Raw genomic sequence first — 71456 nt, 5'->3', positions numbered from 1 at the left:
ATCATTATATGTTGTCAGAAATGTTCGTGATAGGCTTGAATTAATGAAATCGTTGCAAGTTTTAAATCTGTAAATTGGTCGTTTAAAGGCAAATTGGACGGTTCCGCCTACCCAATTGAACTCTGGGAGAGTATTATGGACCATGGTAAACATTTAGACAATTTTTATTTCCGGGTGAAAAAAAGTCATAAAATTCAAAAATTGAAGGCGAATATCCACGCTTTTTGAGAAATTTAGTGTTTGCGGGGCTCGGTATTTAAAAGTCTTGAAATTTTAGGGAATAAATCTCGGGATCATATTATGTCGTTTAGAACCATATATGATCTTTATTTGATATCATAAATGTTCGTGGTATGCTAGAGTTAATGAAATCGGTGCAAGTTGTAAACTAGTACATTGGTCGTTTAAAGGCAAATTGGATGGTTCCACCCACCCAATTGGACTCCTAGGGGGTATTAGGGACCATGGAAAACATTTAGGCAATGTTTATTTCTGTGCGAAAAAAGTAAAAAAATCAGAAATTAAAGGGTAATATCCATGCTTTTTTAGAAATTTCGAAAGTTTCGGGGCCTGGTGTCGAAAAGAAATGAGATTTTAGGGTATACATCTCGGGGTCATATAATGCCGATTGGAACCATAAATGATCATTATATGTTGTCATAAATGTTCGTGGTAGGCTTTAGTTGATGAAATCGGTGTAAGTTGTAAACCGTTATATTGGCCGTTTAAAGGCAAATTGGATGGTTCCACCCACCTATTTGGACTCTCGGAGGGTATAAGGGACCATGTTAAACATTTCGACAATTTTTATTTGCGGGCGAAAAAAAGTCAAAAAATTCCAAAATTAAAGGCTAATATCCACGTTTTTTGAGAATTTTTGGAGGTTTTGGGGTCCGGTGTCGAAAAGGCTTGAGATTTTAGGAGAAACATCTCGGAGTCATATAATTCCGTTTGGAACCATATATGATCATTATATGTTGTTATAAATATCCGTGGTAGGCTTGAATTAATGATATCGGTCCAAGTTGTAAATCGATAAATTGGCCGTTTAAAGGCAAATTGGATGGTTCCACCCACCCAATTGGAATTCCAGAGGGTATTAGGTACCATGGTAAACATTTAGACAATTTTTATTTCCGAACGAAAAAAAGTCAAAAAATTCCAAAATTGAAGGCTAATATCCATGCTTTTTGAAAAATTTTGGAGGTTTCAGGGCCCGGTGTCGAAAAGGCTTGAGATTTTAGGAGAAACATCTCGGAGTCATATAATTCCGTTTGGAACCATATATGATCATTATATGTTGTCATAAATGTCCGTGGTAGGCTTGAATTAATGATATCGGTGCAAGTTGTAAATCGGTAAATTGGACTTCTAGAGGGTATTAGGTACCATGGTAAACATTTAGGCAATTTTTATTTCCGGACGAAAAAAAGTCAAAAAATTCCAAAATTGAAGGCTAATATCCACGCTTTTTGAAAAATTTTGGAGGTTTCAGGGCCCGATGTCGAAAAGACTTGAGATTTTAGGGGATACATATTGGAGTCATATAATGCCGATTGGAACCATATATGATCATTATATGTTGTTATAAATGTTCGTGGTTGGCTTGAATTAATTAAATCGATGCAAGTTGTAAATTGGTAAATTGGCCGTTTAAAGGCAAATTGGATGGTTCCACCCAACCAATTAGATTCGCAGAGGGTATTAGGGAATCTGGTAACATTTCGGTAATTTTTATTTCCAAGCAAAAAAAATGTCAAAAAACTCCAAAATTGAAAGCTAATATCCACACTTTTTGAGAAATTTTGGAGGTTTCGAGTACCGATATTGAAAAGTTTTAGAATTTTTGGGGATATATCTCGGGGTCATATTGTAACACCCCAATAATTCTCCCTTTTACAAACCACTTACTTTAAATAAAATAGTGGAGAACCATTGACGTGTTACTGCCACGTGTTAAAACGTTAAGGCTTTATCAAAGTATCACAGCGGAAAATCAAACTTAAGTCTTTAAAATAACATAATTTAGAAAATCAATAAGTCAAAGCTTACAAATTGGAACCATATAAGGCCCTTATTTAAAACCAAACCAATATTCAAAATCCCAAAACATAATTAAAATAGTAAAACATAAATAAGTTCAACACAAAGAACGAATACTCTCAATCACACCAATCCCTTGACAATGCGTATGTCAAATCACCGAACTTTACATCATCAAGCTAACCTGTGCATTACTGCTCCCCAATAATACAAGTGTAATAATTTGATCATCATAGGGTTATTGAAAGGCGAAGGCCATGACCAAAAGAAAACACACAAAAGCACGCAATCAGCAAAGCTGAGTACATACAAGCTACAACGCACAAAACCTGACATGCTCAACTAATTAAAGTAAATAATTAAACATACAACTTGAATTCATTAATCAAGACTCCACACTTAAACAATTCAATTGACTCAACATACTTTCTAACCAATTCTAAACACTCGACTCTTTATATTTAATTTAATTAATTTAGTTTGGAGTAAGCAATGGACGAGGTTGTCCAATCCACCAAATCATTTTGGTCCCAGATGACCATTTAAAATAAAAGTTTAGCGTGATGCAAGAATGGGCGCGACTCCATTCTCACAAAGTTAGTCTAGGATCCCATCTAACTTTCATTATAAAATAAAATGTAAATACCAAAAGAAAAGAGGACATGTTGATCAAACAAGCCTCGGAAAAGCCACGGGCTACCACCGCGTACCCCAACCCATAATTGTTAATACTCTAGAAGTGCACGCTTTCCAGAGTTTTATTGCTCATCCATGTTTCACTTTACGTGATTACAATTTTAATTAATAGCCGACTCATTCAAGAAGACCATACATAACAATCATACATCAATTCACTTTTAATCTTATTTAGGACAATGGTGATCACATCACAAGTTGACCTTTAATTCCATTAAACTTCCAAATTATTCAAAATTGTTGAACATAGTCAACCCGCCTAGCCATTTCGTCTTAATCCACCTTTACTCAATATACTTATAAGTCATGATTGAGTAATAAATAAAATAAATAACAACCTTGTGGAATAATTAATAAATTCATTCCACTTAAACCATTAAATTCCAATCCTTTAATAATCCAAATGTGGTTAACAAACCAATCCAATAAAATATGTTTGTATCAACATTCCATACAAACAATTAATCCAATATAATTCAACATACTTGCATCCATAATTCCATACAAGCATAATTAATTCACCAAAACATGCCTCATAAACATAAATACATGAATTAATTAAATATATAACCAAACAATTTCCATCCAAGTGTTCTCTAATCATGAAACTAAGTTCTTTTCTTTGGTACCTAAACATGATACTACTTACAACGAAGTAGACATGTACGTACCTCGTGTAAACAATCCTTTGTGCCACTTTTAATCACTTAAAAGTCTCCTAAGGAATAATCACTTCCTAGAAAACAACCAACAACAATAAATTAATACTTAACCAAATTTTCAGCATTATAATTTAGATTAAAACTCCTTAAAACTTCATTAAAAACATGTTTTTATGCTTAATTAATCAATGGAAAATTTGCCAATTACTACCGCAAGTTAATACTACTTTGTAAATTACTACCGCAAATTAAAAAAGTTGTGAATTACTACCGCAAAAAATTTTAAGATGTTGCGATTATTACCAAACCCCCATTAAACCCAACTATGACGTCATTATATCACTTTAACCCATGGTTAAAGCCCTTAACCATGACGTCATTATATCCCTAACCCATTTTCTTTTTTTGGGGGGGCTGGTTAAAGCCCTTAACCATGGTCAAACACGGGTTAAAGGGATATAATGACGTCATAGTTGGGTTTAATGGGGGTTTGGTAGTAATCGCAACATCTTAAAATTTTTTGCGGTAGTAATTCACAACTTTTTTAATTTGCGGTAGTAATTTACAAAGTGGTATTAACTTGCGGTAGTAATTGGCAAATTATCCTTAATCAATAGAAATAAAATAGGAATAAAAGCTCCAAATTAATTGCTCATTAGAACCCTAAAATCCCAATTTGAATAAATTGAAACCCTAGGTTTATAATTCATAAAATCTGAAAATTATAATAACAATTATAATTTGAAATTATAACTTTAAACTATCAAAAACATGATTTTGATACTAAAAATATAATCTTTATACTATAAAATCAAAACCCAAAATAATTAAATAAACATTAAGCAAAAATAATGAAACAAAGGAGGAAAGAGGTAAGGAAGGCCACGGTGGTGGCTGGCAGGGTCGCCGGCGGCGGCGGCGACGGCAGGGGGGTGCGCCGGAGGTGGATGGGCGGCAGTCGGTGAATGGCAGCAATGGTGGTGAGTAGTGAAACTCACGTAGGAAAAGAGGAAAAAAAGAAAGAAAGAAAGAAAAGAAAGAAAAAAAAATAAAAGAAAAAAAGAAAAATAAAAGGAAAATAAAAGGAAAATAAAAGAAATAAAATAAAGGAGAAAGAAAATTAGACTAACCTTTTGTGTGAGGAAAATTTTGGGGACGTATGGGGTATTTATAGGAGAGAGAGTTGTAGGGTAAGTAGTAAGATTGGGCCTCATAAAATTAATGGGCCAATCAAGTATGTAAAGTGAGATTGACTTTGATTGTTTGGACATGAATTATTGAATGATGGTTCATAAAAATCATATTGTAATAAAAATAATTTTCCACCCAAAATAATTTGAAACTTTTGAAATTAAATTCCGGAAAAATATATTACAAATAAATATTATAAATAAAATATAATTTCATTTATAATATATTTAAAAATACGGGGGATTACACATATAATGCCGCTTGGAACCATTTATGATCATTATTTTTTTTTTTATAAATGTTCGTTGTAGGCTTGAGTTAATGAAATCGGTGCAAGTTGTAAACCGGTAAATTGATTGTTTAAAGGCACATTGGATGGTTCAGCGCACCTAATTGGACTCCCGGAGGGTATTGGACCATGGTAAACATATCGACAATTTTAATTTTCGGGCGAAGAAAAGTAAAAAAATTCCATAATTGAAAGCTAATATCTTTTTTGAGAAATTTTGGAGGTTTCGAGCCCGGTGTCGAAAAGCCTTTATATTTTAGGGGATACATATCGGGGTCATATAATTCCATTTGGAACCATATATGATCATTATATGTTGTTATAAATGTTTGTGGTAGACTTGAGTTGATGAAATAGGCGCATTGTAAATCGGTAAATTGGTTGTTTAAAGACAAATTGGATGGTTCCACCCACCCAATTGGACTCCCGGAGGAAATTAGAGACCATGGTAAACGTTTCGGCAATTTTTATTTCCGGGCGAAAAAAAGTCAAAAAATTAAAAAATTGAAGGCTAATCCACACTTTTTGAAAATTTTTGGAGTCTTCGGGGCCCAGTGTCGAAAAGTCTTGAAATTCTAGGGAATACATCTCGGGGTCATACAATGTCGTTTGGCATCATATATGATCATCTTATTTGTTGTCATAAATGTTCGTGGTAGGCTTGAATTAATGAAATCGGTGTAAGAAAGAGCATATTAAAAAGATGGAGGTTACGGAAATGCGCATGTTAAGGTGGATGTGTGGAAACACTTTAAGAGATAGAATCAGAAATGAGGTTATTCGCAAGAAAGTAGGTGTGGCGGGCATTGTAGATAAATTAAGGGAAAATCGTCTGCGTTGGTTTGGACATGTAAGACGGAGACCCGAGGGTGCACCGGTGCGAAGAGTGGAAGAGTGGGACCATGGAGGGATTAAACGAGGAAGAGGGAGACCAAAGATGACTTGGTTGGAAGGAGTGAGGAAGGATATGAAGTGCATGGATTTACGTGAGGATGAAGTTTTGGATCGTAAGGGATGGAGGAGAAAGATTTATGTTGATGACTACACGGAATAATCAAATTTGGTTCATGTTAGCCGACCCCACTTTTGGGATTAAGGCTTTGATTGATTGATTGATTGATTGGTGTAAATTGTAAACCGGTAAATTGATGTTTTAAAGGAAAATTGGATGGTTCCACCCACCCCAATTGGACTCCCGGAAGGTATTTGGGACCATGGTACACATTTCGGCAATTTTTATATTCGGGCAAGAAAAAAGTCAAAAAATTCCAAATTTGAAGGCTTAATATCCACGCTTTTTGAGAAATTTCGAATGTTTCAGAGCCCGGTGTCAAAAAGCATTGAGATTTTAGGGGATACATCTCGGGGTCATATAATTCCGTTTGGATTCATATATGACCATTATATGTTGTCATAAATGTTCATGGTAAGCTTGAGTTAATGAAATCGGTGCAAGTTGTAAACCGGTAAATTTGTCGTTTAAAGGCAAATTGGATGATTCTACCCAGCTAATTGGGCTCTCGGAGGGTATTAGGGACCATATTAAACATTTCAACAATTTTAATTTCCAGTCGAAAAAAGTCAAAAAATTCCAAAATTAAAGGCTAATATCCACGCTTTTTGAGAAATTTTGGAGATTTTGGGGCCCGGTGTTGAAAAGGCTTGAGATTTTAGGAGAAACATCTCGGAGTCATATAATGCCATTTGGAACCGTATATGATTATTATATGTTGTCATAAATGTCCGTGGTAGGCTTGAATTAATGAAATCGGTGCAAGTTTTAAATCGGTAAATTGGCCATTTAAAGGCAAATTGGATAGTTCCACCCATCCAATTGGACACCCAGAGGGTATTAGGGACCATTGTAAACATTTCGGCAATATTTATTTGCGGGCGAAAAAAAGTCAAAAAAATTCCAAAATTAAAGGCTAATATCCACGCTTTTTGAGAAATTTTGGAGGTTTCAGGGCCCGGTGTCGAAAAGGCTTAAGATTTTAGGGGATACATCTCGGAGTTATATAATGCCATTTGGAACCATATATGATCATTATATGTTGTCATAAATGTTCTTGGTTGGCTTGAATTAATGAAATCGGTGCAAAGTTGTAAATTGGTAAATTGGTCGTTTAAAGGCAAATTGGATGGTTCCACCCAACCAATTGGATTCCCAGAGGGTATTAGGGACTCTGGTAAACATTTCGGTAATTTTTATTTCTAGGAAAAAAAAAAGTCAAAAAACTCCAAAATTGAAGGCTAATATCCACACTTTTTGAGAAATTTTGGAGGTTTCAAGGCCCGATGTCGAAAAGTTTTGAAATTTTAAGGGATATATCTCGGGGTCATATAATGCCATTTGGAACCATTCATGATCATTATTTGTTTTTATAAATGTTCGTTGTAGGCTTGAGTTAATGAAATCGGTGCAAGTTGTAAACCGGTAAATTGATCGTTTAAATGCACATTGGTGGTTCCGCGCACCCAATTGGACCCCCGGAGGGTATTGGACCATGATAAAAATTTCGGCAATTTTTATTTTCGGGCAAAAAAAGTAAAAAAAATTCCAAAATGAAATCCCCGCATTTTGAAAAATTTGGGATGTTTTGAGGCCTGGTTTCGAAAGTTTTGAGATTTCACAGGATACATCTCGGGATCATATAATGTCATTTGGAACCATATATGATCATTATATTTTGTCATAAAAGTTCGTAGTAGGTTGAGTTAATTTAATCGGTGCAAGTTGTAAACCGGTAAATTAGCCGTTTAAAGGCAAATAGGATGGTTCCACCCACCCAGTTTGACTCCTGGAGGGTATTAAGGACCACTGTAAACATTTCGGGAATTTTTATTTCCGGGCGAAGAAAAGTAAAAAAAATTCCAAAATTGAAGGCTAATAATATCCTTGCTTTTTGAGAAATTTTGGAGATTTCGTGGCCCGGTGTCGAAAAGCCTTTAGATTTTAGGGGATACATCCTGGGGTTATATAATGCCATTTGGAACCATATATGATCATTATTTGTTGTCATAAATGTTTGTGGTAGGCTTGAGTTAATGAAATAGGCGCAGGTTGTAAACCGTTAAATTGGCCGTTTAAAGGCAAATTGGATGGTTTCACACTTCCACCAACCCAATTGGACTCCCGGAGGAAATTAGAGACTATGGTAAACATTTTGTCAATTTGTATTTCTGGGCGAAAAAAGTCAAAAAATTCAAAAATTGAAGGCTAATATCCACGTTTTTTCAGAAATTTTGAATGTTTCGGAGCCCGGTGTCGAAAAGCATTGAGATTTTAGGGGATACATATCGGGGTCATAAAATGTAGTTTGGATCCATATATGATCAATATTTGTTTTCATAAATGTGCATGGTAAGCTTGAGTCAATGAAATCGGTGCAAGTTGTAAACCGGTAAATCGGTCGTGTAAAGGCAAATTGGATGGTTCTACCCAACCAATTGGACTATCGGGGGGTATTAGGGACCATGGTAAACATTTCTGCAATTTTTATTTTCAGGTGAAAAAATTCAAAAAAATCCAAAATTGAATGCTAATATCCACGTTTTTTGAGAAATGTTAAAGGTTTCGGGTAGATCTATCAATATGGGTAAACGGGTCGGGTTTGGGTCGGTATGAGTGGGTCGGGTCAACTCGGGTCAGGTCAATTCGGATTAATTCCATAACCTATGCGGGTCGGGTCATGCTTGAGTCGGGTCACGTCGGGTCATACTTCTTATCAGGTTTTGGTCGGGTTAATAACAGGTCGGGTTACATTTGGGTCGGGTGAACAATAGGTCGGGTTTTCACGGGTTAAAACGGGTTAGGGTAATTCTCGGGATCGAGTCGGGTTCGGTTCAAGTCAATAATTTGCGGGTTAGAATCAGGTTAGGTCATTCTCGGGTTTGAGTCGGGTTCGTTTCAAGTCAATAATTTGCGGGTTATAATCAGGTCGGTGATTTTCAAGTCGGGTCATTCTAGGGTTCAAGTTGGGTTTTGTTCAAGTCAATAATTTGCATGTTATAATCAGGTTGGGTCATTTCCAAGTCAAGTCATTCTCAGAGTCAAGTCGGGTTATGTTCAAGTCAATAATTTGTAGGTTACAATCAGGTCTGGTCATTTCCAAGTCAGGTCATATTCGGGTTCAACTAACTATGAATAGATAATTATCATTTTTATCAAGCTAATTATTTCCTTTGACTATAATATGTATGGCAATATACTAGGGAACTATAGTTTATAATTTAGGAAGATAATTATCTCCTTTGACCATAGAACAAATATATACTATATTTAACTCTTAAATTTGAGGATGATGCTCCTTTCTTTTGCTGGCCTGGACCGACTTGGTCTCCCTAGACAAAATGCTTTGATAAACCATAATAAGGTGATATAAATTGCATTTAAGGTGATTTGAAATCGGGTCAGGAACAATTTGGGTTGAATTTAGGTCGGGTCAATAACAAGTCGTGTTGATTTCGAGTCGGGTTAGTAACAAATCGGGTTGAATTATTGGGTTGGGTTAGTAATAGGTCTGGCAAAATTCTGGTTGGGTCAATAACAAGTTGGGTTGAATTTGGGTCAAATCAATAACAAGTCGGGTTGATTTCGGGTCGGGTTTGTAATAGGTTGGGTTAAATTTGGGTCGGGTTAAGAACGGGTCGGATTGAATTCAGGTCAGGTTAGTAACAAGTCGGGTTAAATTTGGGCTTTGACGGGTTAAAACGGGCTTGGGTCAATTTTTGTTCAAGTCGAGTTCGATTAAGGTGTATAATTTACGGGTTACATTCGGGTCAGTCATATCTAGGTCAGTTCATGTTTGGGTTCGGGTTTCACATGCTTGGGTCTAGGTTTGGTTTCAGGTCGGGTTAGGTCGGGTTTGGGTCACCATTTTTTCGGGTTCAGATGGGTCGGTTAATAATCGAGTTTGAGTCGGTATTTCGAGTCGAGTCAACTTTTGACAGCTTTAACTATAACAAGTCTTCCAACCGGTCTACATTATGCCAAATTGCCAAGAATGAGACTAGTTTGATCAATCATGTGCGTGGCTATTTGGAAACACCGTTGCAAAGGTGGTAATGATGTAGAAAAGACGCTTCCAACTATCCTAATGATGACCTCTCAGGGTCTCATGGACACCATGAGCAGCGCCTTCTCGTCTTTCCTTTAAAGCCCCGAAAAAGTCAAAAATCGCCTGAAATAAAAGGCTATAATTCATGTTTTCGGATCAATTTCATGAATTTTTAAAACTAAAGTGAATGTGTGGGGTGTCCTCTTGGATCATACCGTCATAGATTGTTGTTTGGAACCATAATAGGTATAACACTAGGTCTATAGTATCACGAGAAGATGAGAATAACTTTGATTCGATTACATATGTGCATAGCTAACTCGGAATTTTGTTGCATTGGAGCCAAATGTATCTTGTTATTTGCTTCTAATTTAATCAACCCATGGCATCAACAAGTTAAATGTAGGTGGTGGTACCATTGTTATCAATATCAAAGGGTATAGTACCATATATAATGAGGCATGAAAAGAAGCATATGAATTATGAAATATAGGACCACTTACCTCTTTGAGAAGCCAACTTTATAAGTACGTGAAAAAAGAGAAAAAAATCATTTCTTTTTTGGGTGGAGTGGAGAAAATATAGAGGAAACACCCGTGAACGTTGTTTGGATCTTGTGATACTGAAAGCTCTAGGGTTTTCTTGTCCTTATTCCCTTCTTCTTCGGGCACCTTATTTCTATATTCCTAATTTATGTACTTGTACTAATCTACTATACTTAATTATGGAATATTATATAGACTATACATCTAATTTCAATGTATTAGTACTAATAATACTTTTTCTTAGGGACGTTACTACGTTAGGATAGGTTACTTATAACCATACATATAATCTAGAAAAAATGATATTGCCTCGACTCATATTAGAATACTTGTGACATTTTTCTTTATCCGTTTCGAAGTACTTGTTGCTACCATACATGAAGAAACCTTATAACTTTATAAGTATGTTAATATTAATATCGATATCTTTCCATTAAGAAAAAGTTTGGTACTCACAAAATATACTCCACACTAAATCACATTACATCTATTTTTTTCAATGAAATAACAATTATTCATAAATCATAATCAAGAATACAGTTGAATTTGAATGCTTAATTAAGTATAAACCAAATTATTGTTCATACTAATATTTCATTAGGAGACAAAAGAAGTTATAGAAGACTCTTTCAAAATTATGAAATTTGTATATAGTTTGACGAGTAAGTGACCATATTCTTTGTCTTCTCATCATCACCTGGACATTAATATATTGGGAAGAGGAAATCAGTCATTTATATTGAATGAATTGTATTTTTCTCATAAATAAGTATGACCCAAAAAAATATAAAAATAAAAAAAATAAAAAATCAATGCATGTTAATCTTACATTATTATTTATGGTAGGTATGATATACGTAGGTTGCAATATGCATTATATATCCAGATATATCCTAGGACTATCTCCTAATAAGTCACTTGAGTGATTAAATTAAGTTTGGAGTAGATGTGTACCAAAGCATGCTAAGCATTAGTGATTTACAAATCATATACTTCCTTCGCCCATAATTATGTGCAATAAAGGGGTATTATTTGTGAGATATAAAATATTCTTTTGTTACACATAATTATGGACGGAAGGAGTAATAATTTAACTAAGCTAATTAATACACTAACAAAGTAACAAGTACCTAGCTAGTTTTTAGTAATGCAAGTAGTTAATACCTACAATCTTACTTAATTATCGACCATGCTAGTTAAACTCCATCATTAATAACGTATTATGATATTAAAATGACAAAATCAATGTTATAGTACTATATATATAATATATATCACCGTCACCCAACATTATAAGGTACATGAATATTTTGCCCGTGAACCAAAAAGAGGCCTCACAATCAAGTCACATGTGATGAAGTGAGTGTGTTGGAGGTTGATTGAAGTTCCATATTGCTAACATTACATCAGCTTAATATAGCAAACAATCCAAACTAAAATTATGAAGGCCTTAAAATATTGTGGCCTTTAAATTATGTAATGTTGAATAAATGTGTGTTGGGTTTTATTCTTATCTTTGAAGATTCTTGAAGATATCGCATAGAATGATTGGTAGTTTAATTTGGTGCCAATACATGTTTCTCCTGTGTCCACTTGGTGCTAACCAAGTTAACTGCTAGCAGTTTGGTACTTTGGTCTATCTAGCTTGCTAGTTTATTATTATTATTATTATTATTATTATTATTATTATTATTATCGGTTTTTCTGATGAGTGTTCATCGACACTTGTTAAGCTTACCTGAGTTAGAAATTCACCCTATTATAACTCTTGCTTGTTAATTTAAGACCGTATTATGAAGTACTCCTTATTCATTACTACGGTGATTTTTCTTTCTAGTTCAATTATGATTGGATATCTCCTTAAATTGATCACTATTAGCACAACTACTATAGAGTTATGAAAAATAAGTGAATATATAAGGCATTAGTTGTTGAGACTGTTAGGAAATTAGGGTGTAATTTTGTTTGATTAATGCGGAACAAGTCAATGAAATTAAAAATGAGAAAAAGCAATAGAGAAGATAAACAAAGAACACAAGGATTTACGTGGTTCGATCAAAATAGACCTACATCCACGGGTGGGGGATTCGAGAGCTTCTTCACTATAATGGAGAAAGAAACAAGAGAATAATACAAGGAGTCCTAAATCTAATGGCTCAAAAGTTATGATCTAAATGATCAACTAAAGGGTCCTTTTATAACACAAGGAAACCCTAATAAAACCCTAAGATTGTTCCCCAAGTATACTCAAATAACCGTCATAGAAAAGATATAATTTTAGGAAATATTCCATCAATTACCCTAGAATAACCTAACTACCGCGCTAGCTCATACTTGCCGCAAGTCTACCACGTAAATCCTAGTGTTCTTTGTTTATCTTCTTTATTGCTTTTTCTTGTTCTTAATTTCATTAACTTGTTCCGCATTAATCAAACACAATTACACCCTAATTTCCTAACAAGCCAGCTTCACCACCTCAAAATTAGTTGTAATTTGAGAGTTATAAGCGTTCAAAGCCATCCCTACTAGATTTCGAGTCACAATTTAACAGAGACAATGTGACAACGTAGTAAATTTATCCAAATACTTGCAGCTTTTATGTTAATGCCGCAAAATGAAGACTTTATCTTTACATAAACTATAATTAGCTTGTATTAAAATTTTCATACAAGACATGCCTGCATTTATTGCTTGTTTAGATTTTGTCATCCAGTTACCCTTTTAGGTCGGCAGGAGCAGACAAGATTCAGATGTAGGGTTTAGTTAAGTAGAGTATTTAGCATTCAATAATTATATAATCAGTACTTTATCAAGTGATCGATTAACTAATCACTTCTCCAGCTAGCCTATATTTTTATGTGTTTGTTAAGCAATTCATCCGAAATTAATTGTCACGTTGATGAGATGAAACTAATAATATGACTATCAAATTCATTCTAATTATTTGCTACACTTTTAAAACCACAATTTTACCGAACAGTTAATACAATTAGCTAGTTTTACTATTTTCCGCTATACGGCTCCCGGGTTTTAAGCTTTTAACCAAATATATAGTAGAGGCTTCACATCAACTGAATGTTATCAATTAATCCTATGTAAACAATCTACTGCCAAAATTCCAACAAACCCATCAGCCTTACTACTGTCATAGCTTTACAAGCTACTAACAGTGAAGTACCAAAATATTCCCATTGTCATTAATGAAGTGTACTGTATACTAATTTCAAACACCAAAGTATGGGAAAAATATAGCCATAAAATCAACCCTAAAAAGAGACAAAATTGCACAGATAGGATGCCTTAGACAAGAGGATGTAAACATTTTGTTGCATTATATGCTGTATACACAATATTTTATCTTCTGATATGGTGTCACATGCATTTTTTGGACCAATTACTTGACTTGTCTTTCTCTTTACACATTACACCCAACTTTTTTTTTTTTGGCACCATAATTTTTTCAAAACATTCTCCCAAAGATTTCAATCAATTTTCTTCTGATTCATCTGCCTTTCTTTCCCTGCAAAAAACCCACTAAAATTTCATCACCCACAATTCTTTTTTAGGTAAAGATTTCACCTTTTTTTTTTAGTGGACTAACTCAAAGTTTAATTATTATATGATATTTTAGTTAGTTACAGTTATGTATACATAACTTTATGCACCCAAAAAAAATTACTCAAAGAAATTTTTTGCAAATGAGCACTCTTCAGCTCATAGTGTGCCTTCTACTACTATCATGTTTTGCCATGAGATGTTCTAGGGCTGCCTACGAGGACGTGGCGATCGATCTCAACGACGACATTTTGGGACTAATAGTGTTCAAGTCAGAACTTCATAACCCACCAGCATTGAGCTCATGGACTGAGGATGATGGATCTCCTTGCTCTTGGAAGTTCATTCAATGCAACCCGGCCACGGGCCGGGTTTCCGGGGTTTACCTAACAGGGCTAGACCTTTCGGGCCGGCTAGGAAAAGGGTTGCAGAAGCTGCAGGGACTTAAGGTACTGTCAGTATCTAACAACAATCTAACTGGTGAATTAAGGCCAGAATTAGCCCAACTTCCTAACCTTGAAACACTTGATCTTAGTCACAACAAACTTACAGGGCAACTCCCTAGTTCATTTTCGAGCCTCGGTTCATCTCTTAGATACCTTGATCTCTCTCAGAATATGTTATCTGGTCCATTGCCTGATAACATTTTCCAAAATTTCCCATCTTTAAGCTACCTTTCTTTGTCAGGAAACTCCTTTGAAGGTCCAATACCAAGTACACTATCTAAATGTAGTGTCTTAAATGGATTAAACCTCTCAAATAATCATTTTTCTGGTAACCCTTTTATCCAAAATGGTGGGATGTTTGCTCTGAATAGGCTCAGATTATTAGACCTGTCAAATAATCAACTCTCTGGTAATATCCCAACTGGTGTATATACCTTGCATAATCTCAAGGAATTACACTTGCAAGGTAATCAGTTTTCGGGTTTAATACCATTCGACATTAGTCTATGCCCACATTTGCTTAAACTCGATCTTAACAGTAATTTCTTTGCTGGTAATATACCCACAACACTTGGTACACTAAAATCTTTGGTGTTCCTAAATTTAGCACACAATACCTTAAATGGTGAACTTCCTCAGTGGTTAGGAAATTTGACCAATTTACAACATTTAGATGTTTCAGATAATGGTTTAACAGGAGTTTTGCCAATGTCAATAGGTGATCTTAAATCACTTAAATCTCTCATTTTGTCAAACAACAAGATTACTGGGAATTTACCCACTTCAATAGTTCAATGCAGTGGGCTAAAAACCCTCCAACTTAAGGGTAACCTCTTTAATGGGAGCATCCCAGAAAGGCTGTTTACAATGGGGTTGGAAGAAATAGACTTGTCAGAAAACAGGTTCTCAGGCTCAATCCCACCGGCCTCGGGTCAGGTTTTCGAGTCCTTGCTTGTGTTGGATCTGTCAAATAATGATCTTTCAGGGGAAATTCCACCAGAAATGGGACTTTTCTCTAGCTTAAGGTACTTAAACTTGTCTAGGAATAACCTTCATTCTAGGATACCCCCAGAAATTGGGTACCTTCAGAACTTAACAGTGTTAGATATTAGAGGCAGTGCATTATATGGGATGATTCCTGGTGATTTGTGTGATTCTACAAGCAGCTTATCTATCCTTCAGTTGGATGATAATTCCTTGACTGGCCCTATTCCACAGGAAATTGGCAATTGTTCATCACTATATTTATTGTAAGTACTCATTTATCCAGTTAATTCTGTTTTTTTATAGCTTTGATGCCTTGAACATTAGTTTTTGCTTGCAAATTTTTCATATTTATATAGTCAAGCATTAATTGAGAACTATTCTAGATTAACAAACAGGGGAAAGCGTACCAAACTTGAGTATCTCTGTTTCTTTCCTCTCTTTTTTTAGGATGTTTACTGATTATGATTGCATAAAATCATGAATTACAGGAGTTTGTCTCACAATAATTTAAGTGGTCCAATTCCAAGCTCTATGTCAATGCTAAAGGGGCTTGAATTTCTAAGGCTGGAGTCGAACGAGCTAAGTGGGGAGATGCCTAAAGAACTAGGTACAATGCAAAATCTTCTAGCAGTTAATGTCTCCTACAACAAGCTCATTGGCAGGCTTCCTCCAGGGGGAGTTTTTCCGAGTTTGGATGCAAGTGCATTACAAGGAAACTTGGGACTTTGCTCACCCTTACTAAAAGGTCCTTGCAAGTTGAATGTTCAAAAGCCATTAGTCCTTGATCCCAATGCATATCCCAACAGCATGCATGGTAACGATGAGGGGAACGAGATAGCACGAAGATTAGATCATCACAAATTCCTCAGTATCTCAGCCATCATTGCGATAGCAGCAGCTGCAATAATCGTAATTGGGGTAATTATCATAACCCTACTAAATGCTTCTGCAAGGAGGAGAATTGCTTTCATTGACAACGCGTTGGAAAGCATTTTCTCAAGCTCATCTCGGTCAGGAACACCCTCAGTAGGGAGACTAGTCCTCTTTGATACAAGGACATCAGGAAACCTGTTTGCTGACCCTGAGTCTCTAATCAACAAGGCATCTGAGATCGGAGGAGGGGTATTTGGCACTGTTTACAAGGCTACTATAGGGGCCGAAGGCAGGATCGTGGCAGTAAAGAAGCTCTACAAGTCCAACATACTTCAATACCCTGAAGACTTTGATAGGGAGGTCAGAGCTCTAGGGAAGGTCAGACACTTAAATGTGGCATCTCTTAGAGGGTACTATTGGACTCCTCAGTTGCAGCTCTTGGTTTCAGACTATGCTACCAACGGCAGCCTCCAATTCAGGCTCCATGAAAGGCCGCTAAACTTAGCTCCTCTTTCTTGGGATACAAGGTTCAGAATCTTACTCGGAACAGCAAAGGGGCTCGCTCATTTGCATCATTCTTGCAGCCCTTCAATCATACATTACAACTTGAAACCAAGCAACATCTTACTAGACGAAAATTACAATGCTAAAGTTTCTGACTTTGGACTAGCTAGACTGCTTACCAGGTTTGACAATCATAGTATAGCCGGCAATAGATTTCAGGGTGCACCAGGTTATGCAGCCCCTGAATTAGTGTGCCAGAGCTTGAGAGTTGACGAAAAATGTGATGTATATAGCTTTGGAATCATGGTGCTTGAGATTATTACAGGAAGAAGGCCTATAGAATATGGGGAAGACAATGTGGTGATACTGAATGATCATGTAAGAGTGTTACTCGAGGAAGGGAACGTGTTGGATTGTGTTGATCATAGCATGGGGGAGTACCCTGATGGAGAGGTGTTGCCTGTTTTGAAGGTGGCACTGGTTTGTACCTCTCAAGTTCCTTCGATCAGGCCTTCGATGTCTGAGGTGGTTCAGATTCTTCAAGTGATCAAAACCCCAGTTCCTCAGAGACAAGAAGGTTACTGACTTTAAGTAGGTAGGATCATTAGGATGTGAAGAAATTGTAAGTTTTTTTTGTTTTTTATTTTAATGTTTTGGACAAGGATTTGGTAACAACTTTCCTGATGTCATTTGCATATGATAAGTGTTTGTTAGTCTTTTGGTGAAACAGTGATTTTTAGCAATGTGGTTTCTAAGATACTCATAAAAATTGCTACATTCTTAAGGATACATATCAGTATATCACTTGATCACCTTGGCCATGCATGTATGCAATATACTGTTGGGTATTAATATGTCATTTTCTTGACATAGCCGCATAATAATTTAATCCGATCATATACTCCCTCCGTCTTTTTTTATTGATACAATCCCCAAAGAACATCCCAAAAAGAAATTTGGGCAAAGAAAAAGGGGTAGAGAGTGTTATTTTTAAGGAAATTTTGTCAAAAACCTCCTTTTAAAAGCATTTTTTTGTGAAAAACCTCCTTTTAAATTTTTTTTTGTCAAATCATACCTTAATCAACTTTTTTTTTTACAAAATCATACCTTATGACGGAAAACGGGGTTTGACCCCGCTTTCAAGCGTTGACCACCAACATGTTTAACGAAAAACCACCACCAAAATTAACCCACCACCAAAGACCAGCCACCACCACCACCAAAGACCAACCACCACCAAAATTTTCCCCAAATTAACCCACCACCAAAGACCAGCCACCACCAAAATTTTCCCCAAATTAACCCACCACCAAAGACCAGCCACCACGCCCACCCCCACAACACCCACGCAAACACCAACCCCACCAATCGACACCAACAACAGTCGCAGAACCGACTACCGCACGCACCACCTCCAATCGCCACCAATTTGAGCCAACCAGACCTCGCAACTCGCCTACCCCCACCTGCCCAACCACTCCCTTCACAGCGACAATACCCTAGGCGGTGGAGATGAAGGTTGCTAGGGATTTTGGGGCTTAATTGGTGCGAATTGGGGTTGCAGCTGGTGCGGTGTTGCAGCGGTGGAGATGGAGGCTTCTGGGGATTGATGTTGTTGTGCTTGCGCGGAGATAGGTGGTGCGGTGGAGCAGGTGGCGGTGATGTGGTTGCGCGGAGATAGCCACCGTGTTAGGAGGGTTATGCTTGCGGTGGGAAGAGGAAGGAGAGTGAGGGTCGTCGACGGGGTTCTGGGGCTGGGATAGCGTCACCGACGGGGGGGACAAGGAACCCTGGACGCTGGCAGGAGGTGGTGGTGGACTGGTGGGTTTGGGTGGTTTTCCGTTGAACACGTGGGTGGTCAACGCCTGAAAACGGAGTTCCCGTTTTCTGTCTAAAGGTATGATTTTGTAAAAAAAAAATTGATTAAGGTATGATTTCACAAAAAAAAAATCTATAAGGAGGTTTTTGACAAAATTTCCTATTTTTAATGAAGACAAACATTCTTAGATCAATAAAATATATTTTTAATGAGAGTTTTATTTTTAAAACGTGGTTAGTAAAACTCAATTTAAAGGAGTATTAAAATAAAGTCTTGTTCAATTCCTTTTTAGCTTTGAAAGGTTGACAAGATCTTAACTGTAATTGCCATCAACCCAGTTGCTTATAGATCGTCATCCAATAGCTTTGGGCAGTATATAAGTATATAACAGCCCCTACCTCCTAGATTAACATTAAAACCGAAACTGATAGCCACACACGGCCGGACTAGTAGGGCTTGCTAACCTTGACACAAATCTTGTTCAACAAAAATAAACTACTCCCAAGTCCCAAAATCGAAAATGAGTTGTCACATTGATGTTATAATTCAAACAATGCAACAGCAATATGCAGAGATACAACTTCGCCGAACCCTTCAATAACAAAACAAAACAAAACAAAAACGCTATAAAAATTGTGACATGTGAGATTGTAGGTCACCTTTATTAAGGATTTCGAGCCACCTAATCGTCAGAATTCCCACAAGTACTAATGAAATACAACCATTGAGGCAAGCCTTGCTGAATTCATCTAGCCTGCAGCCATACCAAGTTATTAACTAGAGTGCAAATTTCAAGGCTTTCCATTTTCAAATCATAACTCATTCCACAAGTATCCAAGACTGTAGGAATTCACATTTTCTTCGGCATTAATTAACTCAACGATGGTATACAAACTAAGCCTTTGCGAGCTTCCTTATAAAAAGTACACATTGAAATAAAGAAACCCCATGAAAAGGGCAAAGCAGCACTATTGCAGCTAATCATCCCCTTGTTACATTCAGATCTAAGCAATGATCCTACAACCTTAAGTGTATAATACAAACATAACTAAATTGTAAAAAACACCAAGAATGTGGTCAGACAAAAATGAACTAGTCTACAAATCACCATTCCTCGAAAATTGACACCAACTCCCAGATGATAGTATTTCATTAAGGACAGCATTTTCAGGCAGCAATAATGTATTTGTGAGATCTGTGGGAGAGGCTCACCACGCATCCGCACTTTAATTCTCATGCAATGCCTTGGTCAAATACAATCTACTGAAATTCTGTCCAGCAACCCTGCAACATAACCAAAAACAATTAAAAACTCCTTACCCACCGACCCACACCCTCCAAAAAGAAGAAAGAAAAAATTGCAGAAACTCAGGGCAGTAAAACTCCACAAGTACCATCTAATTATATCATGCTGAAGGTAGAAAGCCTTGCAACTGTGAAAAATAGGCAACTGATACATGCTCACTCTTCTCACAATCACAAGGGCTCCCCAAGTTCATTATTTATTCAAACTAAAAAAAAAAGTTCTAAACTATCCTGTAGTTTTAACATACCCATTGATTTGGTTGCAGTAATTGCCAATTTGATTTGTTATGAGGAAACTATCCAGTCGTGATGGCTCAGGAATTGGCTTAAAGATTGGATTTGAAGGATCTTCCTCAGGTAAAGGCTCTTCTCCAGAAGCTTTACGGGCCATGTTCTCCGCCCTGCATAAAACAAATTGCAGGAATGAGAGAACAAAATTAACATTAGAAGATATAAATGTGTCATGGTTATATCTCATTAGACAATTCTCAGCAGAACACTTCCCATTTGCAAACATGATATTTCAATTCAGACAACTTTAATAAAATAATATCAAAAGGTATCATAATTACACTAAATTCATTCAACAGCTGATTCAGTCAATGGGTATGAGTTCTACTGCTGGCAGGGTCTAGGATCTACGGAGGTCAGAACACACATGTCTTCAATCAACCACTAATCCCATGATCTATTCAATAATACAACAGCGACAATCTTGGGAATGCCAACAATAAAGAATTTAAAAATTAAAAATCCAACATGATGGTAAAAGAGAAATATTAGCAGTAGCAATAGTAGTAATCAAAAGATAAAAACTAAGCAGAATTTCCAAGGTAATAGGAAAGCCCCTACTTAAGATCCCCAAGAGTAAATTCCTAGTATATATATCATATCAGTTTGGTTCGGTTCTCCCAAATTACGTACCCACAACGCTTTTATTGCCAAATCTTAAGATTCAGTGGCAGCCTCTTCATTTCTACCCAAACTTAGCTTTGAAGGGGATATTACTCTGTGTAATGTTATAACGCTCTTGCTTTGGCTAAAGGTAGCTATTTCAAAAATCACTTAAATTACCTTCTTTTCTGAAGCCATGCTTGCTGCTGAGCTTGTTGCCGGGAGAGGTTCCGATAATAGAATTGGAACTGCAAAAACAGAGAAAAACAATAAAGTGACTATTGTCAAACAGAAAGGAAACTCTAACAGACAACAAGTTCCATAAAGCCTGAAAATCTAACCTTCTGCTGTTCCATAGACAAATCATCCATGCACTCAACCAAAAATTCCAAGTTTCTCTCCATGTATGGAGTGGTAGCTAATTGCAGGCGATCATAATCACACTACAATAGAAGTACAAGCCACATAAGTACCTACACAAAAGTGTAGGGGGAAAATAAATTCTGCAAAACACAAGAAGAAACCACACCTGTGTGACTGGTGAATCATTTTCCAGCTCTGTCATGACAGCACTTATAAGAGGCGAGTTTGAGACTTTAATCTGCAAAGAAAAAAGTTGGTATATAAATCTATCAGCCTAAGCAAACAACACTCAAAGTGCCACACGGATAAGCACCAAAGTACAGAAAAGTCTTTAATTCCTTTAATTCCTTTTTTCCCACTTTTAAAGCAAATGAGTAGTGTGATTTCCTTAGGCCTACATGCAAATAGCTTTACCAAACGTAAAATTCTTTGAATGTGAAGAAAGATATCTATAAAGAACACAATGCAATATCATTTCCCAAGAAGATATAAGGTACATCTCTCTCAAATGTACTCCTTCTTAAGCTTGCAGAGAGGGAATAGAAAGTCAGGATATTGTTCTTTATGATTCATCTGGCGAATACAAATAAGTAGACAACTGTCTACAATTCAAGAAAGAAAAGGAACCATTACTTACAGGAATTTCTTCAAATATATCCACCCATGTCAAGTTCTTCTCCCTCAACCTATAACATAAAGGACCAGATATGAGTAAAGAGATTTTTTTTTAATTCATGAAAATGAAACTGGACAAGCAAAAAAGACATACTTCTCTCCAGTAAAATTATTGCTGCGGTATAGCTCCATAAAAGAATCTGAAAGCTTCAACGCCTTCAGAGCCAGGACACCTTGATTTGACTTTGATGGATCATATATAATGCAAACGCAACGTCTTATATTTTCCTGCAATGACATTAAAACTGTCAAAAAAAAATCAAAACTGAAAAATAGCCTACAGAAGACTTTTAAAATTAAAAAAAAAAAAAAAAAAAAAAAAAAAACTAAATAAATAATTATAAAAATAATATATACATACACACACACACACAACAACAATCAAAGGGTAAACAAGATGATACAATGAGCAAATAGCTGATGAACCTCAATAACCCAGCATCCATTAAGCTAATTAATAGAAACAAAATTTTAAAAATTAAAACTAAATCAGTGACCATATTGAAGACTACGGGCAATCTTTTAACGAGAAAATATAAATTATTGTTAGAACCTCAAAGGTCAATAATACAGTTATTACAAATGGGTTACAGCTGAGAGACAACGCTACTTGAATTGTTGTCAACCTTATTGAATAACTTAAGAAATAAGAACGTCTATAATGCTGGCTGAACTTCATCAAAACCACAAAATTGGCACTTGCATTAATATTACATGGCAAATCTCACAAAATTTGAACATTGGATTATCAAAAAAATGTGAAAATATAATTGATGTGTATCCTTCCTTTCAAAAAATATAAAAAGTTACAAAGGTTGACAATGTGTCTAATGTAGTGTTTGAAAAGCGGTTTTTTAGTAGGAAATATGGAATTAAAATTGGTAAACCTATAGTGTGTGTTTGGTTACAAAATTATGAATTTCAAACTCCTACTCAAACCCAGAAGGTATGGGGTTCAAAAATTCAAGGGGCAGATGGGTTTGGCGTATACCATACAGTCCACTAGGTATAAAATTAAGGGATTATTTTCAATTTTTAATTGAACCAACACATGGTAGAAGGTATCAAGTATCAACCCCATACATGCCTAGTTTCAATCCTAATTCCAAACCCATTCCATTCTGCGAACCAAACACCAACTTAAGAGGTACTAAAGCAAGATTATCCTTAATACAATTATAAAATCAATAGAAAATAACACTAGTCAAGTTGATAATGGTTGACAGCACAAGTCAAATGCAAAATTTTCATTTTATAATACAAAATTCCAAACAAATGAAAGCAAAATTTAGTTTTAAAACAATTAGTTGCCGCACGAGTCAAACTAATTAAAACATGGTAGAGTACTACTACAACTAATAATGTAAGATTAAACAATAGTGTCGATTGTCGACATAGAGGAACTAAATATAGAAAACATTTCAATTTATAATTTCCCCAAGAAGAATGGTGACAATAAGGCTTGAGTTTATTTCAGCACAAGCAGCCATGGAAACACTAAAGATTAAATATAAGATTTATTAATGTACCACTTTAGGATACGTATAGTACAAGTCAAAAGCACCATTGTGACTGAAATCAATCAAAGTGTCACCCATTATGAATAGACTACCACTGGATACTGTATGCATGTGCAGTAAAGAAGTAAAATTAGAATTACCTGGTAATTCATGAAAGTCTCAATCAGTTCCACAGTCTGGTAAGACCCCAACAAGGTTGACTGGTACCTGAAATGTTACATTTATCCCAATGAGGCAGAGAACACAGCAGCAGCAACAATTAGATTAAAATTCTTTTACAAGCTGGGGTTAGCATGATGAAATATAAATAACCTTATCCCCCAATGAACAAAGACTAGTTTAGAGGTTGCTAAAAGACACATGCTTGAAAACATTATGAAGGCAGGTTAAGAGTCCTCGCTCAGGCTACCTTAGTAGTCTCATCTAGAAATAGTGTATACACCAAGACGGTTTATAAGCTATTTTACGACATATAACTGACAAAGGTAACTATACATAAACAACCTTGTATCTGTAGTAGTTTAATTAGAGCAAGTAGAGACCCCCAGCCCAGCTATCTACAACCCAACTGAGTAGAGCTATGGGACACAGGATGGTGCAAATGCCAAGAAAATGGCGTTGACTTGCAACACTTAAATGATCAAGTTCATCACTTCAATACGAACAGTTAATACAGTCAAAAGGAAAAGTGCTAAGTGTAACAACAACTCAAAGGTACAGGATTAATAGAATAAATTAGCTCTTGCAACTACCAATTACAATATTGAGGATAAAGGACAACTACTTGATAGGGAGTTGATGTGTGATTACTAAACATCAAACATAATTCATTTGTTGAACACAAATTCTTTGGCAGAAACATAACCAACACAATCAATCAGAGCTTACCATCCAACAGTGTTATTGTCGACATTAACCTCTCTCAAACACCTCATCATTTCAAGTTGATAATTTGCACCCTCAGCCTCCAGCTCTTCATCCTCTTCTCTAATCTAAGCATGATTACATGACAATAGACATCAATAACCCCCCAAAAAAAAGCTCACTAAATAGGACAAGGGTAAGACAACGAAAATAAGAGAAAAATCACTTTGCATACCGGGAAGGGAAAGCAGTTAGTAACTTCAAGTACACTGCCAACATCTAAACCAAGAAGTTGCCCCGTGACTAAAGCTGGGGAAAAGTCCTTGCAATGTTTAATTATCTTCAGTATTGCCTGCTCAAATTACATGTCAATAAAAAATGTCAGAGTTCTAGAAACCTACTAATTTACAGCTCCATATACACAAGAGAGATTACATTCAATGAAACCCCCTTTTAACATATCACACAACTCGCGACCTCGTGTTTGTTACTTATAAAATACAGTATAATTTTACATGTAGAAATTATATGCATGAAAGTCAAACATCAAACTACAACCTATTGACTCACATTCTCGATTAAGAGAAAATTAGAACTTGCAACTACATTAAAACCATATACTAGCAAAATGCATTAATAATCTTCCCCAATGTTAACACAACAACTATAGATTGATTGACAAATACCCCACGTGAAAAACAAAAAGAAAGATGACTCAATGCAAAATGAAGAAATTCTTGACTCAGCCTTCTTTTCATTCATAGTGGGTGTTCCATACCACATCTTTCATATAAATTTGAGCAACCCCAATGATCATTCCTTGGCACCACTACGTGTAGTCTGAACCGATTCATACAGCAAAATTTAGTCATAGCCATCCATAAAAAAAATGAATAAACAACTTTTAACTTCATAAACACATATACTTTAAGATCCCAACCTCCTACATAGTGACACTAATCGTAAATTAATTATGAACTCACCATCATTGTCAATTTTACTGCACCAATGAATTTATATCAATAATCAACTCATCAATTTAGTTTCTCCCTCAACCTTGTAAGTAAATTGCTAGTAACACTTCAACTTTTAGGATTGCATGACTCAACCCACTTCTTTTCATATCCAAGTGATGTTCCATATCATATCTATAAGAAATGAACTGGATTGGTGGCTATTCATCCCTATTATAGACCAGCATCTCCTACCAACACTTAACCTTAGGTCTTAAGTACTCCAAAACATCAAATTTGCAAAATCTAATTTTAACCTTTAGCAACTAAAAATAAAAATACAATTGTTTATGGCAAAATCACAATCTCTGCATTATTCACTTACGCAAGGCCTCATCCTCTATCAAAACAAAAACAATCCAAAATCAAATTCTCTGTATTATTCACTTACTCAAGGCATCGTCCTCTATCAAAACAAAAACAATCCTAAATCAAAATCTCTGTATTATTCACTAAAGGCCTGTTCCTCTATCAAAACGGAAAAAGAAAAAAAAAAAAAAGTGTCCCGTTGATCAATATTATTATTACTGCATCACTAATATACCTCCCATTTCCATCCATAAACAACTCATTGATTTTGTTTCTTCCTCTCCTCCCCACATTAGTCAGTTGCTAAATTACAGCTTGCAGTTAAGAACTGAATCATCCACTTCATTCTATTCTTCTTACATACACCATTTTTATCTTCAAATTCAGCTCAAAAATCACCTACCCAAATCCAAAACCATTCAATTATATCCACGCTGTAATTATCTTCAGCGATTAACCCAATGCCCTATAATTTTTGCAAAACCGATAAACACATACACACTTTACAATCATTCTATACCTCCATCAATTCCATCCGATTCAATCCAATTCCACAACATAATTCAACATATTAACATGTTTCACTCGCACGCAAATCCAGTGATCACGATAATGGAGACGAAAAGTCAAATTTTGGTTTTCTGAGGCATGTAATTGCATCAAAGAGATGTGCAATCTTCGAATTCAAGGGATAAACAATAAAAATACAAACTTTAAACCAACAATAAGATTTTAAAATTAAGACATCTAATTATATCAATCCCATTAAAAAAGGACCAAAATTCTTAGGAAAACCTAATCAAATTCCGCATAAAACAATGCTTTCACAACTAAATCAAATTAAACGAAATTTCTAAAAATTAATAAAAAAGAGGAGAGAGAATGACCAGGCCCTCAATCTGAACAACGCGAAGAGGAAGAGGAGCTTCTTCCGGTTTCGCAGCAGCTTGAAGAAACGATCGAATTGGTGCTGGAGCTTCTGAAAACCACCATTAATAAATTCAAACTTCAATCGAAAAAACAAAAAATTATACAAAAAAAAAAAATTGAAAAAAATTGCAGAAAATTCTAGAAATTCTTACGATTCGCCATGATTAATGTGAAAACTCCGAACAGGAAGAGAGAGAAAGAAAGGAATTTGATGAAAGTGAAAGAATTTGTTTCTCTTCCTGCTGGAGTGATAAAGAGGAACAGGAGAGAGAAAGATAAACCCTAGATACCTAAATTTTTCTTACGCTCAGAATTTCTAATTTTGATTTTCTTTTTGTTGGTTTTTTTAGTTGTTTATTTATGGGCTTAATTATGAGTTGAAGTCCGAGTCTCTTTAGGAGTTTAAGTTAGTTGTAAACTTCGTTACACAATTTTTGTTAAGCGGTTTTGGCCCACTCAAAACGAGTTTGTTCTTGTATCAAATTGAGTGTGCGGATCTGATTTAGTTACTTTGGGTCGGGTTCGGTAAGATCAGGTCGGGTCAATTCTATTTCAAAGTTAAATCACCCTAAATTATTGTGTGTATACGAGTCGAAATTTGTATCAAGCTTTTTTTAGTGTAGAATTTGTTAAATATACCCAGATTATTTACTCATTAAATTTTGCTCATTTTATAAATGAGAACAGGCTCTCTTTGTTAGTTTCAGTCAATCGGATTTGATTTTGACACTTCTAATCAGGTTTGTATAAAATCTACTTCGTAGTCAAGATAGGTCATATTATATTTTTCTCATGAAACATTAGTGCGTCCTTGCAATTTTAAGGGTAAATCACTTCGGTTTTTAGGTTGTTCTGTCATGCTGGAATTATTTCAACCTTTAGATCTAAGCATAGTATGCACTTGACCACTTGTATAGTTGTATTGCATGAGTCCGTTGTATGAGACTTAAGAAGTATTGTACTATGTATACACCACACCAGCAAAAACATGTGAGATAATATACTCTGGTATTTATACCAATACTTTAAATTATGGTCTACATTATTACATGTATATATTTTGGATTATTGTCGGATTAATAGAAAGTTGATTAAGGGTAAGATCCATCTCATAAATGTTTAGAATTTTGGGGTGTATTAATTTAAACTTAATCACTTATAATTGTAAATCGAGCTCTAGTTAAATCAAAGGGGTGGGGTCAAAATGGATTAGAGAAGTATAGTCTAATATAACCACACAAGGGATTTAGCTAGAATGTTGAAAGTAAATTATAACTGATTTAATTAAAGTTGCTCAAGCAAATCTAGGTAAGCTACATGGATTGTGCCTATCAATGGTAATTTACTCCCTCAAGTTGTGGTGGTCTATATGGTAGATTGACTTGATTAATCCTCATTAGCTAGAGTTGTTAAGAACGTGCTCGAGCCAAGATTAATGTACTGTGAATCAAAGTAAACTTGATTGCACATTCGATAAGCATAGATTTATTAACTCGACATGATCAATATTGCTATACAACCTGCCCCATGAGGCTATGAGGCTGTGGCTTGTAAACTCGACTTGACAAATCGAACATATGAGCTAGTAGACCAAATTTAGCCTAGGCTAATTGAGCATATCAGCTAATTTAATAAACATTATTTTAGAACATAAGGACACAAGTCCTAAGTTTTCAATTCTTATTAGTCTGCTTAGCCTCTTAGTTCCATTTCTCACATTTCCACATACAAGTTGGACTTGGACCAATTCTATTAATTAGAGTGTAAACTGTAAACCAAAGAAAGAATCATACTGCAATATACATAATATAGAGACCGTAACATAAAGAATATTTAATACAACATACAAGAATATGTTTGATTTGTAAGAAGGAGCATCCAAAATTCCAAACCACAATTTGAAGCAAATCCATTGTCCACAGCAAAAGATGAAGCACTATTAACCCCTGATCACTCTCCTTGTTAGAGGAAATAGACTCTCTACATATCTAAAGCACTGCGAAACTGCTATGTTCCTTTCCGAAAACTTGTTTGTTGTGGGATTATAAACCCAAAGCATATCATCAATTTTGACCAGGAGATCACCATCCAGCCGTGATCCCACGACGTATGGACCAGAACGTACATGAATTGGTGCAGTTACAAACAAGCACTGCCATGCTATTGGAGCTCCCACTTTGTCAAATTCGGTAACTACCCAGATTTCAACGTGACCAACTTGTTGCTCGGGATTTTGGGTAACATATATTGCAAGGGATTCTTTGTACAGACCAATCTCCCGTCCGAACAATTGATCTATATTCATGTTCATGGGCTGAGCAATCCCTTGTGGTAGATCAGATAACTTAAACGTCTCGGTACTTAACTGAAAAGAAAGGATATAATCCTTGGTTTCATCATCATTAGACAAGTCGGCAATCCAATAATAAACACCATTTACAAACGCATCCATGGTCGAAGGTGAGACAATAGCAAGGCCAGGGCCACGAGCACCCGAGTAAATTGGCTGATTACTAAGCCTCTTCCACGAGTTGGTGCTTAGTGAGAAGATATCATAAGCCAAATTTATGTATGGGCTGTCAGAGTCAGACACGATACAAGTTCTTGCCATAATCTTGAAATCGTTACACAAAGCATCATACATGAAGCCAACAACACAAGAACATCGAGGCAACAATTGATCTGGGGCTTTTGGAAATGCAACAATCTTAAAATCTCTTGTGGCCGGATTCTACAACCCACAATAGAATTCAAAGTCCCCTAGTTGATTATTAAACAATTCAATGTTAAAGCAAATAATGCCATTTCCGCTGCCTCTACATATAGTGTTCACTATTATATTTGGATCAACAGTGAGAGCAAATCTTCTATCGCGTTCTACATCTGATATCAAGTTCAAAAGAACATCATCCCCTCCATGTTTAGAAAAAAGATGGCATTGATCTGGATGCATTAACATCATATGAAACCAAAGGAGGAATGGTACATCGCCATCTGCTTTGCTAGTAGCATATTGAGCATGGTGGTGCATCAGTATGAAGCTATAGTCGTCAATGAGGGCACACCATGACTTGCAGACGCATCTTATTCGTAACAAGTCTTTCACTGACAGCCTCGAAAAGATGCCCCCGATCAAATCATCAGGGAGAAGGATGTAGTTTGTTTTCCCAGCCTTCATTTGACTACAAGTTAAAAAATTATTCAATCTTTACCTCCCTTAAAAGCCTAATTAAAATTAAAATAGGCTTCTAAAATCAAACTATGTACATATGATATACTTTTGCCTCAAAACTAGATTGATAAACAAATTTTATCATAATAAAAGATGATTAATTAAAACATGAAATTGCCTAACAAAACAGAATTTTTCCAATAGCAAACAACAATTATTCAATTCGATGTAAAAACTTCAACAATTCCTCAGCAATTACAAATATCAAATTCATGCATCAACAAGATATAAATCAATCATATATATTAAGTGATGATAAATTTCATATCATAGAAATCCTAAACATACGACATTCTTCAACATACACAAAAAATATTATTGGGATTCAATAAATTACTACATAGTACGCAGTTACATACCCATCAAATACGACTATATAATCAACGTATATACGTACAAACAGAAAATCTTTAGTTGGGGCAAATTAAAAACAAATAAAATTATATGAAAAACGAAATTATAGAAGAAAAAAAATAAATCAAACCAACGAAATTCGAAGTACCTGCAACAATGAAGTTCCAATCGCAACTCCCCTTGAAATTGCCACTACACTAGGTGTTAGGTATACCGTATACAGTTTAGCTGTTAAGAAAAGTAGGATTATTTTTTTTTAATAGAGATAGAGAATTAAGATAAAAATGCACAAGTATTTTAATTAGGAAAATTTGTAAAAAAAAAATAAAAATCTTTTAAATGTTCTATTTTGCTGAAAAAAAAACCTTTTAAGTCTACAACAGGGGCAAGGGGGAAATAAAGGGGGTCGGCCGGCAGAGCAAGCAGATCGCCGATGGTGGAGAGTCCAAGGCAACGGATTTTAAGAGTTAATTACTTCGGGTTCGTTTGACATTGCTGTGGTTTTCTGTTTTTTAGTTTTTTGTTTTTTAAAAGTATATTATATATGTCACATAATCAATCAAAATTTATTTAGACTTATTAAAATCATGATAATTTTGAAAACTGACAACAAAAAAGTGGAAACACCTTTTTCTTGTTTCCTGTTTTTGGTTTTTAGTTTTCAAAAAAACAGGAAACTAAAAACAAAAAATGATGTCAAACAAGGCCTTCGATTTTTATGTTGTTTTGTCATGTCAAATTTATTTCAAACTTTAGAGCTAAGCATATGCACTTAACCACTTGTATGTTGTATTGCATGCGCCATGTATTTATTTATACTTCAGATTACGATCTTCATTACATGTACGAAATTTGAATTATAGTCTTATTAATAAAAAGCTAATTAAGGTATGATCCATCTTATAAGTTATCAAAATATAACTTATGTGGGGCATATTAACTAAAACTTAATTATTGTGCTCTAGCTAAATTAAAGGAGTCGAGTCCAAATGGATCATAAAGAAGTATAGTCTAATATAGTCATACAATGGTTTTAGCTAGTATGATTATAATGGATTTGATTAAAGTTGCTTGAGCTAGCAAATCTTTCTGTTTTTAATTGATTAGCTTTATCGGCATATTTACGTTTTTATTAGTAAAAAATATAACAAAAGTAAAGTAAATTATATCCGTATTCATTATTATATTTTTTTAATATTTAATAATACTTTTTTTTTTTTTTTTACGAAATACATAATTCCTTCATTTTCATTTACTTACTACACACTACTTTGACATGCACTTAAATTTACTTTATAGCATAATTCGTCCGTTTACATAATCTAATCACTTTCGACTTCAGCTCATACAATTATCAAAGTTAATAATTTCCTCACTACCCAAATTAATAATGCTCCCCTTTGTTACGCTAATTATTTTGCTTTTTAGATCAAATTTTAAAACCAATTATATTAATATAATAAAATGCATTCAAAAAAAATTTTCTATACAAAATTAGATTAACAAAGAGGTATTATTTATTTTAATTAGTCTAACAGAGAGGTATTATTTATATTGGTAGTACGAAACTATTTATCATAAAATGTTGATATAAAATATATTATAAAAATAATATAAAATATATTATAAAAATAATATTATAGTGAATATGAAATATATATTCCCCAAGATACCTTCTTCGTGGCTTGAGAGTTTCTATATTTTTTTTTATTATCTTCGTTATATGATTTTACTGCTTTTGCTTCTCCATCTCCTTCTAATCATCCTCCTCCCTTTTTATAATCCTTATCCACCCCATCATCAGACTTTGCTGATGTTACAATAATGGACTAGGGATATGTAAAGCCACAACATTCAATAAGTTCCCAACAGTCGAATAAGGAATTATTGTTGAATCATGCAAAGATTATACTTGCTCTAAAATATTGACTATCTCTAAGAACCCAATATAAATAGATAATCAACAATAAATACCTTGTGATATAAAGCTAAGTGGTTGATATACTCGAGATCCTTTAGAATTATATTACAAATTACAACTAATTAAATATAAAACAATACTTGTTTTGTAGCAAAGTAGCACTGTAATTTTATTTTATTTTTGTAAAAAATGGTTTTTACATTTTTTTTTTTAATTCGCTTCATTACGATATTTACCCTCTTTTTAATCCTCCTCCCCTTCTTATAATACTTCTCTCTCGTCATTATACATTGCTATCTTGGCGCTATAATGGCCAAAGGGATAATAATTCCCACATATATTCTCTTTGCATATTGGATAAGATGCACTTCACTACCTAATGACCTTATAATGCAAGTGTATTACAGGTTAGTAATGTTACTTGTATTATTTATACAAATTGTTACAATTTTATTTAGTACTATTTATACTCGTATACATTTTTAAGTAATACAAATTGTACTGTTATTATAATTTTAATTATTTATACCTCATGTAATATAGTTTTTTGCGAATGACATGACCATTGGCCAAGATTTCAACGAAATAACATGAATTTTTGGAGACATGAGTAAAGAAAACATGAGTCTTGTTTAGGCTTACCACTCGTAACTTATTTTTATGACAACATAAATTTGACACGAAATCACGTACTCGTAATTTTATGAGGTCTTGGAATGAAAGGTAGTGAATTTTACAAAACATATTTGGTATATACTTAGATTATTAAAAATGTTTTATATTTTATAATGATGTCATTTGGTTATAGGTTTTAAACCTTTTTTAATTATGACATATACTTTAAAACGGTATTTGATAGGGATAATGACAAAACTTTCAAATTAGATGCATGACATCCTCCACCATCAAGTATTTGATGGAATTAATGTTATCCGATCGTTATCCCGTATGTTTATATTCTCTAGTTAGAGTTTAGGGTATAATTAATGAGTAAGATATAATAAAATCATAAAACTAATAATCTAGTTATTAAAGCAATTAATATGAATGTTTTTTCCTCTATGTTCTGTATATTTGAATGAATCTTCTGTTCTCTAAATATATACAATATGATTAATGTCTATTATATACATTACTCCATAATTCTTACCCTTTATTAACTCCGTATTAATTTTGTTAGCCATGTATTAGTTCATGTAATTCGTAATTCTTATCCGTATTTAATTCATATTAATTTGTTAGTCATGTATTGTGTTATGTACTGTGTAATTCTTACCTTTTATATACTCTGTAATTCTTAACCCTTATTTTAAAATCATTATTTTTTACGTTTATAATACAAATCATTAGTAAGCAGAATAATTTAGTTCACCAAATATTTTGCAATCACTTTTTTTTATTGACAACATGTAATTATTAAAAATATATTATTTTGAAATTTTCTTTAATTATATCAATGTAAATTCTTAAATATGGAGTGTTTTTTAAACCACGTTGGCTATTGTTTAGAAATTAAAAAAAAATATATAAATTAAATATAATTTTGTGGGGAAGCTGGTGTGTATTCAGGTCAATCAAGAGGCAAATAAAGAGTAGATGATTGAATTGAGGCGGATTGAAAGTGGGTGTATAATTAAAAAAGGAAAATCTCGATTAATATCCAATATTAACGCCATAGGTTAAATTTGCAATGAACCATTTTATTCATTCATTAAATGTTAGATCTTGGAATGTTAAAATATCAATTTTTTTTTTTTACAAAATTTTATTTTGTTACACTAAAATCTTAATCTAATTGACTTACATTTACATAAATATTAAAATATAAAAAATTTCTTAGTCTTGATACTTCTTTTAATGAAAATTCTACTGCAAAGCTTTTGTTCCTAAAAGGAACTTTTCTAGATATGACTTGTACTCCAAAACATTATTTCTGCAAATGAGCTCTTTTATTGATGAGAAGCACTTGAGAAGCCTATTACTCTCTTCATACATAATACGTTACATAGGGCATGTTTATTGAACTGAGTTGATTGGAGCTGAAGTGAACTGAACTGAACTGAATATTTTATAAGAGAGGGAAATTAAGAGCTGAACTGAACTGATTGAAGCTGAATTGCACTGAAATTAAGTTGAAGTAGTGAATAGGCCTATTCCTTTATTATATTTTTTTGAAGCAATTACATATTCCTAATTAATTTGAGCAAAATCAATTTCTTGTTCATGAAGGGATATTTTAGTTATACATTAATTGTCACAAATCACATTTTAAATTCACAATAATCTACAGTCACCGTTTATGTAATATAATTATTCAATAACTAAAATTAGATCCACAAAACCGGCATAACAAGATCTCGGATACATTGACATTGTTAGGGCTTAATAAGATATACTCACATGTATGTATGAATACAAAAAATAAATTGTGAAATTCAATCAACTAGCTAGCTAGATTGCTTGCAATTAAATGCTTCCATCGTTTCTTTAATTGTCTTATTCTCTAATTTAAACTCTATCATATTTCCTATTGAAAAAAAAAAAAAAAAAAAAAAAAAAAAAAAAAAAAACCGTCTATCATATTGATTTTTACTTATTAAATTGAATAGGATTTTTTTTTTTTTTTTTTTACCCAAAATTGTGTATGTAGGAATTAGGATGATAGATTCGTTCATTCTTGTACAATACTAATATACGTATAACAGTTTGATAGAGTATATAAACCAATCTCGAGTTGTGACGATAGTTAAATTAAGCAATTCTAATTAGAAAAAATTATGTGTGTCTTTTTGCAAAACACTGATCCACCTATCCTAATGGCCTAGATGCATGTTCTGATATCGTTTTGTTTTTTTCTTTCTTTCTTTAGTAATTATTTTCATTTTCTGTGCAATAATATAATTTGATTTAGTAAAGACTACACACTTAAGCTGGCATGTCTCTTTTTTTTTGTCACATGATTTAACTATTTTTGCAAAAACTTTATAAAATTTCTTGTGTAGGTCATAGTTTGTCATTTTGGTGTTGTCTTTTGTTATTTAACTCAAATTTCACTTCACTTGCTGTAAGCCATAATTTATATTTTTGTATATACTAAGGTACAAAAATCATATCCTCTTAAATTTTGAGAGTATACAAAAATCATAATTGCTAGTTTTTTTTTTTTTTTTTTTTTTTGACACATAATTGCTAGGTTGAATTTAACATCTTATATTGTCTTGAATGAAATGAAGATTATTACTTTCTTGTTATGGCATGCATTCTTTCTGCTCCTCTTCTCCTACAATAATGGTAATGTCTAGGATTCGCCTCGTGTAATTTTCGATTATATTGTACTTATTGGTCTATTATATCATTAGTGAGTTTAAATTTTTGCATCCTTATTGTCAATTCTATTATAGTATTGTTGTCTTTTACTAAATTTTCGGCTTTTTAATTGATGCAGGGGTTATCATACAAGCTTTGAAGTATGATTATTCAGCAACTACAGAGGTACTAAACTCATTGGAATGTAGACAGTTTTTTACAAAAAATCCGGCTCTTACAATCGAGTTTTAATATCCTAGATTGAGCAGAGATTCTAATACAAGCATTTTTGTATGTTGTTTTGAAGTGTTTGGAGGAAGCTTGGAAAGCTCAATATGGTGGAGGGATCATACAAAATCCAGAATTCGATGATGGTATCGAAGAATGGACTGTTTTCGGACCAGGGAAGATCCAAGAAAGGGTAACAAAAAGTGGGAACAAATTTATAGCAGCTATTAACAGGACACATCCATCTGATGGCCTTTCTCAGAGGGTTTTGATTGAGAGTGGAAAACTTTATGCATTTTCAGGTAACATGAACTAACTTCATTTTATTTAGGAATTCGTAATTAAAGAGATTTGATTAAGCAAGTTGAAACTTCGTTATTATAACTAAATAGGAATAATTTGTTGTTGGCCCGACACAAAAGTATTGGGTGAGACTAAGGGTCTGTTCTCATACGTTGAAATTCTGTTCTGTTCAGTTCAGTTCAGTTCAGCTCAGCTCAGTTCAGTTAAGTTCAGTTCAGCTCATTTCAGTTCAATTCAGTTCAGCTCCTAATTTACTTCTCTTATAAAATATTCATTTTAGTTCAGTTTAGTTCAGCTCAGTCCAGTCAATGAGAACATGCCCTAACTCGTAGTACAGTAAATTGTTGTATTCCAAAGGCTTAAATGTTCGTTTATGGAGCATTGATTAAAATTCTTTGAGAGTATATTATACAGTCCTACTATACTCGGCTTTGTCGTTGTCTTTCTCCTCCATATTTCCCTGCCTCCTCCCTTTGTCTCTTAACAAGTATGGTACATGCATTGAATCGACAAAAATGCAAGGACTTTTAGTCTCTTAGCTAGCTAGTTGGTTGTTATTTTGTATTCTTTTGAAGATTATAATTGTTTCCTTTAGTGGTTTGTTCTTTTTTGGCCTGTTACATTTTTCCTCAATCTTATGCTTTACTATCTTTGATACATAGAAGTGTTACATAATCTCTCAGTTGGTAGTCTAATAGTCTATGAACATATATTCACTTAAGTCGCTAATTTCATTTAAACCTTCACTGTATGTCCGTCTCAAATTATAACCACGAAGACATCACTAGCTAAATTAGATCATATAGTACTAATTAGCTACAAATCAAACAATTAATTGATCGAAATTAATCCAGCCATCACAGATTTCACATCTTACTTGTTAGTTGACAAATGACATGCCACTAGTTTCATGCAATATAATTCATTCATCTCTTTATTAGAAGACTTATTAGATCATAAATTTTTTGATAAAATTATGATCAGCCTGAAATTTAACAGCATGGATACAAATAAGCGAGGGCAGTGAAATTGTAGCTGTTAAATTTAGAAGCACTTGTGGTAAATATCTCCATGGCGGTACTGTCATAGCCGAGCAAGGATGCTGGAGCATGCTTAAGGGTGGCATCGTTGCAAATTTTACTGGCACGGTTGATTTAACTTTTGAGGTAAATGTACTGCTGTCAAAAATGATTTTCCTAGGAGAAATAATTTCTGTGTAATTTTGAGAAATGGACCTGTTTTTATGCTTTATAACTCTGTATTATGCAAGTTTCTAACAATTGTATATGCAGACTAATAACACATGTGTTGAAGTTTGGGTTGATAATGTATCGTTGCAACCGTTTACTAAGAAGCAATGGAGATTGCACCAAGAATCAACCATTGCAAAGGTAAAATAAAAAATAAAATAAAAAAAATAAAAAAAAAAAAAAAAAAGGCAAACATATTTGAAGTTATATTGAATATTTACAGTCTTAATTTTCAGTTTTTAGTTGAGTGAAAATCAGGTAAATAGAACGAGCTGAGACTGAAATCATCGTTCATGTAGGTGAGAAAGCGTAAGGTGAAATTTCAAGTGACAAACGAAAAGAAGGTAGCAGTAAGAGGAGCAAAGATTACTCTGAAGCAAACAAAGGCAGGCTTTCCAATAGGATGTGAAATGAACCTGAATGTCTTAAATAGTACTAAGTACCGAGATTGGTTTATTGCCTCAAGATTCTCAGTCACTGCTTTTGGGAATGAAATGAAATGGTACTTCACAGAAGAAAAGACGCGAGGAAAAGAAAACTATACCATTCCTGATGCGATGCTAAAATTTTGTGAGCAGAACAACATTGATGTTCGAGGTCACAACATCTTTTGGGACGATCCAAAGTACCAACCCACTTGGTTAAATCTCAATATCAGCTCAAAGAAGTTGGAAAAACTAGTTGAAAAGAGGCTGAAATCGGTTGTTTTAAGGTATAAAGGGAGATTGATACATTGGGATGTTATGAATGAGAACTTGCATTTTAGGTTCTATGAGAATAAACTTGGTAAAAATGCTTCAGCAGAGATCTATGCTAGAACTTATGAGCTTGATCAAAAGCCGATTTTGTTCATGAATGATTATAGCACGATAGAGGATAGCGAAGATGAAGAGTCAATGCCTGCAAAGTATGCCAGAAAGTTGAAAAGGGTTGTTTCATATTACAAGGAAAGGAGTAGTGGTAATAAGATGTTGCCTATGGGAATAGGGTTAGAATCGCGGTTTGCTCCTGGTCAGCCTAACTTTGCTTACATGAGAGCAGGAATAGACTTCTTAGCTTCAATGGGATTCCCTATTTGGCTTACTGAAGTCTTTGTTGATAAAGGCGCGAACCAGGTACAATCATGGACTCTTGTTGCAAGTCTATTAAACACACATTCATATACAAGTACTTCTTAAAAATTAGAATTTGTGCTTAATGGGATCAGGACAAAATATAATGATCTATGCATTTGCATTCTTTATGTTCACTGATAGCGCGAAAGAGTGGCAGAGTGCATCATCTCAATATTAAGGAATACACATAATTTGTGAATCTGAAATCTTTATATTCTAATATGTAAAGCAACAGTATTACACATATCAGTGTATAGTATGTGACAGTTTAATTTATATGTCCAAAACTGTTATAAGCAGGCAGAGTATCTAGAGGAAGTTTTGAGGGAGGGATACTCACACCCTGGTGTCAAAGGAATTGTGATATGGCCCACTTCGCCGTTCAGCAAGGAGTGCAAGATGTGTTTGATTGACATTGATCAAGACTTTAAGACCACACCAACCGGAGATGTAATTGATAAGCTGATCGAGGAATTGTGGAGCTCGAAACCATTGAAGATTTCAACCAATGGACATGGGTTTTCTGAAGAAGTAGTGTTGCTTGTTGGGGATTATGAAGTTACTGTAAGGCATCCTGAATCAAATTCTTGTACTAAGTTAAAACTCAAGGTTACTGAAGATGAATCAGCACAGTTTGTGAATGTTCTACTAGACAAGAATGATGCATGTGTTCCCAATATTAATAACTAAATTTGGAAATTTGAATTGTAGACATGTTGCAATACTCGCAAATAACAAGTAGATGTGTTTTGCAGTTTTGTCTATTATTAAAACTATAGCTACATATTGCATAAAACAACTTGCATGGTACCGGTCCACATTTTTAGTACTAGAACCGAGAATATTTCAACCCAAGTAAATTCTACCCAAACGAGTCTTGCCTATAATTGACCCAATTGTGATCAAATTGTTGTGATGTGGAACTCAATAGTCACCTATAATGAAATTGGTCTTAAATTATTTGCACCAAAAAAATTGGTCTTACATTATCATGCTAAAGTAAATCTTCTATCTGTGGAATCCACATGAACACTGATGGGTTAGTAAAGTATATGACGTGTATAATTTTAATTGATATGACTAAGGGCATGTTCTCGTTGAAATTCAATTCAGTTCAGCTCAGCTCAGTTCCGTTCCGTTCCGCTCCTAATTTCCTTCTCTTATAAAATATTCATTTCATTTCATTTCAGTTCAATTTAGCTCATTTCAGGTCAGCTAATTTCAGTCAATGAGAACAAACCCTAATACCCAATTACTTAACCGAGATTAAAATTTGAAAATTGAACCTAAAATATATGGACACATTTTGACTTTATTAGAAAATAAATCTTTCTTGATTTTTTATATATATATAAAAAAAAAGGATTTTTTTTATAAAGTAAACATCGTGGGAGTAGAACATAAAATCACTCAACTCAACTAGACTCAACTCCGAAATCAGCCCAAATGAGATTTCCATGCATCAGTTGCTCGGACCAATTATATTCCACATGAGTTAAAATAATACAACACTACAACATTACCCATTAAGGAAAATGTTATACATAGCTCTTAGGGATACATATAAGCATTAATTAAAGTATGAAAACATTAAAAAGATTTTTTTATAAAATAAACATTGTGGGACTAGAACAAAGAATCACTCAACTCAACTAGATTCAACTCCGAAATCAGCCCAAATGAGATTTCCATGCATCAGTTATTGCTTTCATGTGTCTCAGGCCTCAAATGGAAGTTGCATCTTTTTACTAAGGCCTTTCTTTTTCCTCCTCAAGAGCTTCTTAAAAGGTCCACCAGTGGTTTTTGGTATGGTACAATAGCCAAAGGACCCAAAGCAATGTCATCGTTTATCTTTGCAGCAACGTTACCAGTATTTTGTGAACCAGAATGATGGTTGGTACATATAATTTCCTTGGTTTTTGGTGATTCAAGTTGATCAGGTTCATCAGTATATTGCATTTGGTCCAGCAGAGAGGACCTTTGGCTAGCTAGCTTTTTCTCAGATTCCGGGGTTGAGGTAACACCAGGAGCACTCCTAGTTGGAGTGGAGATGAATTTGTCAGAAATCACAGCACCTTGTGATGAGGCCATTGCTTCCTTCTTGGCACTCTGCTAGCTTCTCTGAAGCTCCTGATATTTCACATTCCTACAAACCATTTCATATTTCAGTTCAAATTTCAACAAGGAATAATGGATCCATTCATATATACTATTCTATAAACATATTCAAACATGTTTTTCCCTGTATGAACTTAGGGGCCTTCGTCTACAAGTTTCAAGGTGAAGAACAAAGTTATACATGTTGTCTTCCCATTGGAGTATAGATATGCAGGCATTTATTTTTGCTAACACCTTCGATTTCATTTTTTTATGTACATGTAGATGAAAGGAATATAACTTACATTTCTAAGTTGCTTTTTGCCTTGATCGAGATGTTTCATGGTATCCGCCTTTTGCACCCTGATATCAACAAATTAGTAGTTCAAACAGCAGTTTTAAAAGCTCAAGATAATTCAAATTAATCAACACGATTGCAAAAGTCTACCAGAGTTCTGCCAAGTGCAAATGTGACAAAGACAGTTAAGTATACCTCTTTAGTTGGACCTGCAAATAATTGTGGCATTTTGCCTCCAACTCTTCACAATGATTCTCCTTATTCTTCATCTCTTCCAGTAAGGATGCAATCTTTTGGTGGGATTCATCCATTCTAGAATTGACTGCCAAAAGCTTCAAATTCAGATCTTCATTTCCCATCTTGTAAATTTCAAATTGTTCCTCAATCATTTCCTTAGAGTGCTTCAAGGCCTCTATTTCTGATCTCAAACTTGCAACAGTACTTTCAGAATCCTGAAGTAGATTTCTCAAGGATTTGTACTCTAATGCATGCTTTTCAGAATCTACATCCTGTGAAATCACAGTGCTCGACCAATTGAGCTAATAAGCTTCCAACACAACAAACAAAAAGACTACCTCATAAATTGATGATCATCCCCTCTTGCTACAGGAACTCTAGCCTCTGCCATAATAGATGGATCACTTAGACCTAATAGACAGTGGCAAATGAGATTTCATGCATCAGTTGCTCAGACCAATTCTATTCCACATAATCTATATCTATACTTAGTATTTAAAAACTATAACCAAGAAACTAAGAAAGACACATGTCCCATCCATTTTATTACACTTCTCTAACCATAGTGCCACATATCATCTTACACTATTAATTTTTTATTACACCATTGTTTTTTAATTCTTTCATTAAACTTATAGTACTTTATTTTTCATATACACTTCATCTTCATTTTCATCTCTCCCCTTTAATTCAACCTTTTCCTATTCTCTTTAATTTTAGCCCTTCCACCTTCTTTTTAAGCCTCTTTTTCGATTAAAGTTCTAAAATTTTAATTTCTTTAATCATGTTTCCGATTACATATTATACCCTATAATGACTTACTGATATTTCCTCACTTATCTCTCAATACAATTTTATATGAATAACCCGATATTTCCTCACTTATCTCTCAATACAATTTTATATAAATAACCCGTGCATTGCACGGGCCACAAGACTAGTTTAAAATAATACAACACTATAACATTATTAATTAAGTATGAAAACATTAAAACACTTTCTTCAAAAATAACTTATAAAGCAAATTAGTTTCGTCTTAAACTGATACATACTTGACACTTATAAAGCAAATAGGATCTCTTTTTAACTGACATTGCCACATACTTGAACTAATCAGGCAAAAGTTTTAGCTATAAAACTAAATAAATAGGATGTCTGATAATAAAGACAATAGGAAATACTTATAATATGCGAGACCATCCAAACCACAATTTGAAGCAAATCCATACATAATCCAGAACATGATGAGATGATACATTATTAACTCCTGATCACTCTCCTTCACAGAGGGAATAGACTCTCTACATAACTGAAGCAGTAACCAACTTTTACACTCAAATCTCGACACTGGCTTGTTCTGGGATCATAAACCCACAGCGTATCAGCAATTTTGACCGGGAGATCACCATCCAGCCGTGATCCAACAGCATATGGACCATATTGTACATGGATAGGTGAAGTTACAAACAAGCACTGCCATGCTATTGGAGCTCCCAAATTGTCAAATTCAGTAACCACCCAGATTTCAATGCTACCCACTTGCTCGAGATTCTGGGTAACATATAGTGCAAGGAATTCTTTGTAAAGACCAATTTCCCATTTGGACCCATTATATAAATGCAAACTGGGCTGAACAACCCCTTGTGGTGCCTCAGATAACTTAAATGTCTCGGTACTTAAATGAAATGAAAGGATCCAGTCCTTGGTTCCGTCTCCAGTAGACAAGGAGGCAATCCAATAATAAACACCATTTACAAACGTATCCATGGTCGAAGGTGAGACAATAGCAAGGCCAGGGCCACGAGCACCCGAGTAAATTGGCTGATTACTAAGCCTCTTCCATGAGTTGGTGCTCAGTGAGTAAATATCATAAGCCAAACTTATGTATGAGTCAGGGTCACACACAATACAAGATGTTGCCAAAATCTTGAAATCGTTAGACATAGCATCGTACATGAAGCCACGAACAACATGACCGCCTTGGGGGAACCGTTGATCTGGGGCTTTTGGATATGCAACAATCTTAAAATCTCTTGTGGCTGGATTCCATAAGCCAAGACGGTATTCATAGAGATCATAGCCACTCCGTTCTTTATGAAACGATATAATTTCGAAGCAAATAATGCCATTTGCAGTGCCTCTACAAAGAGCTTTCACTATTACATTTGGATCGACAGTAAGAACAGAATTTCTATCACGTTCAACATCTGATATCAAATTCAAAAGAACGTCACCCCCTTGGTGTTTAGATAAAAGACAGCACCGATCTCCACGTGCTAAATCATGATACCAAATGAGGAGTGGCACATCGCCATCTGCTTTGTGGATTGCATACTGAGCACGGTGGTGTGTCAAAATGAAGCTAAAATCGTCAATGAGGGCACACCATGACCTGCAGACGCATCTTAATCGCAACAAGTCTTTTACAGGCAGCCTTGAAAAGATACCCCCTAACAAATCATTTGGAAGAAGAATGTAGTTTGTTTCCCCGGCATTCATTTGACTACAACTTTTAAAATTGGGTGCTTTCTCAGCCAAAATTTCAATTTATATCTCTCTCCAAACCTAATTAAAAATTAAAACCAAAGTATACATAAGAAATTCTTCAGCCTCAAAACCCGATTGAGAAACAGGTTTTTATCATTAACAATTGAGTTTATCATCACAGCTATTCAATAAAAAAAAATGATTTGATACGAGTAAACCATTAAATCACCTAAAAAAAAGCATTAACTTTTCCAATAGCAAACAACAAATATTCATTTCGATGCGAAAATTTGACGATTGCTAGCAATTACAAACATCAAATTGATGCAATAACAAGACACAATTCATCAATTCAAAAAAAAAAAAAAAAAGACACAATTTATCAATCCTCAGTATTGTTCGATACCAAAATTCATATCATAGAAAGAATTCTAAATAACCAAATACGACTATATAATTAACATATATATACCCACAAATAGCAAATTTTAGAAAAACAAACGAATCAAATTAAGGCAAATTGAAAACAATCAATAAAATTACATGCACTGTGATATTCGAAAGTACCTGCAAATTTTGGTGCTTTTATGAAAATGAAATCGCAACTCCACTTGAAATTGCCACAACAACTGCAATCACTAACTGGAGATTTTGTGAATTTGAGGAGAGAAAGAGAATTTGAAGAGAGAGAGAAAGAGAGAAAATGCTCAATTGTGTCAAAATGAAATAAGTTGTCTATTCCACTCAATGAGTCAATGTAATTCCGTAAATAAGGTGGTGAAAAGGTAAATAAATTAACCACAGCACATTTTCACAAAGGTTTATATGCGGTTTGAACCTTGTAATTCTTAGGTTTCCCCGTATGTTCTTTCGGATAAAGTTGCTTTGAACTTTTTTTTTTGAGGGGAAAGTTGCTTTGAACCTTGATTAATAATAACACACTAACGTTTCCTAAAAAAAAAATGTTTTATATGCGGCAACGCACCGTACGGCCAGCCATAAAAACTTTTTAAAAATTTTTTCTCTCTTTTCTCTCCTCTCCTCCATTTTCTCATCCTTAAAGCAAGACTTCATGCTCCAACCCAGATCGTCGTCGACCTCCTTCTCCAACCCTAATCGCCGTTGACTTCTTTCTACTTAGCTCGTGGTCGTCGTGAACCTCTTCGTACTCCATCGTCGAAAAACAACTTAGAGGTTTTTAAGGCTAAATTCAGCCATGAAAACTCTAGATCTAGTGTTTTCATGGTCGAATTTGGCCTTTTTAGCCTATTTGAAGTGAAATTTGAAGCCATTGTTAATAATTAAGGTATTTGTTAGATTTGATTTTTTTTTCCGGTTTGGTTTGTGTTTTGGTTGGATTTTGGTTTGTTGTTGCGCGTGGTGGTTAGGGTGGGTTGGATTTGGGTTTGTTGTTGCGCGTGGTGGTTAGGGTTGGTTGGATTTGGGTTTGTTGCTGCGCTTGGTGGTTAGGCTGGGTTAGGTTGGTTTTGGGTGTGGGTTCGAGTTTGGTCAGTGTTAGGGTGGATACGTATCAGGGCTAGGTGTGGGTTGCTGGGCGTGGTTGATGGTGGCGTGGTGGTTAGGGTGGTTTTGGGTTCGAATTTCGTGGCAGCAGCGTGGTTGCTGGTGGTTAGGGTGGGTTTTGGGTGTGGGTTCCGGTTAGGTTAGTGTTAGGTTGGGTGGATCGGATCTAGTGCTGCAGCTGGTGGCGTGGGCAGTGGGTACGGGAGGTGGTGGTGGTGGTGTGGTGGAGTTTAAGGCTTTGAGGTGGTGTAGGATTAGGGGTTACTAGGTCCGATCAGGGTTACTTGGTCAGGAGTTACTAGGTCCGGTCAGGGGTTACTTAAGGTAGAGGGGTTACTTGAAGGATTACTAGAGGGGTTACTTAAGTGGGGTTACTAGAGGGGTTACTTTAGGGGGTTACTCTAGTGGTTACTAATGTGACACCCGGCCGCACCGTGCGGCTGGCTGCACCAGAAACGCACTGAAAAGAGTGTATATACGCCTCAAAAAAAAATAGGAAAGGTGGAAGTTATTAAAAAAATGATGGAAGTTATTTAATGGGAGGTTATAGCTAAAAAAAAAAATCTAAATTCTTGAGAGTTCAAGATTGAGGTTTTGGAAAAACCTCATTAACTGACTCTGTAATTATCCAAACCATCCAAACCACAATTTGAAGCAAATCCATACATAATCCAGAACATGATGAGATGATACATTATTAACTCCTGATCACTCTCCTTCACAGAGGGAATAGACTCTCTACATAGCTGAAGCAGTAACCAACTTTTACACTCAAATCTCGACACTGGCTTGTTCTGGGATCATAAACCCACAACGTATCAGCAATTTTGACCAGGAGATCACCATCTAGCCGTGATCTAACGGCATATGGACCATATTGTACATGAATAGGTGAAGTTACAAAAAAGCACTGCCATGCTATTAGAGCTCCCAAATTGTCAAATTCAGTAACTACCCAGATTTCAACATTACCCACTTGCTCGAGATTCTGGGTAACATATAGTGCAAGTAATTCTTTGTACAGACCAATTTCCCATTTGAACCCATTATATAAATGCACTCTAGGCTGAACAACCCCTTGTGGTGCATTAGATAACTTAAATTTCTCGGTACTTAAATGGAATGAAAGGATCCATTCCTTGGTTCCGTCTCCAGTAGACAAGGAGGCAATCCAATAATAAACACCATTTACGAACGCATCCATAGTTGAACTTGCACCTATGATAATAGCAAGACCAAGGCCTCTAACACCTAAGAAAATTGGCTGATTACTAAGCCTCTTCCACGAGTTGGTGCTTAGTGAGTAAATATCGTAAGCCAAATTTATGAATGAGTCAGGGTCAAACACAATACAAGATGTTGCCAAAATCTTGAAATCGTTAGACAGCATCATACATGAAGCCACAAACAAAATGACCGCCTTGGGGGAACCGTTGATCTGGGGCTTTTGGATATGCTACAATCTTAAAATCTCTTGTGGCTGGATTCCACAAGCCAAGACGGTATTCATAGAGATCATAGACACAATTGAGCATTCTCCCTCTCTCTCTCTTCAAATTCTCTTTGTATCTCCTCAAATTTACTTAATCTCCAGTTAGTGATTGAAGATTTTGGACTGTATAGATGTTTCACGAAAAAAAAAAACATATTATACAAATATAAAGAACAGTTGTATTAGAAAAAATACTATTAAAATACAGTGGACATATACCTAATAAAGTAAAAAGAATATATTTACACCAAAAAAGAGTGAAAAGAATATATGTCCATAATCACCTCTATGTGAGAACACCAAAAGTAAACGTGTTTTTAATATTTTTATCATATCTATATGCGTGTCTAATTATAAACGTGTTTCTCCTTACCAAGTGTAGTCCCAAACCAACAGCCAATTGGTACCACTCGACGATGTTGTAGTACATAAACAAGCTTTAAGCTTAACAAAACGGCGTCATGGAATTGAATTGATGGAGTTAGATGGATGTTGGGTACATGTGGAATGAGACAATGAGTAATAGCTAATTCATATTCAACGTATGGAGTCTCATGACTTGGCAAAATAGATTGACAAATTAATTCACTCAAAAAGATTAACCGGGCAGCCCTCGTTGATAAAGTCATATATTCAGCATATATTTCATGGATTATTGTCTTGACTTCTTGAACTTGATTCATCTTCTATCATATACTTATGATCTACTAGACTCGCATAACTCTTTTGCCTTTTTATTGTACTATATACAACATAAAGTGTATGTGTTGTCAAGACCATTTTTTTTTTAAGAAAGACGGGTAAGCATTAATTAAAGTTAAATAAGTTTACAGACAAAGGTTGGATGCTCACAGGCAAGCCCAAAGTAATAGTACTGCCATCAGTTTGGTGAATAAAAGAAACTAAGTCTTGTGCTAGAAAATCATTACAGACAAAAGGAGGACTATCAAGATCATACAACTGGAATAACTGAACCTCTGCCTCTCTAGCATGCTTAGCAAGAAAGTTTGCTACTTGTTGCTTCCCCTTTCTTCAAAGTAAGCCTGACTTCAGGGAGCTGCTCCAGCTGCTGCCTGCAATCAATAATGGAAGGAGAAGATAGATTAACATTCTGCTGATGAGTGATTTCTTCTACAGCACCCTTGTTATCTGAACTAATGTTACAGCTTTGCCATGCCCTATTCACTATCCACCTCAGAGCTAGTGAAATAGCTTTTATTTCTGCTTCCCCCGCATTTGGTGCATAACCTTTCCACAGAAAACCACCCATCCAAATTCCTAAATGGTTCCTGCAAACACCTGCACACCCAGCTTGCTTTGTTCCTTGAATGAAAGATGCATCCACATTGATTTTAAGAGAGTTTGAAGGGGGAGGGGCCCAAGCAATATTTCTAGGCTTTGATATCTGGGTTCTAGTAGTGGAATAGAACCATTCAGATGCAGCCCAGATGCATTGAGTCTTTGATTTTTCTGAAGTGAGATTTTTGTTTGAGAAGATCCAAGCATTTCTTCTTTTCCAAAGAGTCCAAAGGGCAAAAGAGAGGATCACATTCCAAGGGATATTGTTGTGAGAAGGAAAACTGAGGTTTTCTTGAAGCCAGACATAGAAAGGTTTGTCAGGGATAGATGATAATTGAGGTGGTGGGTGCATTTCCTGCCAGAATTCAGAGGCTCTCGGGCAATCAAAGAAAAGGTGAAAGTTAGATTCTGTGGTGGAAGGGCAAAAGGGGCAAGAATTAGAGTTAGCTAAGGTTCTGAGGTAAGGTTTTTCCTGATAGGCAGTCTGTTGTGTGCAGCTTGCCAAAGGAAAACTTTGATCTTAGGCATAGAGTTTTCTTTCCAGATACTGTCCCAATTGAAATTCACATGGTTAATAGGTTCTCTCTTATCTTTGACCCAAGCAGTTGCCTCTTTCATGTTATATTTACCCCTCTTGGTCCAACTGGTATAATTATAGTCAACTCTATCATGTATGGTGACCTGTTGTAGTCTGTGGTACAAGTGGTCATCAATTTGGAAACTGATGGTGTTCACAAGTACAGGGAGAGGTAAAGAATGGATCTGGGCTAAGGTTAGATTTGTGGCATGATAATTGACAGGACCCTTGAGAAGAGATCCGAGAGTATCAGATTTCAGCCAGTTGTCTTTCCAAATGTCTATAAGAGTACCCCTCCCATCATCCCAATGCAAGCTGTTATTCTGAAATACAGTCCATCCATGACCAACCCCTTTCCAAATGTGAGAGCCCTTATTATGGTTTATTTTTCTGTCCACATACTTCTCAAAGAGAATTGTGCCAGCCCAATTTACTTTTGACACTATCATCCAGCACAACTTAGACGGAGATATCTTGTTCATTTCCTCATGGGTGAGAAAACCCAATCCCCCCTCATCTTTGTCTTGACAGACCCCTTTCCAAGAAATCCAACAAGTTTTCCTATTTGTTAGGTTTCCCCCCCCCCCCAAAGAAAATTTGCACAAATGGAGTCCAGTTTTGAGGTTATAGATTTTGGCATTTTAATACAGGACATGGAATATCTAGACATGGCAAGCAAATTTGATTGGATCATCACAATTCTAGCTGCTTTTGACAGTGATTTTGCCTTCCAGGCATCTAGTTTATTCCCTACTTTGTCTACTATTAAGTAGAGTTGTCTTTTTCTTGGTTTTTTTGTGGTGAGAGGGTAACCTAGGTAGGTTCCCAGAGAAGGAGCAGCCTTGACACTCAAATATTGCTCAAAGTCATCAATTATGTCTTGAGAGGTATTGGGTGAGAAGAAAATGGAGCTCTTATCCTCATTTATCTTTTGACCAGATATAGAACAGAAATGTTGGAGAGTGGTTGAGAGAGAGGAGAGGGTTTTTCTGTCAGCTATCCCAAATAGAATCACATCATCTGCAAAAAGTAGGTGAGAGATATCTGTTTTACCTCCCCTAAACCTAAAAGGTTTCCACTTTTTGGTTCTGCATTGTTCATGAATGAGTATGGAAAGATACTCAAGGCAGATCATGAAGAGGTATGGAGACAAGGGGTCCCCTTGTCTAAGCCCTCTAGATGGAGAAAAAGGTTATGTCATTTTCCCATTGATGAGTCTCTAAATAGAATTTGTGGTGATGCAGGAGTTTATGAGAGAGATAGTTTCTTGAGGGAAATTTTGCATATTCAAACGGTGCTCTACAAAAGACCACTCAAGTCGATCATAGGCCTTTTCAAGTTCTAACTTTAGGATAAAGACCCCAAATTTTCCTTTTTCTTCCTCATGGAGTGTAACACCTCACTAGCAACAATATAGTTGACCTTAGTCCCCCTCCCCTTAATGAAACTGTTCTGAGTTGGAGATATAAGGGAAGGTAGGTGAGGTCTAATCCTATGCACTAGGATCTTAATAATCGCCTTGTAAAGGGTATTGACAAGACTAATAGGTCTATAGCTGGTGATTTTTGGAAGGGTTTGAGATTTTTGGAATCAAACTGATAAGAGTTTTATTGATGGTGGGGGGATGGCTTTGTCTCTAAAGATGGCAGTGATGAAAGAAAGGAGATCAAGATGAATTAGGTCCCAATGGGTTTGGTAGAACAAAGCATGGAATCCATCCACACTTGGTGCTTTTAAGGACCCTATAGAAAATAAAGCTTCTTTTAGCTCAGAGAGAGAAGGAGGAGCTAAACAGTCAAAAGGATCCAAAGGGGTGGTTGTGTTTAGAGGAATGATAGGGTTATCTGAGCAGAAAAGGGATTTGAAGTGATTACAGACATGGGTTTGGACATGGTAAGGATCTTCTATCCAGTTTCCTACCCCATCTTTTATTGAAAGGATTCTATTTTGTTTCCCTCAAATGATAGCTGAAGTATGGAAGAACTTTATGTTCTTGTCACCATTAATCAGCCAATCTGACATGGCCCTAGTAGCCTAGTACACTTCATCCTGATCTAACAGCAGCTGAAGGTCAGTATTAAGCTTAGTATCCAGATCAAATAAGAACTCATTCAAAGGGTTTCTTTCAAGAGCTTGCTGTGCTCCTTTCAATCTGGAAATCAGATTTTTTTTTTTTTTTTTTTTTTGTGCTCAAAAGAGGCAAAAATATTTTTTGACCAGGTTTGGAGATGCAAAGACAAATATTTTATTTTTTCTGGAATCACACCCTGGGCTGTTGTCCAAGTGTGCTTCACACACTCCTAATAGGTTGGGTCTAGGTGCCACATGGGCTCAAACCTAAAAGGTTTTTGGCCTGGGAAAGTATTTTGTTTTGACATAATGAGAAGAAGGGGGTTATGGTCAGAGGTGAGCCTTGGAAGGTTATGTACAACAGACAAAGGAAAAGTAGTTGACCACTTTGGAGAGGCCCAGAAGCGGTCCAATCTCTCAAAAATTGGGGTATTTTTCCTCTTGTTAAACCAAGTAAACTTGTGTCCTACGTAACCTAGATCACTTAGATTACAATAGTCCATACAGTCTTTATAGCTTCTCATCTTATGGAGGGGGTGAGGGTTTCCCCCCCATTTTTCATGAGCGTAGCAGATATCATTAAAGTCGCCACACACAAGCCAAGGGAGGGAGAAAGAGGACGACATTGATTTTAAAGAATTCCACAAGTCTAATCTACTATTATACTCAGTACTAGCATAGATAGAAGAAAGGAGAAAATTGTGTGAAGATTGTACATGCACCACGACATGAATTGCACGAGGCTGTTTCGAGACCGTAGTGACAGAGATCACACCAAAGTTCCACATGATTAGGATTCCCCCTGAGAGTCCCACCGGGTCAACCACTTCAAAGGAATTGAAAGGGAGGGTATCAATGATATCTTCGCAACTAGATTTCGAGACCTTTGTCTCTGTTAAAATGACAATTTCCGGGTGATGGTCTTTGATGAGATGGAGGATATTTCTCTTGAAGCCATCCCGCACTATTCCCCTAGCATTCCATAGTAGAATCGACATTCCTGGCTTCATATCCGGAATTCTGAGCATCTCTATTTTTGTCTCCTGAGACGCATTGTTGTCTAGGACGACATATCTCTCCAGATAATGACTGTACATCGACAAGGAGTTTTCCTTCACCTTTGCTCCGAACATTTGCAGCGTTCCTCCTTTCTGAATTCCCTACGCTGCTTCTAGTCGCAGCTGTTTTTCCTCGGACACTAGGTGCATCCACTTCACGTTGTTTGTGCCAGCTACCGACTGCAAAACTAGCCATTCGTCGGTAATTGATAGGGCTAGTCTGTCTTTTGGAAGTACGGGTACTAGATCTAGAGCGAACTGGAGTTCCTACGGGACATACATCAGTGTGTAGTTGCTTTGTAGCTTCGCAATCCACCACTTGAGTAGCGTTCCCAGCACCGGGCTGATCAGGGCTATATCCGCCAGAGAAGGGATGTGAGCTGGTACAAATCTTAACGGCACCTCCGCATATTCCATGTGCATATTTGTCATGAACGCCGGCACGTTCTTCGGGTCCAGCAGCATGTTCCGGATAAGTCCGAGTGTTATGGGGACCCACTCCTCTGTCGGACCCTCCATGTAAAACGATATTAGGTTGAACATCGTTTCCGGGTATGTCATCACCGGTTTGGTATAGGTGATGATGTTCCTTTCGGGGACTGGTTTGACATGGATTATTGTCGGTTGTTTGATTGGCGGTCGTGGTAGCGCCGCTTCTCCATGGTTGAAATCCGGGTCCTCTGCCATCAATTTGTCGAGATTCTGACTTAGAAGGAGGCGATGCATTTTTTGTGCTTTTCCCAGAGAAAGAGATGGTGTAGGTAGAGGGAGGGAGAGAGAGGGAGTTTAAAAGAATTTGAAGGGAAAGTGCCTAGTTTTCCTGGTTAAAGGGGGCCATAATTTCTGGGAGAGTAGAGGAGTTGAAGAGACTGCTGAAGTGACTATTCTTTCCAGGCGGTGGAGGTCAGAAGGGATGATCGAGAGAAGTGAAGATAGCAGATGGAGTGTATTTTTGGAGAAAGATAATGATGGGCTTGGGGAGAAGTGATGAATAGGGGGACGACACGTCATAACATTGGGAGAGGACGATAAATCACTCGTCAAATTTGCAAGTGGGAGAAATTTATTAAAATATTTATTTCTTGTGGGGCCAAAAACATTTTGCGGTTTTTTGAAGGACCGTTGGACAAATTTCCTTTTGAAAATTTCCCCCCTGTTTTCCATGTCTGTGATTTTTCTGGGTTGGGAAGCTCATTTCCGGCCGGTTAACCTTCTGAGGCTGAGCACCTTCAAGTTCCTTGCGGCCCGGCTGAGGATTACCCACATTGAACTCTTTATAAATGATTGATTGCTTTAGCTTGCCTATCCATATGAACTCTTTTCTCGGAGAGGCAGAATTGAGTAATAATAAGATTCTTGCAAACCGTATATTTCCTTGGTCTTGTGGTTTCATTGTAACTTTGATGACATTTCCTATGCTTTTCCCTAATCGGAAGAGGAAAGTTTCATTTATGAGCTCTGTTGGTAATTCTGGCAATTCGATCCATGTGGGCAAAATAGAGAGTTACTCTTTAGAGGGTTTGAATCCAGGTCTCCATCGTTGAGTGTGAATAAATACACCATTCAGAAACCAAGGTCCCTTATCAAGGATCTTAGTAGCATCCGCTTTCTCCTGGAACTTCGAAATGAAAAACCCTTTACCAGTGGGAAAGGTGTATACTTTTCCAATCGGTTTCCAAATTCTTTCTATACCCTGGGTAAAATATTATGTGGAGAAAGATTTTCCACATGCTTTAGAGATGATAGCATCCACCCAAGGGTGGCAAAGATTTGAGTACTCTGAGTCTGAGATAGGGATAAAGATCTCTGACTCTAAGTCAAAAGAAGGAGGCGGGGAGGTTGAAGCTGGGGTAGGGAAAGACAGAGAAGAAAGGTTGGAAAGAGTAGAAGAGCTGTTTAAAGCATCTTTGAAAGAGGGTTTTTTGTGGAGAATTGGCTGGCTTTTTGGTGTAGGAAGCAGAGGCTTATTGGTTGAAAGGGGTGAGGTATTATAACGGTTCTTTGAGTTAGAGGAGCTAGGAGAAACAGAGGAAAAAACTTGCGTTTTTGGTGTTTCAAGAAGTGGTGGTAAGGGGTGGTTGGAGGGAAGGTTTGGTAAGGGGTCTGGTGGTTCCGGTGGGGACTCTCTCTCACTAGGACTCTCTCTCATTTTAGAAGAGTATTGTTGTCAAGACCATTTAGCACATAATTCTAACCCAAAAAATCAGAATACTTCCAAGCATTTACAGCGGCAACCATATATAAAAAACCTGTGAACGAACTAGATTAGTAACCACTGCTATATGAGTGTACTTAAAAATCAACACTTTAGAAGTGACATATAGAAAATGAAACATTGATGAAAAGGTGCCAATAATTAAATACTATAACTACTCAAAATAACTAATGAATAGGTTTTTTTTTTTATTTGTTTTTTTTTTTATCGGAGAATTATATTAAGAAGAAGACAAAGAGTCTATCAAAACATACAAGTTAATCTCACACAGACAATGATTAACTCATACTAGTTCTACCCCGAAAAGAATAATGATTCTAGGTAGGTGGTGGGTGGCGATAAAGTTCTCACTTGTACATATATATCATATAGACAATGATTAACTCGTACTAGTTCTACTCAAAATAATGATTTTTTACCTGCTACACTGAAAGTAAATAACAAAAAATAGATCAATCATAACATGACACCTTATCATTTTATGGTGTCATTTTTTGAAAATGACACAGTAAAAATATTCCCGCTACACCTGTATAAATTACTTGCAAGTGGAATTTTTTACAAGGTGGTAAACTAGATAGAGCTTTCTCATTGTTCAAAAAAATTATAATGGTTGTTGTTTTCCTCATCTCATTTCTAACTATACTTCTGTAACACCCCCAAATCTCTCTCTACGGAAATACTAGTATAATGCGTATAGTTATACCGTAGAGATAGACTTGGGCGTATTACCGCCGTGTGATTACATAAGGCTTCTCAAAATACTTAACTCAATAACAAAACTTGTAGCGGAAACTCAACTTTATTTTATTAATACTTATAAAAATAGTAACATTGTTATGAGTACTCAAAATAAAGACAAGACCAACATTCCTAAACTAGGTGAAGCAAATCCCGGGACTCCCATGTGCTCATTCATGACTCCACCTGAAAATAGTCAACACTGCTTACCATTATGGTAAACAGGGCGAACCAAAACAAATAAGAAATACGAATTAGCAAATTATGCTAAGTACGATAAGTGCAAGATAGTGTAAACTCAATTTATTTGTAAACATGCTTTTAAAATCAATTCCAATAATTAATCCAATAATTTCAAACTCATTGTTCCAAAACCGACTCCAATGATTCAATATTCAAAATAATAGTTAATAAAACCAATTCTTTTATTAAGAACCAATTTCTTTTAATCCAATTCCTCACCCAAGTGTGCACATCCCCCAACCTAGTCTTCTTATATTACAAGGCTATTCTTGAGGAAAGACCCGAATATTCAAAATAATAGTTAATAAAACCAATTCCTTTATTAAGAACCAATTTCTTTTAATCCAATTCCTCACCCAAGTGTGCACACCCCCCAAACTAGTATCCTTATATTACAAGGCTATTCTTGAGAAAAGACCCGGTCATACAAAGTCCAAAGCCTTAAATAATTAAGAAAATAAAGATTACATAGGTTGAATTATTATTGGATGATAAAAGATGACGTGGCATAAAACCGCAAGCAAAGTCGACAAAACGAGCACCTCATGGGCTTCTTTGGCTCGCCAGAACCTGCGGGCGCAGGCTGGTGGCCGCGGGCTGGCAGTAGCTACGGCTGGTGTCGAGTGGTCGCGGGACAGGGGCGCAGCAACATCCCGCGGGTGGCTGACTGCATTTCTTAGATTCAAACGTCTATAACTTCTGTTACAGGAAGCTTCTTGAGGCGTGAAACCTATCATTGAAAAGATCTTCAAGTCTAGTTTCCAAAGCAATTTGAATTGCTTCAATCCAATCCGTAGAACTCAAGTTATGATCAAAAGAGTGACCAAAGGTCTGTTTTGCCACTTTGTAAAACATCGTTTAACTTCGTTTCTAACTCAAATTCAATTCCGAAAAGTGCATAACAACCCTTGTGGATGCTATATTCATTCCTCATGCATATAAATCTCAAAATCAACATCCACGAACTTCGAATCTTTGATTTATAAACTCAATTAATCGACTTCCATCCAAATATCATCCAAATCAACTCCAAACACTACGAAAGCGTCCAAATGTCTATCAAATCACCTGAAACATTAAGAAAAACACAAACGGAGCGTAATACAGTACAAAACAAACAACTTATGTATTTACGACCTAAAAAGCGACTAAAAGACCTAAAAAACAACTATAAACTTAATTAGCATAAACGTGCCTATAAATCCTATATAAATGTGATTCATCAGGTATGTATGTCATGAAAAATAATAAGGAAATTAGAATTACTTTGCGAATAATTAAGAAGAATGATTGGCAAGAAAATATGATGATTAGATATTAAAAAGATGGAGAATTAGAATTAAGGAAAATAAGAGATTTTGGGAGATAATTATAATATAATTTTACCAATTAAATTCCCCCCAAATAATTCAATAGGGCCGAAAATATTGAGCTTACCATAGCTCAAATTTTCGAACTCCTATAAATATATTTAAGAAAATTTTGCTCGGTTTTTAAGGAATAAAATAATTGTGTAAATAATATAGAATAATTAATTAACTAAATACCAATTATTCACCAACAAAATAACTAAGAAAAATAAGATTTCCTACACATAGAAAATCCGAAATTCCTAGCTAATTAATGAGAATTTTTAGACATATTAATTAATTAATAAAATATAGTTTTTGCCTTAGATAAAATATTCAAAATATATAAATAATCCGGTTTTTAAATAGGATAAATGGATAATAAATCTTATCCAAAATAATGATTAGTTTTCAAAATGCTTTTGGCGCAAAATTCAAATATTATTTTGGCTCCAAATAATAAATTTACTAAAATACCCTTTTTATAAAATACTTCTTAATTAATTAATTAATTAGAAAATACGTATGAAAATGCGGGGTATTACAACTTCTCTGCAAAAGTTCCTAGGGCACTAGAAGCAAGCCCAACGTATTGAAAAGAGGTATTTCCAAACACAATTATTCCTATGTCAATTCGTACAGCCCTGTCGTCTGTACCATCCAATACCAGTGCAACTTCAACATAAGAACAAGCTTATTCCCCCATGGTGGCCGTCAACCTTACAATGGCCTTGTACTCCTCCATATTAGGGCACTTTATAAGTCCTTGCATTTGGTGGTCAACACAAATTTGTATCTCCACTAGATACGTATTGTTGCCTTTGACCAAATATTGAACTTGAAAAATATTATTGATGCCCTTAACCGCGACACTTGTGGCCTTCATATAGTCCGTTAAAGGATGTGCCTGGTACGAGAGGGAGAATAACCTATAACCAAATAACAACACAATTAACACATTTAAAAAAAAAAACTTTATAATAAACAACCTTATATATAATTTATAATACCTGGGGCAATAAGCTTGCATTGAAGGTTTGTGTGCTGTTTCCAACGACTGACGGCTTCATCTTCCCTTCGGCATCCACAACAGGGGAGGATCTTCATTAGGGCTAATAAAGGTTCGACCCCTATTATTTTTGTAAGAGTTATTAGACGAGCGTGATAAAAATATTATGTCAAGTGACAAACACAACAATTTTTTCAAGTTGGTTCAAATAAATGAAAATTAAAATCTAATGTAACATAGATACTTTTACTACTTAAGAAAAATTAATATTTAAATTTATTTTTTATTGAGATCTTAATTTTTTACGCTCGAATCATCATATCATTACAAATTTATTTCATTATTTACAATTTAACAACTACAAATCCAAAATGGTATGTATTTTTTTAATAATTATATTATTTTTGTACATATATTGTACATGTATGGTGATATGTTGTTTGCATCTATTGGCCCATATAAGTTGTGTAAAGTAAAATTTTAGATCAAACTCGCATATTGTTTTCTTATAGTGATTTATTATTTAATTATCATATTTTAATTGTATGTAACAAGTTTCTATAATAGCTTTTTTTTTTTTTTTGAAGGAAGCTTCTATAATAGTTAAGTGAGGACGATTGATGTCATTTCTATTAAACTTGACACCAGTCAGATTATTATTTTTTGTAAATAGTTATATATCTATAATTTTAATTAGAAGTTATTAATTTTTATAACTTACCCCCCCCCCATATAGTTTAGTCTAAGATCCGCCACTGATCCACAGGCCACTCACCATGTAATGAAAACCCTTGGTTCGTGCTCAGGGCAGTCACACACCATGATGCCTAACACAGACTTTTGGGCCATTGCAGAACAAGAAGGACAAAGTCGGATGGAGAATAGGGAGGAGGTGGAGGATGAGAATGTGATGGAGATGGAGGCGAAAGAGCAGCTACTATAATGGTGGGGGTTATCGCAAAGGCAACAAAAAATATGGTAATAATAATGAAAGAAGGCATTGTAGAGCTAGCTTAATTAGTACACGTACAAAGTATATAAAGTAATTTTTTTTTTTTGGAAACCTAATACTTCTTCCGTTCTTTTTTTATTGCACCGTAAGGGATTTCACGCTTGCCAATGCATTACTTTAGCTATCAATATCTTCGATTATACTTTTGTAAAAATTATAAAAATTTAATATTTGAAAAGTAGAGTTCGATACGAATCTAACTAGATCCCACATGACTATATTTTTCCTAATGTATAAATCACAAATGATGGTCAAAGAAGATTAAGTGAATAGTGTAAAAGTCCTAATAATGCAATAAAATAAAAACGGAGGAAGTATGAATTGAAGCACCTGATATGAAGCACTAATAAGCTCCAATTTATAGAGTACATTTCGGTTGAGTAATTGTCATATACTTTACTAAGTAACTAACCCATTATTGTATCTGTGGCTTCCATTTATGGAATACAATAAATTTCTATTATCATATGGATGTTTTTCATTAATTTTAACTACCTTAATTTTGGGAATTACTTCAAGCACCAAGATGTTTATTTAAATAAAATAATCATTTTTGTCTAAACATCTATATCCAAATGAGGTTAACATGTTTGAATTGATTTTTAGTTCAATTTTAAAATTTAATTTCAATTGTGTAATTGGTTATGAGTCATTATACCAAATTAGAAACTTTATTTTGGATCTCAAGCACAAAACTTTATCATTTAGTAGATGATATGACATTTAGACTCCTACTAATGCCAGCCACGATTAAATTTTCCAAAGTAACGAGTACGACTACTAAGTATATAGCATCAAAGATATCAAATAGACAAATACATGGGTTTTTTAAAAAAAAATTATTTTTATTTAAATAAAAAAAAAGCCAATTGAGGCATTGGATCTTATCAGCCATTATTAACCACAAAATAAATAATGTCTACCTTTGTTTATTATTATTATTATTATTATTATTACTAGATGTAAGCCCGTGCGATGCACAGTTTTTAAATATTTCATTTTGTATATTTTTTTTGTAGTTTCTTAATATTTTTTGTTTTTATTTTCTATTCTATTATTTTAACATTGATTTAAGGTAAAATATTTTGTTAATTTCGGATAGTTAGATAAAATCATTAAATTAAAATATATTTTTTAATTTCTAATTATTTGTTAAAATAATATAAATCCTAATGTAAAAGATAATATAAAAGATAATTTTTGTTTTTTTTCATAATTTAAATATTATATTACTATTTTCTGTTTTCAATTCTCAAATTTCATTTGTTAATTTTTTCTTAAATGGCGACTGAAAATTAAAATTCTAAGTTAATTATAAATCTAATTTTTCATCGGTCGAAATATTACTTTTGCTTATGTGGCGTGCGATGCACGAATTTTTATATACATTTTGTATATAAATATTTTTTTGGTGATCTCTTAATTTTTTTCTTGCATTATAAGTTTTAAAATTTTATATGAAAGTATCCTATCATCAGGGTATTTTTTAAATATCAAAATATAATTTTTAGTTTTTTAAATAATATAAATCCTAATATCTAAATATAATTTTTAGTTTTTTAAATAATTAAAATCCTAATAAATTACTATTTGTCGTTTATACCTACGTGGAAAAAATTTTAAATTTCATTCGTCACTTTTGTTTAGGTGGAAAGTGATTTTTTTAATTCCAAAATAAAATAAAAATCTAATTTTTGATTGGTCGAAAATATACCTTTTCTTATGTGGTGCTCCCAATGCTTTTAATTCTAAAATAAAATAAAAATCTAATTTTTGATTGGTCGAAAATATACCTAATCTTATGTGGCGCTCCCAATGCTCTCCAAAAATGCCTACTTTATTTATTATTATTATTATTATTATTATTATTATTATTATTATTATTATTATTATTATTATTATTAATATTTTTAATCTATTTGCCTTTCATATTTTCTGATACACATAATTAATCATCTCTATCTATATCTCATATTATGTCATTATGTATTATGTGTGAATATGTACGCGATTTGTCTCATTAATTTGTGTGAATTGATGATCAAGGTTTAATGTGCTCTCATTAATTGTGACATTTTAAGTAGGTACAAACAAAGGGAATATTATTATCTTAATTTTCAAAATACATATGATCAAGATTCCTTTTTTAAAAAAAAATAAAAGAAATATGATCAAGATTTCTATTTTATTTAAAGATAACATGGACAACGTCAAGACAATCTCTTTTTTTTTTTTTTTTGACAAGACGATCAAATTATTTTAGTATTGTGTGACAACATTTTATTTAGGGCTATATAGAATGAGTTTTAATTATATGATCAAGATTTTTTTATTTATAAATAACATGGACAACATCAAGACGATCAAATTATTTTAGTATTATGTGACGACATTTTATTTAGGGCTATATAGAATGAGTTTTATATGATAATTAGAATGAGTTTCCAATAATATAGAATGAGTTTTACGTCTAGTGATACATGTATACTTTATCTGGATAAGAAAAAATGAGAAAAAGTAGGGTGTCAATTATCATAAGATAATGCTTATTAGCTTAGGTAATTTTTTTCCTCTTTTGGTTTATAGATTTTTCTATATATAGTTCTTGAATTTCAAATTGATGCATAAAGTGTAAGATATTTAATGCTTTGTTGTATCTTTTTTTTTTTGAAGGAAAGGTGCTATTAGATAAAGTTTAATAATTACATCCCATTGGTTCTAGCCGGTACATCACCAGCAAAATTACGAGTGCGATTAACAGCTACACAGTTAGCATCATTTGCAAGTCTAGAGATACATACAGGGGGGGATTAATCAAAATACATTTTTCATTCAGCACCCCTGATGAGCACCTAGCTTCCTTCGCCAAAATGTCAGCCACTCCATTAGTACTTCTCTGTTCAAAGCGCATAGCCAGCGGGTGGAGCTCCTGTAGCAGGTCCCTGCAGTTTGTAATGCAATTAGAGTTGTTAGCAACAGTCTGATGTTGTGTGATTTCATCAACTACTCCTTTTGCATTTGAACACACAATAGCATTTTTCCATCCTTTTTCTTTAATCCACTGCAGACTTAGTTCAATAGCTTTTAATTCAGCATCATGACTTGAGGGAGCATAGCCTTTCCAAGTGAAACCTTCCACCCAATCTCCCAGATTATTGCGGCAGACTGCAGCACATCCTGTCTGTAATGTAGCTGGGAGGAACGAGGCATCACAGTTGATTTTTAGCAGTGAAGGGGGAGGAGGAGACCAGGCTATAGCAATGGGCTTCAGACTTTCTGAAGTATTCCTAGAGTGGAAATACTCAGAAGCAGCCCAGGAGCACTGGCGGACTGATAGGGAGATAGGGGAATTAATTTTAGAGAAGATCCAATCGATTCTCCTTTTCCAAATATGCCATATAGCAAAGCAAAAAGTTACATCCCAAGGAATGTCATTTGAAATTGTGTTACACTCCAGATTTTCTGTGAGCCAGTTAGACCAGGATAGGTTTGGTTGGATAATTTTTGGACAAGGCATGAGATTCCAAAACTCTTTGGCTCTAGGGAAAGCTCTAAAGATATGGCTACAAGTTTCTTCCATGGAAGGGCAAAAGGGGCAAGCTGAATGAATGTTGGGGATACGGGAATGGAGATTTGAGTTACATGGAATTCTTTCCCACAACAGCAGCCAGATGAAGAATTGAATTTTAGGGAATGTGGGTGCTTTCCAAGCTCTATTCCAGGTGACGTGGCAGAAGAGATGTTGGGGTTTTGGGTTAAGTGAAGGTTCGAATCAGATATTTGTAGGATCTCTGGTCGAGCTTGGTGTGAGTCAAATTTATTTTTGAAAGTCCACAAGGAGAAAGAAGAATCTGGAGATGTGGAGAGGGATGTTGTAGAGAGCAGCCAGAAGAGAGCATCAGGGATGGGAAAAGAGAGTAGCAACTCCATTTGTTCTCTAGTTTGAGAGCTTAAGGAGGGGATATCTCCCAATTTAAGGGGTCGTAGAATTGGTCCAGTGAGATAGTGACGCAGAGGTTTGTGAAAGAGCCAATTGTCCTCCCATATATCTATGAGTTTACCATCTCCAACTTCCCAAGCTAAACTTCTCTGAAAAATATTCCACCCCTTCCCCACCCCTTTCCAAATGTATGAACCTTTATGAAAAGGAGTGGGATTGTTTTTGTTATCAATGTATTTTTCTCTTAAGATCAAAGAAGCCCATCCCCTATTATTATAAATAGCCCAACAGAGTCCAGCCAGAGAGACAGAATTAAGATGATCATGCTTAATAAAGCCTAGCCCACCAAATTCTTTTGGGAGACAAAGTTTTTCCCAAGCAATCCAAGATATTTTCCTTGAACCAGATTTCCCCCCCCCCCAAAAAAAAAAAAAAAATCGAGAGCAAATGGAATCTAATTGTTTGCAAATATATTGGGGAAAAAGAAGGGATTGCATATAGTATCTTGGGATGGCTTACAAGGTAGATTGGATGAGGATGGCTCTTCCTGCCTTGTTCAAAGACTTGGCTTTCCACGAGGCTAAGCTTCCCCCAACCCTGTCTATTATGAATTGGAATTTCCTTTTTGAAGGCTTTTTTGATGATAGAGGAAAGCCTAAATATTTGCCTAAATCTGAAGTGGCAGTTGTATTTAGAGCCTGCTCAAATTCATCAATCATAGCAATTGGAGTATTTGGAGAGAAAAAAATGGAGCTTTTATCATTATTCATTTTTTGTCCCGAGATTTTGAAAAAGCGAGACAGAGTTGCTGATAGGGAAGATAGAGTCTTTCTATCAGTTTGACCAAAGAGAATAATGTCGTCCGCGGAAAAAAGATGAGAGATAGAAGTTTTCCCACCTCTAAATCTGAACGCGCTCCAATTATTGCTCTGACACTCAAGATGTATCATCCTCGAGAAGAATTCCATGCAAATTATGAAAAGGTAGGGGGAAAGAGGATCCCCCTGCCTTATTCCTCTAGAAGGAGTAAAGGAATGGGATAATTTACCATTTATCAAAACAGAGGAAGAGACTGAAGAGACGCAACTCATGATCAAATCAATGGAGTTTCAAGAGAAATTGAAATAGGAGAGGCAATGTCGAATAAAACCCCATTCTAATCGATCATATGCTTTTTCCAAATCAATTTTAAGAGCAAAAACTCCTTTTCTCCCCTTCTTCTTTCCCATGGAGTGAAGAATTTCGGATGCAATTAGAAAATTTACATCCGTTCCTCTTCCTGGGAGGAAACTATTTTGATTAGGGGATATGAAGGAATTAAGAAGAGGTCGAATTCTATTAACTAAGATTTTTGACACAAACTTATAGCAAGAATTGACCAAACTAATAGGTCTGAAGCTAGAAATTTTGGAGGGATTTGCAACTTTGGGAATCAAACAAATAACAGTCTTATTTAAAGTAGGAGGTATAGTTCTCGAGTTAAAGATGGATGAAGTGAGATCGAAACAGTTTTGGTGTATTGTATCCCAAAAGTGTTGGAAGAAGATCGCATGAAAGCCATCTTCTCCTGGCGCTTTTAGAGGACCCACCGAGAAAACCGCATTTTTCAATTCCAACATAGTTGGAATTGAAGAGCAGTCATAGGATTCCAATGAGACAGGAGCCTCAGGAAGATCAATACTTTCCGAAGAAAAAAGATTGACAAAGTAAGACACAATGTGATTTGTTATCTGATCAGTTCAGTGATCCAATTTCCTACATCAGACTTGAGAGAAGAGATTCTATTATTGTTTTTGCGAATGGTGGAAGAAAGATGAAAGAATTTTGTGTTTCGATCCCCACTATCTAACCAGGCCGTTCTGGCTCTGACAGCCCAAAACATTTCCTCCTGTTCAAGAAAGAGATTTAACTCCTTGTTTAAGGATATCTTGAGGTCAAATAGAAAGGAACTTGAGGGATCAGCTTCCAGGGCCTTTTGGGCCCCTTTGATTCTTGCCCAAGTTCTTCTAATGTTTTTGTGGATCGATCCAAAATTATTATGAACCCAGTTATTAACAGACTTAGTGAAAAGGTAGATTTTCTCCGGGAGATGGGCCTCTATTTGAGTCCAACTATGAATAACAAAAGGGTCAAATTCCGGATCCGACAACCACATGGGTTCGAACTGGAATAATTTTTTACCCGGGAAAGATACCCGTTTTTCGAGAGTTAAGATAATCGGATTATGATCCGAACTCATGCGTGGCAGATTTTGAACCAGAGCATCCGGATATTGTTGGATCCAATCTGGGCTGGCCCAAAATCTGTCAAGCCTCTCGAAAATGGGCTGGGTTTTTCTTTTGTTAAACCACGTAAACTTATGACCTGTATAACCAAGATCAATTAAATTACAGTGGTTCATCGTATCTTTGTATGCTCGCATTTGAGCAATGGGTTGGGGATTCCCTCCCCATTTCTCATAAGCTTCACAAATATCATTAAAGTCCCCGCACATTAACCAAGGGTAATTAACATTTGGGGCTAAAGCAATCAAATCATCCCACATATCTAGCCTAGATTTACAGCAAGTGCTAGCATAAATGGCTGATAGAAAGAAAATGTTTTTGTTATTCACGTGGATGACGATGTGTATAGCACGCGGTTGTTTGGAGACGGTGATGATGTTGTTATCTCCACTGTTCCAAAGGATCAGAATTCCACCAGAAAGACCAACAGGGTCTACCACTTCGAAGGAGTTGAAGGGGAGGTTCTCAACAATATCCTCCACTCCCGGTTTGTGAACTTTTGTTTCCGTTATTATAACTATCTCAGGCTTGTGATCTTTTAGGAGTTGGCGTATGTTACGCTTGAACCCCTGCCTGGCAATCCCCCTAGCGTTCCATAACAGAATTGACATCCCCGGGTGAATGGAGGGTAGCATTGACCTTTCCCTCTTTGTTTCGTAAGCCGCGTTGTTGTCGAGAGTGACATAGCGTTTCAGAAAGCTGCTGAATTTCTCTAGGGTGTTCGTCTTGATTTTTATTCCAGCCATCCCTTGGGTTGAGTTCCTCTTTGTTCCCCACGCACAGTGCAATTGAATTTGAATCGCCTCTCTTACAAGCCGAATCCACTTCACATTGTTTGTTCCCAAAAGGTGTTGCGCCAGTAGCCATTCGCTTGTAATTGACAGCGCCTTTCTTTCTCGCGGAAGCACGGGTGGAGGGTCTGACACAAACTGAAGCTCCCACGGCATCGCCATCAGCGTGTATTCCTGCTGCAATTGCGCTATCCACCACTTTAGGAGGATACCCAGGGGTTCGTTCATCATAGTCACGTCCGCTAGAGACGGGACATGCGCTGGGATGAGTCTTCTTGGGTCTTCCGGGTCCCCTACCGCCAGATTTTGGAACATCGGAGGAACCTTTTCCGGTTCTAGTAGAATTTCGCGGATCACCCCCGGAGTGAGGGAGTGCCAATTTCCCAGAATGCCCCTCACATAGAAGGATTGAAGGTTGAACATCGTCTCCGGCATCCCGAATTGAGGTTTGGTTGAGGTTATGATGTTCCTTGAGGCGATGGGAACAACCGTGACTGGATTGGGGTTTCTCATGTTTGAAATGCGGCGGCTGATCACCGCGCGAGAGGAGGAGGGCTTGTTGTTGTTTTATTTTTCTTTTTCCATTGTTTGAGTAAATTGGAGTGAAGAGGGGGGGTGGAGTGAGGTAAGAAGAGAGGAGTATGGAAAACCGAGATTTAGGGAGGAAGGTGAACCGTTGATTATCAAAGCGCCGGTTAACGAGAGAGGAGGGGGTAAGTGGAGTGGACATTTGATGAGACAACTCCCAAAAAGGCAGCAAAGTTCATAAGGAACCTTGGAAAGGAAAAAAGAAAGATTTTGGAAGGATTTATTTCGCTGAAAATCTGAGTCAGAAGAGATTTGGGGTTCAAGGGTGTGGTACCTTGCCACGTCATCTGTAAAAGAAAGAAGTTGGAAACTATTTTTATAATTTTGGAGGGAAAGGTTGTTTGTAGTTGGGTAAAGACCAATAGTCTTTGAACAAGATTTCTTGGTTTTGGAAATAACCACCCACTCCTTAGAAGCAGGAGCTGTGATCGAAGGTTCTGGGTTCGATGCTGGTTTGAAGAGGGAAGGAGTTTGATTTTTTCCATGAGGGGGAGTAGGGGTTGTTTGCTGAGAAGGGGTGTTGGGGTCTCTATAGAGTAGATGTTGCTTAACCTTGCCTAACCAAATACAATCCTTTATGGCTTGTGAATCGTCAACAAGTACTAAAATTTTTGCCAGACGTAATTGGTTGCGGCCTTTGGATGTATCCATTTTGATGAATTTCCCCAGGGAATTGCCAATTTTGGTGAGGAAACGAACTGAGTGAAATTCAGTAGGTAGTTCCGGTAATTCAACCCACAAAACTGATTTCTTGGCAGTTGCTTGAGAAGGTTTGAATCCTGGAACCCACTTAGAGATGGAGATGAATGCTCCATTAACGAACCATGGTCCCAATTTGAGCACCCTGTCAAAGTCTTCTTGCGACGAAAATTTTATGACAAAGAAGCCTTTTTCTAGAGGGAAGGAAGAAATGACTGACTTTGTTTTCCATATTTTCTGTAAAGACTCTATATAGAAATCAGTAGAGAAAGATTTCCCATATGGTTTGGATATGATCGCACAGTTCCAGTCCGAACAGAGTGCTGCATACTCAGACTCATCAATTGGGATGAAAATCTCCTTCTCATCATTAAAGGATGCAGGAGGAGTGGTGGAAGCTGTGTAGCTCAAAGAAAATGGTTGAGAAGATGAAGAAAGGATGTTTCGATAACTCTGTGTAGCTCTTTGTGGGATTGTTGTAGTTGTAGTGGTTTCATTGCTAAAAACAGCAGAAGTAATGGAGGTCGGGGCTTGGACTAGATTGGGAGTTTTTGAGGTGGGGGAGTGGTTTTTTATGGAGGCGGAGGTTGAACTAGCAGAAATGTTTGGAGGAGTAGGCGTTGGTAGAAGTGGTGCAGAGGTGGTGGTTGATCCTGATGGAACAGTGGGAGGTTTTTGTTTGGAAGGAGTTGGGGACTCTCTCTCACTAGATTTCTCTCTCATTTCTCTTGGTTGACATGTACCTTAATCTCCTCTTCAGCTTATTGCTACTGTTAAAAATCGTAATTTAATTTCCTTATGATTTGTTGTATCTATACTTGCAGAATTGCGCATGCAATAAATCAATTATGCCCCATCTGCTGCTTTAAATAGTAAATTAGTGTGTAGGCCGGGCGTTGCACCGGTTGTTACTTTAATTAGACCTTGTGATTATCAATTATATACATTTATGTTCATGTATTTTCATATTTATAACATAATTTATGATTGACTTAAATGGTTAAGTAACTATATTTCTTATAAAAGGCTGGGTGTTCAAATCCCCTTATCATCGTTTTTTTATATGAATCAATAATCTAGTTGGATTGAATAATGATGATGTGGCATAATGAGATATGGAGTAGGTGACGTGGCGTGGTCTACGTGGCACAGAGACGTTTTTAGTAACGCCTTTTTATATATTAGTATAGATAATATACGTTTCAATGACTTTTTTTTACTTAAATTTAATTTGATGGTCATATATGATTATATTCCTATAGAAAATTAAACACGAGCTATAAAGAACACATATTTCCCAAAAGTTATCTTGCATGTTTGTTTTAAAATGATTTGATGTACTATTTCTAAGCCAGCCCACCCATGCTCACATAGAGAGGCGTCACAGTTGATCTTTATAGTTCCATGACTTCCATCAGGTGGAGTTTTCCAGATCTTTGGCTGCTGCAAACACGATTCTTGGCACCACCATAGATTTTCTTCACAATTGGTCTTGGCTGCACTCTAATGCAACTATCTTGGGTGCAACAACACGCGGCCCGATTCGCGCGGCCCAAACCAAATTTCTTCAACAGCCCGCCCAAACAACATGACTCCCTATAAAATATGAACATTTAGTAAAAAAATATGAACATTTAGTAAAAAAATTAAGAACACCTAAAAAACAATGAACATTTAATAAAAAAATATGAACACGTAAATAAAAATGAACATTCATTAATAATAACATGAACACTTAGTACTATGTACTGAAAATTGAACATGTAAAAAAAAAATTATCATTTAGTGTATTAAAAATGAACTTGATTATTATATAATTATGAAATTGATGGACAAGTCCTTAAAAATGAACATTTAGTAAAAAAAATTATGAACATGTAAAAAAAAGAACAATTGGTGATAAAAAATGAGCACGTTAAAAAAATATTTGATAACAAAAAGTAAGCACGTCAAAAAAAAAAAAAAAAAGAATATGTAGTATATTAAATATGACCATTTATCATACAATAATTGAATAGTTGAACCATTCCATATAAAATGAACATTTCATAAAAATATATGAACACTAAATAAATGATTTTGAACATTCAATATATTAAAAATGAACACGATTTCCATATATTCCATATACATTCATATTCATTGATAAAAAAATTGTTAAAATATGTTCATTTTTATGTATTAAATGTTCATTTTTAGTGTACTAAATATTCATTTGGTACTGAATGTTCAATTTTACAATACTACGTATCCATTTTTTTCCCAAAAAACAAATAACAGCAACTCAAAAAATAAAATAAAAACCGTAATAACAAAGAGATTCATAACAAATGCAGCAACTCAATAGTTCATCACGAAAATCAAATTCATCGCTATTATCAGTAACTCATCAATTAAATCAATATTTATAACAAATTCAAAAATTCAATTGAGGATAATCTAATTCATCAAATTTATCAAAAAAAATCAATTGAAATCTATCCCGTAAAAAATCACAAAATCAATTTCAATTTTAACCAAAATATAATCTAATTAAACTAATTAATTAGAAATCAACAACATAAAAACTAACCTCCATTGATGGTCTCTTCAAGAATAACAATCAAACCCAAAATAATGTAACAAACAGAGGAAGAGAAAGTGTCAAATGGAGAAAAAAGAGGAAAAAGAAAATGAAAGAGGAGAGAGGAAATGAAAGAGAAGAATGTATCATAAAAAAAAGGAAAGAAAAACTAAGAAAAAGGAAAGAAGAAAATTGCAGGAAGAACATAAAGAAAGAAGGAAGATGAAGGTACGTAGCATGTGTTTTATTAATAACAAAATGCGTTTTGTGGGTGTTGCAGCTATCTTGGCTGCATTAGAATGCAGCCAAGAATTTGTAGAGTGATTGAGACAAAGCCCAATAAGCAAGTGGTGCAGGTCTATGTTTAAGGATTGCTGGTTTGCATTTTTGTAAATCTAGAGGGATGGGTTGATTTTATTAGGAAAAAAATATATATACTGCTGGAATCTGGTGGAATTTTCAGCACTGAAAATCATTCATGTCATTTACAGCACCCAATCCCCTAAGTTCATCCACTTAAAGTTCGTGTTATTAAGCACACCAAAGCAATAGTTTGTATTGTTTTAGTCAATTTTGCCTATTTAAAACCAATTAAAGAATAAGGATATAAAGATTAAAGATGGTAGCACAAAAATAAATACGTAGTAAATAAAATAAAAAATTAAAATGGAAAAAAAATGCATGTTTATTTTTAAAGTACTTGACAAACATTGGTTTATCACTTTCTCGTAATATTGATGTTCCTTCCTGTTGTGCCCTATGTAATTCGACGACTGAATCTCAGGATCACCTTTTTCTTTTGTGCCCCTTTTGAAGGGATGTTTAGTCTTCTCGGCTGTCAGTAACTTGGTTAATTGGACACCCCATTTTTGGCTTTCTGCTTCTTCAATCCATGACCTTTTGTGCTCTTTTAAAAGTTCTTCTCCCCGTACTATTCCCAAAATTGTCATTATGTTGTGGAGCCTTTGGAAAAGCCGTAATGCAGTTTTTTTTTAAAATATTCTTTTCCCACTATTGATATTGTCTTCTGTCGTGCATTTTCCCATTTTCAAGAATGGCAAGCCCGTTCTCTTATGGATAATCTCAGTTAAATGTTAATTATCTACTTATTGAGACGATTTTTACAAGTCCTAGAAGACTATTTTTTTCTTATGTATAGTTCACAAACATTGGTCAAAGCATATTAAGTGAATAATGTCAAAATCCTTAATGGAGCGTTTTAAAAAAAAAAGGACTAAAGGAGGGAGTAATTATCTTTACAATATTCATAAGTGTGATTTTAAAGATAGGGAATCAGGGATGCATGTGCTATGTAAGTATGTAGGGCATGTTCTCTTCAGCTTAATTTCAGTTCGATTCAGTTTAGTTCAACTCCAATCAGTTTAGTTCAGTTCCTAATTTCCATCTCTTATAAACAATTCATTTCAGCTCTATTCAGTTCAGTTCAGCTCCAATCAGTTCAGTTTAGTTCAGTTTTGTTCAGCTCAATTCAGTAAATCGGAACAAATCCGTAATGTACACTACAAAAATTGAAGTACTCCATTGATAGTTGGTCATGAAAAAGTCAACACTAGGTTAATTTTCAACGGATTGGACCTGGGCTGGCTGGGTAGATCAGTAGATGTAGTATAAAAGGGGTAATAGTCTCAAAATAAACCCTAAATCCAATTTTCTGAAGACACTGAGGCAGCCAAGACTTATCAGTTTCTGGGTTGTCTTCAAGTCTTCATTCTTTCATTCATCTGAAAAAACTTAGAATCGGAGACATAAACAATCCGAGTCATCTCCAGAAAGCCTTTGCTCTTTTTAGTGAGCTTTGTGCTCGCTGTGATGCCTACATTCGACTTTTAATCTTCATTATTTTGTTTTCTTTTCAATGAATTTTTTTATGCAAATAAATTGTTTTAATTGGTGTTAAAATTATTTTGGTTAGATATCTGTTTTGGGTAGTTGAATTTCATATTGGTGTTTTTTTCTAGGTAATTTTTTGTTGAATTTGGTTGCATCATCAATAAGAAAATACTAAAATGTTTTTGCAAGAACCAAACTTTTCATTAGCAAATGTTTTTAATTTAGATAAATCATCAATAACATATTTATAAACTTAATACAGAGTATAGCATTAGCAATGTTGTAGCAAAAATTAACAGATTTTTTATTCAAGGGAGGTAGTTTATTTTGGGTTTTTAATGATTCTAATGCTGGAAATGGTGAGTTGATAGATAATCAGAATACCTGAATAACCCACTTGTGAATCCTGCTCAATCGTTTCAGATCACTGATCTGATCACAGTTCTGAGTCCTCGAGGCGAACCGGGGATGGAGAGTGGGATCTGTAGTGTATGGGTGGTGTATGAACAGAGCCATGGATAGTTAACATAGATACTGAAAATTACAATATCTGCCAAAAACCAAAATGAATCTAGAATTTGGACTGTAAGATTGATAAGTTCCAAAACTCAGTATTACATACAATCTTTCGGACGATTTAATGAGCTAAATTAGTTGAAATCCATACTAGTTAATCAAACTGAGTTATGAATTTCTGTTTCTATCACATACATGATACATGTAGCATTAAAAACAAATCAATAAGCCTATGATTGTACAGAAAAGAAAGGCAGGTATTT

General features: G+C 35.3%; 8 protein-coding genes and 1 long non-coding RNA gene across 10 annotated transcripts in view; 2 read left to right on the top strand and 7 right to left on the bottom strand.

The window, feature by feature from the left end:
- Positions 1–13865: 13865 nt before the first annotated feature.
- Positions 13866–17640, top strand: LOC145632397 (probably inactive leucine-rich repeat receptor-like protein kinase At3g28040). The gene is made up of 2 exons (XM_081684764.1): positions 13866–15737; positions 15963–17640. The coding sequence occupies exons 1-2, from the start codon at positions 14146–14148 to the stop codon at positions 17434–17436; spliced, it is 3066 nt and encodes a 1021-aa protein (XP_081540890.1). The 5' UTR covers positions 13866–14145; the 3' UTR covers positions 17437–17640.
- Positions 17641–19558: 1918 nt separating this feature from the next.
- On the bottom strand, positions 19559–26869 carry LOC145632399 (eukaryotic translation initiation factor 3 subunit H-like). Its single transcript, XM_081684765.1, has 12 exons — positions 26696–26869; positions 26501–26592; positions 24527–24643; positions 24316–24419; positions 23568–23634; positions 22002–22135; positions 21870–21918; positions 21399–21470; positions 21211–21312; positions 21050–21117; positions 20224–20376; positions 19559–19954 (listed from the first exon to the last, which is right to left on the bottom strand). The coding sequence occupies exons 1-12, from the start codon at positions 26703–26705 to the stop codon at positions 19897–19899; spliced, it is 1026 nt and encodes a 341-aa protein (XP_081540891.1). The 5' UTR covers positions 26706–26869; the 3' UTR covers positions 19559–19896.
- Positions 26870–28314: 1445 nt separating this feature from the next.
- Positions 28315–30324, bottom strand: LOC145631190 (uncharacterized). The gene is made up of 2 exons (XR_014112365.1): positions 30278–30324; positions 28315–29725 (listed from the first exon to the last, which is right to left on the bottom strand). It is a non-coding gene; the product is annotated as an uncharacterized LOC145631190 (long non-coding RNA).
- A 4893-nt stretch (positions 30325–35217) lies between these two features.
- Positions 35218–38962, top strand: LOC145631189 (endo-1,4-beta-xylanase 5-like). Its single transcript, XM_081683280.1, has 7 exons — positions 35218–35341; positions 35496–35542; positions 35664–35886; positions 36887–37053; positions 37180–37278; positions 37437–38252; positions 38553–38962. The coding sequence occupies exons 1-7, from the start codon at positions 35278–35280 to the stop codon at positions 38940–38942; spliced, it is 1806 nt and encodes a 601-aa protein (XP_081539406.1). The 5' UTR covers positions 35218–35277; the 3' UTR covers positions 38943–38962.
- A 771-nt stretch (positions 38963–39733) lies between these two features.
- On the bottom strand, positions 39734–41244 carry LOC145631188 (uncharacterized). 2 transcript variants are annotated; one of them, XM_081683279.1, is made up of 4 exons: positions 41223–41244; positions 40843–40969; positions 40655–40712; positions 39734–40398 (listed from the first exon to the last, which is right to left on the bottom strand). In XM_081683279.1, the coding sequence occupies exons 2-4, from the start codon at positions 40956–40958 to the stop codon at positions 40312–40314; spliced, it is 261 nt and encodes an 86-aa protein (XP_081539405.1). In that variant the 5' UTR covers positions 40959–40969; positions 41223–41244; the 3' UTR covers positions 39734–40311. The 2 variants fall into 2 exon arrangements, with proteins under 2 accessions (XP_081539405.1, XP_081539404.1); XM_081683278.1 differs by lacking the exon at positions 41223–41244 and having other exon boundaries at positions 40843–41196.
- An 818-nt stretch (positions 41245–42062) lies between these two features.
- LOC145631187 (F-box/kelch-repeat protein At3g23880-like) lies at positions 42063–44236 on the bottom strand. The gene is made up of 2 exons (XM_081683277.1): positions 43939–44236; positions 42063–43449 (listed from the first exon to the last, which is right to left on the bottom strand). Exon 2 carries the CDS (start codon positions 43381–43383, stop codon positions 42166–42168), a length of 1218 nt encoding a protein of 405 aa, XP_081539403.1. The 5' UTR covers positions 43384–43449; positions 43939–44236; the 3' UTR covers positions 42063–42165.
- Positions 44237–45613: 1377 nt separating this feature from the next.
- LOC145633229 (uncharacterized) lies at positions 45614–46285 on the bottom strand. The gene has a single exon (XM_081685498.1). The coding sequence runs from the start codon at positions 46283–46285 to the stop codon at positions 45614–45616; it is 672 nt and encodes a 223-aa protein (XP_081541624.1).
- Positions 46286–47381: 1096 nt separating this feature from the next.
- On the bottom strand, positions 47382–48038 carry LOC145633228 (uncharacterized). The gene has a single exon (XM_081685497.1). The coding sequence runs from the start codon at positions 48036–48038 to the stop codon at positions 47382–47384; it is 657 nt and encodes a 218-aa protein (XP_081541623.1).
- Positions 48039–71218: 23180 nt separating this feature from the next.
- The window catches only part of LOC145631186 (CRIB domain-containing protein RIC4-like), a 2043-nt gene continuing 1805 nt past the window's right edge, over positions 71219–71456 (bottom strand). The window contains exon 4 of the mRNA XM_081683276.1: positions 71219–71456. This exon is cut by the window's right edge and continues 275 nt beyond it. The gene's annotated coding sequence lies outside the window, so the exon portion shown is untranslated.

The sequence above is a fragment of the Chenopodium album genome, chromosome 5 (genome assembly GCF_948465745.1).
Source record: "Chenopodium album chromosome 5, dcCheAlbu1.1, whole genome shotgun sequence".
NCBI classification, from domain to species: Eukaryota; Viridiplantae; Streptophyta; class Magnoliopsida; order Caryophyllales; family Amaranthaceae; genus Chenopodium; species Chenopodium album.
This window is presented reverse-complemented; position numbering and strand designations above follow the sequence as displayed.

Bases quoted from the DNA above. Each gene is read 5' to 3' on its own strand.
- LOC145632397 (XM_081684764.1), top strand. From the start codon at position 14,146: ATGCACCCAAAAAAAATTACTCAAAGAAATTTTTTGCAAATGAGCACT. The intron at 15,738-15,962 runs GTAAGTACTCAT...CATGAATTACAG, and splicing joins TGTTCATCACTATATTTATT to GAGTTTGTCTCACAATAATT.
- LOC145632399 (XM_081684765.1), bottom strand. The intron at 24,420-24,526 runs GTATGCAAAGTG...AATCATGCTTAG, and splicing joins CTAACTGCTTTCCCTTCCCG to ATTAGAGAAGAGGATGAAGA. The intron at 21,313-21,398 runs GTGTGGTTTCTT...CTTCTATTGTAG, and splicing joins ATGATTCACCAGTCACACAG to TGTGATTATGATCGCCTGCA.
- LOC145631189 (XM_081683280.1), top strand. From the start codon at position 35,278: ATGAAGATTATTACTTTCTTGTTATGGCATGCATTCTTTCTGCTCCTC. The intron at 35,887-36,886 runs GTAACATGAACT...GAAATTTAACAG, and splicing joins AAAACTTTATGCATTTTCAG to CATGGATACAAATAAGCGAG. The intron at 37,279-37,436 runs GTAAAATAAAAA...TCGTTCATGTAG, and splicing joins AAGAATCAACCATTGCAAAG to GTGAGAAAGCGTAAGGTGAA.
- LOC145631188 (XM_081683278.1), bottom strand. From the start codon at position 41,036: ATGATTGAGGAACAATTTGAAATTTACAAGATGGGAAATGAAGATCTG. The intron at 40,713-40,842 runs GTATACTTAACT...TGTTGATATCAG, and splicing joins TTGCAGGTCCAACTAAAGAG to GGTGCAAAAGGCGGATACCA. The intron at 40,399-40,654 runs GTAAGTTATATT...AATGGTTTGTAG, and splicing joins GCAAAAAGCAACTTAGAAAT to GAATGTGAAATATCAGGAGC.
- LOC145631187 (XM_081683277.1), bottom strand. From the start codon at position 43,383: ATGAATGCCGGGGAAACAAACTACATTCTTCTTCCAAATGATTTGTTA.
- LOC145633229 (XM_081685498.1), bottom strand. From the start codon at position 46,285: ATGCTGTCTAACGATTTCAAGATTTTGGCAACATCTTGTATTGTGTTT.
- LOC145633228 (XM_081685497.1), bottom strand. From the start codon at position 48,038: ATGCACCCACCACCTCAATTATCATCTATCCCTGACAAACCTTTCTAT.